Source organism: Vicia villosa, linkage group LG3 (genome assembly GCF_029867415.1).
Source record: "Vicia villosa cultivar HV-30 ecotype Madison, WI linkage group LG3, Vvil1.0, whole genome shotgun sequence".
Lineage (NCBI taxonomy): Eukaryota > Viridiplantae > Streptophyta > Magnoliopsida > Fabales > Fabaceae > Vicia > Vicia villosa.
The window spans coordinates 9246060-9318148 of NC_081182.1; the positions used below are offsets into that span (position 1 = coordinate 9246060).

Consider the following 72089-nt stretch of genomic DNA (forward strand, 5'->3'; position numbering starts at 1 on the left):
ACTTTGTAATTTGGAGAATGCTTAAAACAGTTTGCATAGGGATTCTTACAACAATTCAGAATCACAGACAAAGTACAATTCAGAATCATAGACAACACATAATTCAGTTTGCATAGGGTTTAACCTTCAGAAGCATACTCACTTCGTAATTTACATGCTAAAGATAACAATTCCATAATACAACTTGTAAAACAGTTTGCATACATAATCATACACCACCAATATCATACACTACTAATCAAAATCAAAACTTTGATACAAAATACAAACAACAAATCATAACAGTTGAATACACTTACATTGCCTTCCTTCCATGCCACTTTGCACTTGAGACATCTGTCCAAATCAAAAACACAAATAAGAAAACCAAACAACAAATCAGAAAGAGTCACCTACAGTTTCATCAGAAAGAGCCTGTTGAAGCCAGGCTTACATAAAAATAAAAATCAGTGGTTGATCTTAATCTAACTAGAAAGTAAAGAGACACATACAGTTTCTTCAGCACAATATAGGTTTGTCGCAACAAACCCAGTCCAATTGGCCCTCTCTTTAGAGAACCACTTAAACACAAGCCCTCTTCAAGACCAATTAGTTCAAAACCCTAAATAGTAAAATATAACAAAACAAAACACAAAAACAAAAATCAAAACCACCAACTTTGCAAACGAAAGTTGAACAATGTGTTCATGGTGAAGGCAGGTGAGAAAAAGGAGACGGTGTTCTCCGTGTTTAAGTAGTGGTGGTGAGGGTGAATAACTGTGAGCGGTGGTAATGAACTGGGGGTTCGTTGTGCTGGAGTAGTGGTGGCGGATTTCATTTCATGAGAGAGAGTTTGGCATATGGAATGAGCAATAACAGCATCCACATTTATAACAATTTTTTTTTCCGTCTTAAATGAACCCCACTTAATTTTTTTATTAAGTCACTTTTTTTAATAAATTAAACCATCCAATCATATTTTTTAAATATCCACTGTATATTCATCCAAAAATTTTAAAAAAAAAGAAAGGAAAAAGTTAAGATACAAGGTGTTTTTTTTACCACGGTGGTTTTATTATACCACCCAACAAAAGATCAATTATCCAAAAGCACTAGATTGTGGTTTTTAGAAAAGAATCGATTTCTACTGTAATATTTGAAGATTCTACTGGATATTTTGTAATTATATACCGGCAATTTACTATTGATATTGGATTTTTAGCAACAAAAAAAAACAATTGCACCCACATTTGACAAAAGCAAACTTAACTTCTTTCATTATTTAAATAAGAGGAAATACAAGGAGGAATCTCATCAAATAACATGCGTCGAGTTCAAGAATTGGCCACCTTAGCTAATGTATGAGCAACCAAATTCGCCTGACGCTTTACAAACTTTACCTCAAAGTGGGGAAAATCTAGTAAAAACAACTTAATAGAAGAAATAATACAATTAAACTCTGAGTTGCCACATGCGTTTGATCTTAAACCATGGACAACCAACTGCGAATAACTTTCAAACAAAACATGGCCAAGGTGAAGGGTGCTAACACCTTGGATAGCTTCCTTGAGGGCTAAGGCCTCCTCTTCTAGAATAGATAATGTACCACCATCCTAAGCAGCTCCAGCAAGAACAAAATCACCATGATCATCGCGAAGGCACCACCCACGTTTGTTGTACCTAACTGACGGTTAAAACCCGCATCCACATTACATTTAAAGAAACCATTCGGCGGAGGATTCCACTGTAATAAATTCTCATTAATACCTTCGGAGTGCCGAATTTGTTGAGCACAAAACCATTCTTGCCACTTGTGCAAGGCTAGCCAACCAAGTTTAGTAGCTTTTTCTTTCTCATTATTCAGAACCCAATCATTTCTATTCTTCCACAAGCCCTCTATCATTACTGCTACTCTACCAGCAAGATTACTATCTTCCTTGCAACAAATATCAATAATAACAGATTTAGCATCTTGAAAAGAGAGAGACGGGGGATTATAATATCATACAAACCTGCTGCCCGCCAAGAGGAAGTTGCTTCCAAACACCCAAAAAAGACATGTCAATCATCTTCGTAACCGTTATCACAAGACGGACAGTTAGGAACGCATGGAACATGATGTTGACGGAGTCGCACTTTCGTCGGTAGACATTCCCTACAAATCCTCCAAAGGAGATGTTTAACTCTAGCCGGTGCCGATATCTTCCATAAGTTATTCCAATTACCATTCACGGTCACCCCTTCATTTCTTTTCCTCGCCTTCCTCCAAATGCGATACCCCGACCTGACGCTATACGATCCATGTTGTTCTTCCTTCCAGACTAATCTATCAACCATAACATCCTCTACCAAGGGAACTTGTAAGATATCTTTTGTAACTGTAACATCAAACAAATCACGAATAACCCTCATATTCCACTATAACATTAGGCAGCAACAAATCCTTAACTGTAATATTGTACGCACCTTGCACTTGCGGACCACCCAACAACCCTCAATATTACCGCGGAGCCAAGGTTCATGCATGACTTTTATGTTGCTCCCATCGCCAATACTCCACCTGCAACCCAATATTAGAACCTCCCGAGCCTTCCAAATACAACGCCAAACAAAACTGGGGTTATAACCAAGAGTTGCATTAAAGAAAGAAGTTCTCGAAAAGTACCTTGCTTTGAAGACTCTGGACACAAGCCTGGGGATTAGACATGATAAACCAGCCCTGTTTAGCTACCATAGCCATATTAAAAGCTCTAAAATCCATAAACCCCAAACCGCCTTCGTCCTTCAAACATGTCAATTTATCCCATGTCATCCATCGAATTCCCTTACTATTAGATCCACCTCCCCACCAGAAGGAATTAATCATTTTCTCAATGTCATCAATCACACCATCCAGAAGAAGAAAAACACTCATAATATAAGCTGGGATAGCCTGAAGAACAGACTTAATCATAGTATCTTTACCTGCTCTGGATAATGACCTACCCCTCCACGAATTAATACGCTTCCAGATACGATCCTTGATAAAGGAAAAAGTAGCCTTCTTACTTCGACCTATCAAAGATGGAAGCCTCAAGTAAATACTGGTTCCAAGAACATGACGGACCCCCATAACATTAGCCAGGTCCTCTTGTGCTGGGATGCTCAAATTGCGACTAAAGAAAACTTCCAACTTTGACATATTAATCTCCTGTCCAGCCGCCTTGGCATATAAATCAAGTAACTCCATTATATGACGAACTTCTAAAAGTGTAGCCCTGCAAAATAGAAAACAATCGTCAGCAAAAAGTAGATGGGACACACTGGGTGACCCTCTACAGACTTGGATACCATGGATGTCGCCCCTGGCCACGGAGCTCTTTATAAGTGTAGTAAAGTCCTTCCGATATAAGAATGACGAGATAAGGAGACAGTGGGTCTCCTTGCCTTAATCCTCTTCCTGGTTCACTAGGTCCAACACTATCCGAGTTTACCAGCACATAATAGTTCACCGATGTCACACACATCAACATCCAATGGATCCATTTATCTGCAAAACCCAATCTTACCAGCATCCCTTTTAGAAATCCCCAATCCACCCTATCATAAGCCTTACTAATATCAATCTTTAGAGCTAACGACGCTTTCCTACCAACCGTCTTTCTTTTGAGATGATGAATAATTTCTATTGCAATCATCACATTATGTAAAATAGATCTACCTTCCACAAAAGTCGATTGTTCTTCAGACACGCACTTATCCAACACTTTCTTAAGTCTATTCGCCAAAACTTTTAACACAATCTTATAAATCACGTTACAAAGCGAAATAGGCCTAAATTCTTTCATTGTTCTTGGTTTAACACATTTAGGAATTAGGCAGATATTTGTGTCATTTAAAGAAGTTGGAAATAATCCTTTTCAAGCCAAGCAGAGGCTGCCTGGAAGATATCCTCGCCACAAACTTCCCAGTATTCCTGAAAAAACGCCGGACTGAAACCATCCGGCCCCGGTGACTTGTCTGGATGCATATCAAAAATGGCTGCCCGAACTTCCACCAAAGTCAACGGCTGGAGCAGCTGGGCGTTGTCACCTTCTGTAATTTTCCGGTGAATCAAACAAAGAATTGGGTCGTAGCTCCCTGTACCAAATGGTTTATGGTTATACACTAACATAGTAAAATAATTTTACATTGTCAACCAATAATAATAAATTATTCAGCCATGTCATAACAGTAACTTAAAATTTATAATATGATGTGACAGGATTCATGGTGGTGATTGGTTGACATTTTACACTGTTAGTCATGTATCATTTTCTCTTTTTTTTTTAAATACGAGTATATTATGTTAAAATATTACTACTAATTGAGAGATGTCGGTTTGGGTGTCACGTAAAAATCTTAGTGTAATAATCGTATGGGGGCTCTCGTATATATCAGAAGATATCTATCTATTTTTCTGGTGAAAAATATTTGATCCTAGTAATGACACTCAAATTTCACAACATACGTTTGTCGCATGTGCAATATAATTTTAGACAATATGTTTCTTTACTGAAAGTCAATGAAGCACGGACACGATACAAGTATCGGATACGATACGTATCCGATACGGCGATACGTTACTAATTGAATAATACAAGATACGATACGTTTAACATACGCATATAAAGATTAAAATAAAATATTTAGTTAAATTATAGTCTAACAAAACCACTCTCATAATAGAACTTTCAATACATAACTATATTACTAAAAAAAATATTAAATCTAAGATAGTGGTATAGTCTCAATGTTGGAAAATGTTAGTCATGTAAATAGCCACTAATAATAGCCACTAATGATCAATATTATTGAATTGAAAAATTGGAAAATGTTAGTCACATAAATAGCCACTAATAATAGCCACTAATGATCAAATTATGAAATTAAATATTAGGAAAGTCCCAACTAATGATGAATTTAATTAAATAAGATATTTAAAATTGATAAAACAAATTATTGGAATATAAATATTAGGAAAGAATTAAATAATGAAATAAAAAATGACTATTAAAAAATAAAAAAATAAATGAAGAGTCATTAAAAAAATAAAATCTGCAAAAAAATTGAAGATCACGTATCGGGACGTATCGGAAGCGTATCGCAGCCGTATCGGATTTTTTTTTTATTTTTTTTTTAAAAAAAAAAATCGGATACTCCTTCGATACGTATCGGCGGCGTATCGGAGCGTATCGGCGTATCGGAGCGTATCGGATACGATACGACAGGAATTTTGAAGTATCGGTGCTTCATAGCTGAAAGTTTTCCTAGAAATCATTTTATTGAAAATTACAATTCCTGATATTTTTTCAGTTTATTCCACCTCAGTAAGGAGCAAGACACAGCTTCACTCAATTATGTAATTTCATTAAAAATAATATACAAAGGATTGATGCAAAATTAGATCCTATGCAGAGGATAGCCCTTCAGGAAGAGATTCATTGTCCGGATCAGGTCTAAGAAACCTTCGACAAGCATGAAACACAGCTGAATGGAAGCCACTTGGGTTGTCAATGAACACAAAATGTCCGGCCTGCAACACAAGTTATTAATTCTGTTAGTTCTAATAAACAATAAAAAGATTTTCATGTTTTGGGTAATGGCAAAAAAGATACCTGAGGGACCCTGATAATTTCACATGGAACTTTCATTTGCACGCGAGCTTTTTGGGCACCTTCATAATCCATCCAATCTTCATAACCATATATGAATGTGGTCGGCACCTTCCAATCTGGAGCACTGCAACAAAGTGATGTAGGATCAAATATTACACCCGAAGTCAACATTATTATTAATAATCAGGTAAAGGGGTGTCCGTCTTTGAAACCATAGAGGTCAAATCTTAACAAGATGTTGGAAAATATTGGGATGTCTATGATTATTAAAGTCTTGAAGACAAAATCATTCATTGGAAATCGGAATCCATTTTCTTAGCGAAACAATTAATCAGATGGGAAGAGAATGATTGACAAACCTGTGAAGAAGGGGCATCCTAGCAAATGCTCCAAAGGCAAAAATATATTTTAAACACAGCTCACCACTAGCTTTGGCCGCCAATGTATGATAAACATAATCTTTAATAGATAGAAAAACAAATTAGAATTAGAATACTGTTACATTTAAACCATATATCAGTTTACTGTCTTGCCATACCTGTTAGCAAACTGGATTCCTCTTCAAACAGTTTTTGCCCAGTCGAATGTGTCCCAAACCTAGCACTTGTATATTTGCGAACCATGTTTGGACCCCAAGGACCTAAACCTCTGCCACAAATGCATAAAAAAACTTAGTAAAATCACTATAATACCACTGACATTGGTATGCAGAATGGTGATTCCATTTTATACTTTATTCTATGGGATGAGTATTCTCATGCTTGTTGGCCAAAAAACATGTAATGCTGATTCCTTTCAATTTCCACAGAAACAGACAATTCCTTAACCCAATGGGAGGGATTGGTGATTCCATGCTTCTTGGAATAATATTTAATTCCATATTTTCTAGCTTTCCCTCATTTATTTAAACCTATTACTTAGTTTATAAATCCGATATCAGAAGTAGCTGCATAAAGAGAATGAACACTTTTTTCCTCGGAGTAGAAGAATAACTCCATCCCCTCTTTCGCAGAATCTACAATCCCATATTTGATTTGAGTACTAACAATAGAAAATAATTTGCAACTTCCACACAATCTGCAATCCCATATTTGATTTGAGTACTAACAATAGAAAATAATTTGCAACCCAAGCAACAGGCTTCTTCAGCCTGTAACCATAATACGAGAAAATAGGACATCATGTTCATGGGACCATAAAGCTCTTGCGTATGCAGAATCCAACAAAGACTCGAATCCACAATGGATCTTTTACAGGGCGGTTTACCACTTGTGACCTGTTGGTCAAGTGGAGGCAACTCCAAGTTTCCAACCATTAATTAAGACAAGGTCTCATTCTATAAGATAAAAGTTCTTCCAAAATGGTTCCATCAACAAACTGAGGTATAACCAATGAGCCACAAGAACCAATATAATAATGGAAAATGGTATATTTTCTGACAAACCTAAGCCTCATTATAAATGGAATTATACACAAACATCACAAATAATCTTAAACTGTCTGATTATAAAAATTATGCTAAGTTATTGTAGGATGATAAAAATGGGACACAATATACCTGACAATCTTTTGAGGCGTAAAATTAGATTCCCATAGACGGTTCAGAACTGCTCCCTTCCATGTTGCTCGAAACTTTGCAATAAAATCAGTCTTCGCATCTGATTCTGACGTAAACCCAGCTGGTCCCACCAAAATTAAGTGTTGTACATGCTCAGGGTGCTATATTCAAATGAATAAAATATACATCATATTGATTAGTAGAAGAAAGTTATGGAGTTGATAGTATTTATCATTTTAAAGCAATGCAGCAACAGACTAGTTACCTTGAGCGCATATTTGGCAGCAACATAGCCACCAAATGAATGTCCAAGTAGTATGAAATTGCTCAGATTTTTGGCTTTTCTCCACTCCTCAAAAGAATCAATGAACCACGCCTCAGTTTCTGCAAGATGAACAACAAATTTTAAGTAGGTATACCGTGAACATAAAGTCGAGCAACAAAGTAAAATTCTAAATTCTAAATCAACTGTAGCATCACATTCTCTCCGGTAACAATGTAAGCATAATTTTTAACTAACCTTCAGTACTTTTGCATGTGAAATCAGGCCTGCTTGATCCACCCCAACTGCCAAAAAAAAATACAAGTTTCGTCAAGGCTTACAAGTTAAATATACATGCCTCAATTTGATAATGCCTCTCCACTCAAAATTTATAGCCCCTTAAAGCACTGAAACAACATACGTAGTATTAGTAAAGTACCTAACTAAGCTCAAAAGCATTCACTCACTCATTTCAGTTTCCTTGAAACATCAAATATATTTTCCAACAAAGTGTGCTTATACATCTAATTCACCATTCTTCCCTTACAATAGAATGGATCATACTACCAGATAAAGCATATAATATAACAGCTCAGAAAAGTACTAGGATGTATAAACACAACTCACCCAAGTTGATCAACAGCAATGATTCTGAAACGAGAAGCGAGAGCATCAAAATTCCGAAAGAAGAAACCCTGAGAAGCCGCATATCCATGAACCATAACAAGCGTAGGCGAATCAGGTTTACTATCAAAAGTAACCGTGTTGATAAACCGCGGCTCATCGCTTGATGACCGGAACCATCTTACTTTGGATCCAGGAGGTCCAGAGCCTATATTAACACGCTCTTGAACATGCCCAGTCCTACCAAACCATCAAAAACAGCCAAATAAATTAGTACATGTTTGGAAAAGTACTTTTAATAACTATCACCCAAATAAATTACATTTTTCCGTCCCTAACTTGAAGCAAAACTCATTTTAATCAAATTTAACATTACAAAATGAAATTTAACCAAACATAACTTTAATCCAAAATTGCATATTCAGATGAAAGCATACAAAACTACAATCCATCCGAAGCTCCAAATCAGAGAGTGTGTATGAAATTGATGATATAAAATGAATAGCGAAGAATTGAAGATAATTAGGGTTTAGAAGCTGTAAAAGAGGGGTGAGAAATTGAAATTACTTGATAATGGAGAGAAGGCGTTTCTCGGCGGCGATGATGTGATCGGTAGAAGTGGGAATCCAACGGAGTGAAGACCAGAAGCTTCTAGATTTGGAAGATGAAGCGACGTCGTTTTGTCTAATTTCTTCCGCCATTTTCGATGAATATGAACCACCGGCTTTGTTACCGTAGAATCGATTCTATGGTTCAGAATATGAAGACGGTAGATTGCGTAGGAAGCAATTCCAAAACGCGCTTAAATTGAAAGTGTGGAAGAGTAAACGTGATTAATTGATTAATTTTTAATCATCACCGTGGGACAAACAGTTGGTTATTTGAAGTAACAGAGTCCAGATAAGTTTCGAGAAACAACTGCTTACGCAGGCCGTGACGCGCATCCATGGCGGCAGTCAACGCGTATATTTGGCAGGAAAACTTATATCATAGGATTAGTTAGTGGTGCTCAAAACCAAACCAACCCAATAGAAAACCGCAAACCAAACCAAACCAAACCAAACCGAAACCGCAAAAAACCGCATTTGGTTCGGATTAGTTTGGGTCATTTTTTAACAAAATCGCACGGTTTGGTTCGGTTTGCGGTTTGTATTTTGTAAACCGAATCAAACCGCATTATGTTACAACCTAAATTTTACTTAACTCACATTCAACCCAAAATTAAACCTATTATATATTAGCCTTATGAATACGAACAATTTTCTCATCCTTACACATATAATTTCAGTCCCGATCTTCTCAAATCTCTAATAACATTATTTCACATTCTTTGCCACATACATCTTCCCTCTTCTTCTATAATCTTTACTCTCCTATATTCTTTCTTTTTCACCTTCTCATTTTTATGTAAATGTTCCGTATATCAGTTTCATTTTTATCGCACATCTTCTTCTATAATCTCTCAACACTTTTTCTTTTTCATCTTCACTAATTTTTCGTCTCTTCTATTTTTTTGTTTCATTATAATAATTTTATATTTTTTTATGCTATTATTTTATGTTTAATATTCCACTTTTGTCTAATTTAATTTTTACATATTACATGGAAAATTGTTGTCAAAATATGACGAGTTTTGTTGTTATTTGTTAGTGTATGAATGTCTAAATATAAAATTATGTTGTCATATATATATATATATATATATATATATATATATATATATATATATATATATATATATATATATATATATATATATATATATATATGTATGGCTCAATAAAATCTTTGTAAAAAACCGAACCAACCGAACCAAATCAAACCGCATTAGTTTGGTTTGGTTTGATTCGGATTTTTTTTAAAAGTCAACCAAACCAAACCAAACCGCACTATTTTTTCTCTTGCGGTTCGGATGATTTTTTTCGTCAAAACCGCCCAAACCGCACCGCGAACACCCTTAGGATTAGTCGTTTTTTCAATATAACGGAAAAGGGATAATAATTCGTTTTCTGTCCAATTAATTTTTTTTAAGAAAGAATAAATATATAATCTAATCTAATACTCCTTCTGGTCCCATTTATAAGAAAAGATTCTCTTTTTAGATACATTGAATAAATAATGTATCTAGACAACATATTGTTCAGATACATTATTTATTCAATGTATTTAAAAATGGAATCTTTTCTTATAAATGGGACCGGAGGATCTATTTAATAAAACAATATAAGTTGGTAATCACAATTAGACCCTTTTTAATTTAAGTTTTTTTTTAATTACAAGGGTATTTGTGAAAAGTCGGTCATTTAATTTGAAAATTTCTCACCTCACTTTATAGCATTTAACCGCACCACCGAAATGACAAAACTACCATGGTGCTTCCGTAGATGGATCTTCGAAAACACCTTTTTTTGTTTAAGTTTACTTTGTTCCATAGATGCATATACGGAAGCATTCCGTAGATCCATCTACAGAAGAGTTTGATGTTATACTTCGCGTCAGACTTTTCCCTCCCCATTCTTCAGTTTTCACTTATTCTCTCTCAAAAATCCTCCCAACTCAAAAATCAAACAACTCCCATCCGTTGCATTTTTTCTCTCGAGTTCGACCGGCAATGTCAACATCAACAACCTACACATTCCATCAAGTTCAAATATCTATTTAATCAGTAAGTTTTCGGTATTTCGAGTTATTTTAGAGTAGTTGTGAAATCGAATTAGAATTCGATATTTAGGTGTATAATTGATTGGATAGGTTTAGAAATAGTGTTTATAGACAATGTAGGTAATATTTTAGGTTTTAGACGTACGATCAAGGCACAAAAATGGTTTTTCTGGTGATTGAACAGTGGAAATATGCCATTGTTGCGTTCTCTGCTTTCAGTTGTTTCCGTAGATGGATTTACATAATAGATGTACGTTAGGACACTTCCGTAGATGCATCTACGGAAACACCCAATGTTTTTGAAAGAAAAGTCCTTTCGTACATCAGACACACCCGCTTCAGCCGGGCCCATTCCTTCACCTGCACCAGCCAGGCCCACTCCATCACCCGCTCCAGCTGGGCCCATTCCTTCACCTGCATCAGCCGGGATCCGTGGAACACTTGACGCTAGGGGTAGACCCCGCAGAGTCCTTGGTGGACTCGGAGGCGGAGACAGAGGTGGAGGACATGGGCAGGATGGTACGCAGGATGCTACCCGGCATACTCAGTAGTTTTTTGGATGATGTATTTATATTTGTTTTGTTTATGTATTTGATGATGTACTCGACTATGTATTTGACCAACATTATTTATATATTGTATTTTTATTGGTCTACTTATTGTTGTTTTTATATGCATTTCTGAATTAAAAAATGTGTGTGTTTAAAAAATGGAATTTTCAAATGAAAATGACATGAATTCAAAAAATAGCAGATTGTTCTGTAGATGCATCTACTGAACACTCTGTTTTCACTACCTTCCGTAGATGCATCTACGGAAGTATTTTTAAATTGAAAAAAGGTGTGTTTAAATATGATTTCTTTGACTTTGTACGCTTTCGTAGATGCATCTACGGAAGAAATCAATTTTTTTAAAAATATGGGGTGCTTCCAGAGATCCATCTACGGAAGTTGGGGGCAAAAATAGAAATTTCTATGGTGTGTAAGAAATCCATGGGTTGGTTGAGAAATTTTCTTTAATTTTGCTGATGTGTCATTTTGTTATGCTTTTTTAATTTATTTTTTTACATGTTAAAACACATTTTAGAAATTGAAAGGACAAAATCTAAAATAAATATTCAAATGAATCATGAATATTGTCTTGATTAAGTGAACCTTTCACTTTCTGAATGTATTGAGTAGTGAAATGTCACATTAAAAATTAAAAATTGTAGTGTTAGAGTATTCTCTTTAAATCTCATTGCACTATATTATCATTCAAATAACCAATTCCCTATTTCATCTCTTTCATTCAAGAATTCTCTCTTCCATCTTTTCTGACGCCGTGACTAAACTATTGGTGAATCACTTTGATGTTTTCGATTTTAACCTCTTTTTTGTTCTTGAATGGTCTTACATATTTGTTTTTTTGCTGGAACCATCGGTTTTGTTGTATATGTGTTGATAATCGTACAGGTTGAATGGTGTTCAAGGGCATGCTCATGTTTCATAAATGTTGTATTGTTGTTCATTCTTTTTTGAATGTTGTATAATGTTAAATGGACTGACGACTCAATATATGGAAAAGATGGTATAATTATAAGCTGCAATTGAAATATGTATAACGTTTTTGAATCTCTGTTGTTGTTTTAGCTTTACATACAAAGCAAATGGCACAACCAATTGAGTATGTTAGGGATTTATATGATTCCAAATGTTTGTGGAAAATAGCTGTGAAGTGTAAAGAATTATGGTATGTCACAAAGTTTCTCTAACAAGGAGTATTTGGAAATGATTTTGATTGATGCAAATGTATGATGATATTTCATGGTGAATTATTCTTATATTTAGTTGATTATTGCCTTTCAACTGTGTATGTCTCTAATGTGTCTTTAACATATTTGATTTTATAGTGTGACGTGATCCAAGTAATTGTACCACCGCATTTGGTTTCGAAACACAAGTCCGCTCTTTTTGTTGGAAATACCTACATCGTGCAGAATTTCAAGGTTCCCAATAACTATTTCTCTTTTTAATTAACCAGTCATAGTTATAAGTTAGTATTTTGTGGTTCAACTTCAGTAAAGATTACAGATTTGCCCGACATACCTGTAAATCACTTGAACCTAATGTGTTAGTTGGTAAGTTATTCATATAAAATTGTTGTTTTTGGTATTTATTCCTTACAAGGCAATTATAGTTTTATTTTTTCTTAGATATTTTTGGAGGGGTTACTAAAATCAATCATACCCAAATTAATGCTCAAAACAACAAAAACAAGATAATATTCACTATAATTGATATGAGGTATGTACCTATTATTCTATGATTAGCTTTTGTATTTAATTAACAAGCATTTGGGTTTACATATTGACCTTAATATATGCTTGATCAAATATTTTACTACAGTAAGTCATTTTCTAATGTACTCTTTGGAATGAGCTTGCACCCCAGCTCTACAATTACTATAACAGCCGGAAGAATCAAGGGAGCTCAAGGTATTGTTGTTTGCTAATTGTAAAACACTACATTATGTCAGTTGCTTCACTGAATTTCTAATATTATCATTAATAGCCATATTCTAATGTACACATGTAGGTTTCCTATTGATTGTATCTAACGCATGGAATGACACAAGGTTGACAATCGATGATGTTAGAATTGTTGAAATTAAGCACTTGAAAGAAAGGTGATTGTTTTTCAACTAAAAAATTAATTTTCTTATATGATATATTAGTTATTTGATCTTGATTGTCTGACTTTTATGTTTTGTTTTATTAATCACAACATGAAAGGGAAGAATCCTTTGTTATCTTCGTCCAACTTGCAAGTTAAAATTTTCATGAAAATTGGCTTGATGTCTTTTTCTATTGCATTATATACTAAATATAAAAGTATCGTAATTACAAACTATAATGAAAAATATTCTATTGTCTAATTTATCTAACCTATTTTAGGAAACTAGATAATTTACAATAAAGGATTAAATCAATTCCTTATTAACATCCCCCCTCAAATTGATGTGAATGGTCAATAAGCATCAATTTGCTAACAAGAAACTGATGGCGTGGGCGCGGGACACCTTTGGTAAGAATATCTACAACTTGAAGTTGAGTAATGACATGAGGAAATGTTATAAGTCATCATCATAGGCATCACAAACTGAATGACAATCTACTTCGATATGTTTGGTGCATTCGTGAAAGACATGATTTGCAACTATTTGGATGGCACTTGTATTGTTGGCATAAATTGATGTAGTCTATGTTTGAGGAAATCCAAGTTTAGCCAAAAGACCACGTAGCCAAATAATTTTCGAGCAAGCAGCAGACATGGCGCGATAATCATATTCAATAGAGAATTTATAGACTCTTGTTTGCTTCTTACTTTTCCATGAGATCAACGAAGAACCAAGAAACGTTCAACCACTGACATATCAACAAGTGTCCAGACACCTGCCTAATCGGCATCACTATAAGCATTAAATTTAAAAGTTATTTCAGTGGGGAAAATTTGACCACAGTGAGATGTTCCTATCAAAAAGTGAATTATACGACGAACCGCTGTCAAGTGAAAATGTCGAGGAGAATGACATGAGGAAATGTTATAACATGAGGAAATGTTATAAGTCATCATCATAGGCATCACAAACTGAATGACAATCTACTTCGATATGTTTGGTGCATTCGTGAAAGACATGATTTGCAACTATTTGGATGGCACTTGTATTGTTGGCATAAATTGATGTAGTCTATGTTTGAGGAAATCCAAGTTCAGCCAAAAGACCACGTAGCCAAATAATTTTCGAGCAAGCAGCAGACATGGTGCGATAATCATATTCAATAGAGAATTTATAGACTCTTGTTTGCTTCTTACTTTTCCATGAGATCAACGAAGAACCAAGAAACGTTCAACCACTGACATATCAACAAGTGTCCAGACACCTGCCTAATCGGCATCACTATAAGCATTAAATTTAAAAGTTATTTCAGTGGGGAAAATTTGACCACAGTGAGATGTTCCTATCAAAAAGTGAATTATACGACGAACCGCTGTCAAGTGAAGATGTCGAGGAGAATGCATGAACTGACTTACTTGCTGAACAACAAATGATATGTCAGGATGAGTAATAGTCAAGTAATTTAGGCTACCCATAAGTTATCGAAATAATAAGGGAGCAAGCAAAAGATCTTCATCATCATCACGATGATATTTAACATTAACCTTAAGAGGAGTATCTACCAGATAACCTGATTGAAGACCATCCATATAAATCAAACATGTAGCATACTTGTGTTGATGGAGAAAGATGCTCTTAGATGTAGAGTGAACCTCAAGACCAAGAAAATAATGCAGTTTACCAAGATCTTTCATATGAAATGAATCTTGTAATTTTTATTTAATTCTTTAAATGGAAGCATGATCATAACCAGTAATAACCATAACATCAACATATAAAAGAAGTAAGACGATTCATGTAGATGTGTTATGAATAAATAGAGAGGAATCATATTAATTTTGAGTAAAGCAGAACCCAATTATAGTGGATCGGAATTTTTCTCATGCCATGCTCTTGGTGTTTGTTTCAAACCATATAAGGAGCGTTTAAGCTTGCAAACACCCTTGGATGAAGAGAATAGGCCTTGGGGAGATGTCATATAAATATATTCAGTAAGATGACCATGAAGAAAAGCATTATTCACATACATTTGATGAAGAGACCATTCATTAGAAGCAAATATAGATATTACTGTTAGAACAAGATTTGTTCTTATCAATTATCTTAGTTTTGATGATAACAATAATATGAATTTTGCTTAAGATAATATGGTACTCTAATCCAATGCAATTTCCTTTTCAGGAAATATATAAAGAGTACGCATAATTCAGCGCTCAGAAGTTGTGTCTCAAATGGTTCAGCATGCAACATCAGAACATGGTCTGGCAAGACATCAGAAGATGGTCGAAGCAGAATCAGAACATGGGTCTATGGAAGCATCAGAAGAACATGAGATCAGAAGCACTGAAGATCAGAAGATGGTATCACGCAACAGAAGCACTTCAAGATCAGAAGATGCTATGCACCAAGCTGTTTGACTCTGATGATATTCAAACGTCGTATTCACAAACATCAGATCAGAAGGAAGTACACGTGGCAGACTACGCTGACTGACAAAAGGAACGTTAAAAGCTACTAAAGGCTACGTCAGTAGACACAGCGTGAACAAGGCTCGAGGTAGTTGACAAAAGCGTATAACATTAAATGCGATGCTGTACGGAACACGCAAAGCATTAAATGCATTCAACGGTCATCTTCTCAACGCCTATAAATATGAAGTTCTGATGAGAAGCAAGGTTAACGATTCTGCACCAAAACATCTCATATCAAACTTGCTGAAACGCTGTTCAATCAAAGCTCAGAATCTTCATCAACTCACTACATTGCTGTTGTAATATTTTAGTGAGATTAAGCTTAAACGATTAAGAGAAATATCACAGTTGTGATTATCGCTTGTAAGAAGCATTTGTAAACTCTTAGAACTGATTACATTAAGTTGTAAGGAACTAGAGTGATCGTGTGATCAGTATACTCTAGGAAGTCTTAGCAGTTGGCTGAGCAGTTTGTAACTAGAGTGATCAGGTTGATCAGAATACTCTAGAGGAAGTCTTAGGAGTGAACTAAGCCTAGAGTGATCGTGTTGATCAGTAGACTCTAGAAAAGTCTTAGAGGGTATCTAAGCAGTTGTTCCTGGAGTGATCAGTGTGTGATCAGAAGACTCTGGAAGACTTAGTTGCGGACTAAGTGGAAAACCATTGTAATCCGTGCGATTAGTGGATTAAATCCTCAGTTGAGGTAAATCATCTCTGCGGGGGTGGACTGGAGTAGCTTTGTTAACAGCGAACCAGGATAAAAATAATTGTGCAATTTATTTTTATCGTCCAAGATTTAAAGTCACACTTATTCAATCCCCCCTTTCTAAGTGTTTTTCTATCCTTCAATTGGCATCAGAGCGCCGGTTCTAAGGTGCAAGCACTTAACCGTGTTTAGAAAAGATTCAGGAAGAGAAAAACGCTTCATTTAAAAGATGGTTGATGAAAGTGAAAAGTCTACACCTACACCTGCATCTACATCTGGCTCTGCTGAGCAATACAACGGTAACAATGGTTATACTAGACCGCCGGTATTTGATGGTGAAAACTTTGAATACTGGAAAGATAAACTGGAAAGTTACTTTCTGGGTCTAGATGGTGATCTATGGGATCTTCTAATGGATGGTTACAAACATCCAGTAAATGCCAGTGGCGTGAAGTTGTCAAGGCAAGAAATGAATGATGATCAGAAGAAGCTTTTCAGGAATCATCATAAATGTAGAACTGTTTTGCTGAATGCTATCTCTCATGCTGAGTATGAGAAGATATCTAACAGGGAAACGGCCTATGACATATATGAGTCCTTGAAAATGACTCATGAAGGAAATGCTCAAGTCAAGGAGACTAAAGCTCTAGCCTTAATCCAGAAGTATGAAGCCTTCAAGATGGAGGATGATGAAGACATTGAAAAGATGTTTTCGAGATTTCAAACTCTGACTGCTGGATTGAGAGTTCTTGACAAAGGATACACCAAGGCTGATCATGTAAAGAAGATCATCAGAAGCTTACCCAGAAGATGGGGTCCTATGGTGACTGCATTCAAGATTGCAAAGAATCTGAATGAAGTTTCTCTGGAAGAGCTGATCAGTGCCTTGAGAAGCCATGAAATTGAGCTGGATGCAAATGAGCCTCAAAAGAAAGGTAAGTCTATTGCATTAAAATCCAATATCAAGAAATGCACTAACGCTTTTCAGGCTAGAAAAGAAGATCCTGAAGAATCAGAATCTGAAGAAGAAGATGAACTGTCCCTGATCTCCAGAAGGCTAAATCAACTCTGGAAGACCAAGCAAAGGAAGTTCAGAGGCTTCAGAAGTTCAAGGAAATTTGAACGTGGAGAATCTTCTGATGAAAGAAGATTTGACAAGAAGAAGGTCATGTGCTATGAATGCAATGAGCCTGGACACTACAAGAATGAATGTCCAAATCTTCAGAAGGAAAGTCCCAAGAAAAAATTTCATAAGAAGAAAGGTCTTATGGCAACCTGGGATGAGTCAGAAGATGATTCAGAAGATGAGCAGGCCAACTGTGCGCTGATGGCGACAGAAGATGACGGATCAGAATCTACATCAGAATCAGATTCTGAAGAGGTATTTTCTGAACTTACTAGAGATGAGTTAGTTTCCGGTCTAACTGAACTTCTGGAACTCAAGTCTCAGATTAGTCTCAAATACAAAAAGCTGAAAAAGCAATTTGAATTTGAAACAAAGAAGCTTGAGTTGGAAAATTCTGAATTAAGAGAAAAACTTTTAAAATTATCCAATAATGTTGGATCTCCTTCTGATTCAGAAAAATCCACTCCTAGTCTAAACCATATTCTGAAAGAATATGATTTAAGTTTCAGGAAGTTCTTATCTAGAAGTATTGGCAGAAGTCAGCTAGCTTCTATGATATATGCCGTGTCTGGAAACAAAAGAGTTGGCATTGGTTATGAGGGTGAAACCCCATACAAACTTGAACCTGTTGATGAAATGAAACTCACATACAAGCCATTGTATGATCAGTTCAAGTATGGCCACTCACATGATATTAGGCACACTTCACATGCTCAAAGTTTTCACATTACACACACTAAGAAGCATGTGACACAACCTAGGAAATATCATGAAACTCACATTAAGAATTATCATGCTGTTCCTCCTATTGCTTACAATGTTAAATCCAAGTTCAATCAGAACTTGAGAAAATCTAACAAGAAAGGACCCAAAAAGATGTGGGTACCTAAGGATAAGATTATTCCTATTGCAGATATCCTTGACTGCAAAAAGGACAAGGCACAACATGTCATGGTACCTGGACTCTGGATGCTCGCGACACATGACAGGAAGAAGGTCTATGTTCCAAGACCTGGTGCTTAAGTCTGGAGGAGAAGTCAAGTTCGGAGGAGATCAGAAGGGCAAGATAATTGGCTCTGGAACTATAAAGTCTGGTAACTCTCCTTCCATCTCTAATGTACTTCTTGTAGAAGGATTAACACATAACCTCTTATCTATCAGTCAATTGAGTGACAATGGTTATGATATAATCTTTAATCAAGAGTCTTGCAAGGCTGTAAATCAGAAGGATGGCTCAATCCTATTTACAGGCAAGAGGAAGAACAACATTTATAAGACAGATCTGCAAGATCTTATGAGTCAGAAGGTGACTTGTCTTATGTCTGTTTCTGAAGAGCAGTGGGTCTGGCACAGGAGATTAGGTCATGCTAGTTTGAGAAAGATCTCTCAGATTAACAAACTGAATCTTGTCAGAGGACTCCCTAATCTGAAATTCAAATCAGATGCTCTTTGCGAAGCATGTCAGAAGGGCAAGTTCTCCAAACCTGCATTCAAGTCTAAGAATGTTGTTTCTACCTCAAGGCCATTAGAACTCTTGCACATTGATATGTTTGGCCCAGTCAAAACAGCATCTGTCAGAGGAAAGAAATATGGATTAGTCATCGTAGATGATTATAGCCGCTGGACATGGGTAAAATTCTTGAAACACAAGGATGAGACTCATTCAGTGTTCTTTGATTTCTGCATTCAGATTCAATCTGAAAAAGAGTGTAAAATCATAAAGGTCAGAAGTGATCATGGTGGTGAATTTGAGAACAGATCCTTTGAAGAATTCTTCAAAGAAAATGGTATTGCCCATGATTTCTCTTGTCCTAGAACTCCACAACAAAATGGAGTTGTAGAGCGAAAGAATAGGACTCTGCAAGAAATGGCCAGAACCATGATCAATGAAACCAATATGGCTAAGCATTTCTGGGCAGAAGCAATAAACACTGCATGCTATATTCAGAATAGAATCTCTATCAGACCTATTCTAAATAAGACTCCTTATGAATTGTGGAAGAATAGAAAGCCCAACATTTCATATTTCCATCCTTTTGGATGTGTATGTTTTATTCTGAACACTAAAGATCATCTTGGTAAGTTTGATTCCAAAGCTCAAAAATGTTTTCTTCTTGGATATTCTGAACGCTCAAAAGGCTACAGAGTATACAATACTGAAACATTGGTTGTAGAAGAATCAATCAATATCAGGTTTGATGATAAGCTTGGTTCTGAAAAACCAAAGCAGATTGATAATTTTGCAGGTTATGATATTGACATATCAGAAGTTGTTGAGCCAAGAAGCAACGCATCAGAAGCAGAGCTTCACAGAAGCAAAGAATCTGAAGATCAAGTATCAGCTTCTCTGGAGGATCTAAGTATTTCTGAAGAACCATCTGTCAGAAGATCATCCAGACTCATCTCTGGTCATTCAGAAGATGTCATTCTTGGAAAGAAGGATGATCCAATCAGAACAAGAGCATTCCTTAAGAACAGTGCAGACTGTCAATTAGGTCTTGCATCTTTGATCGAGCCAACTTCTGTTGATCATGCTCTAGAAGATCCAGACTGGATAATTGCTATGCAAGAAGAACTAAATCAGTTTACAAGGAATGATGTTTGGGATCTTGTTCCTAGACCAGATGGATTCAATATAATCGGTACAAAATGGGTCTTCAGAAACAAGCTCAGTGAGAAAGGTGAAGTGGTAAGGAACAAAGCCAGACTGGTGGCTCAGGGTTATAGTCAGCAAGAAGGGATTGACTACACAAAAACCTTTGCACCAGTGGCCAGGTTAGAATCTATTCGTCTATTAATTTCTTTTGCCACTCAACATAACATCACTCTCTATCAGATGGATGTTAAGAGTGCCTTCTTAAATGGTTATATAGATGAAGAAGTTTATGTCCATCAACCTCCTGGTTTTGAAGACTCTATGTCTCCTAATCATGTTTTTAAACTTAAGAAATCATTGTATGGATTGAAACAGGCTCCCAGAGCTTGGTATGAACGCTTAAGTTCTTTCCTTCTGGATAATGGTTTCACTAGAGGAAAAGTGGACACTACTCTCTTTTGTAAAACCTTTAAAAAGGATATTTTAATTTGTCAAATATATGTAGATGATATTATTTTTGGAACATCTAATGCTACACTTGGAAAGGAGTTTGCTAAGTCTATGCAGGCTGAGTTTGAAATGAGCATGATGGGAGAACTCAAGTATTTCCTTGGAATACAAATAAATCAAACATCAGAAGGAACGTATGTTCATCAAACCAAGTATGTGAAGGAACTTCTGAAGAAGTTTAATCTTCTAGACTGCAAAGAAGCCAAAACTCCTATGCATCCAACATGCATCCTAGGTAAGGATGAGGTAAGTAAGAAGGTAGATCAGAAGTTATACAGAGGTATGATTGGATCTCTTCTATATCTGACTGCTTCTAGACCTGACATTCTGTTCAGTGTTTGTTTGTGTGCTAGATTCCAATCAGATCCTAGAGAATCTCATTTAACTGCTGTTAAGAGAATTCTAAGGTATCTGAAAGGTACTACTAATGTTGGCTTAGTTTACAGAAAATCTAAAGAATACAACTTAGTAGGATTCTGCGATGCTGATTATGCTGGAGACAGAATTGAAAGAAAAAGTACTTCAGGAAGTTGCCAATTTCTTGGAAGTCATTTGATCTCCTGGTACAGCAAGAAGCAAGCAACTATTGCTCTATCAACAACAGAAGCAGAATATGTCGCTGCTGCTGGTTGTAGTACACAGATGCTCTGGATGAAGAGTCAGTTAGAAGATTATCAGATATTTGAGAGTAACATTCCTATATTCTGTGATAATACTTCTGCTATATGTTTATCTAAGAATCCTATTCTTCATTCAAAAGCTAAACATATTGAGATAAAACATCATTTCATAAGGGACTATGTTCAGAAGGGTGTTATATCTTTAAACTTTGTTGATACAGACCATCAATGGGCTGATATCTTTACAAAACCCCTGGCTGAAGATAGGTTTAAGTTCATTCTGAAGAACATCAGTATGGATTTATGCCCAGAATGAGAAGATGAGAAGTTCTCATGTATGAGTATCTTCTGAAATGAATGTGGAACATTTCTTTTAATCAGAAGTTCTGAATGAATTCTTTTAGAAATTATGATTCGGTTATTACTAACGTTTCATTGTCTAAGTTGATTCAGAACCTCTTTTAAAGCAAAACAGCTGTTACGTTTTATCTCGGGATGGTAAACCTGTCGTTACTATTCATGGATAAGCGCGCGTGCAGTTGAAGGGACGCCGACCATAGGTAACTGTGCTAGTCACCTCATTTGTCCTTATTATCTCTCCTCTTTTCACGCAACATTAAATGTTTTTCTTAAATTGCTTCACTTTATTTTCTTTTAAATACTCTTCAAAATGGTTTTTGGTTTCCTATCTCTTTGTTTTCCTCTTAAAGTTTTTTTTTCTCTCTCTCTCTCTCTCGTTTTTCATTTCTTCTCTCAAAACCTAGCGTCTGTTGAAGCTCCATGACTCAAAGGCGACAGATCTCTGTGCATCTCGGGATGGCTCTTCTAATACCGCTCAAGTCAGACTCTTCTTTGATGTTGTTATCAACTTTCATCCAAAGACAGAAGACTTTCTTGAGTTTTAGGAAGATATGCTCAACTTCTATGTTGAGTTTCTTGACCGAATGTTGTATTTTTTAATTTTTGTAGTCATTTCCTCTTTGGAAATTCTACTTTGTATTTGCTAGGAATGTTTTTCATCTTGTTAAACATAGGAACCTTTTGTAATATCTTTTGATTATCTATGAAAAGTTTCCTTGTGTTTTACATTCCAGTAAATGTTTTCTTTTGTCGTTTTATGCATCTGAATCTTTTTAAATTTTCTTTTTGATGTTATGACAAAAAGGGGGAGAAGATAAATGATAAATGATTTGATTAAATCTATCAGTTGCTGGGTAAAGGCTCCCACACATTCACTAACAAGAACTGCAAGTTCTACATGGTTTAAGTGTGTTGCAGGTACAAAGAAGTGAAGAAAATCTTCAGAAGCAAACACTAGAAGCAAAACCATAAGAAGCGTTATTCTGTAAAAGGAATAAGCTCTTGGAAACTGAAGCAAGCTGAGTGCTGTCAAGCTTCAGAGATCAGAAGCAAGAAAGAAGAATGAATCAGAAGCACTGATAATAGAATTTGAATATCATTGTCTATCCTGTTCTGACAAAATTCTATTTGCTCTGATACATATAATGTTATGGCTCTGATACATTATTTGCTCTGATACATTATTTCAGCCTATATGGCTCTGATATATATAATGTGTTCAAACATACATTTTATGTTCTAACTCGTTCATGCTGACTTTTGTCGTTTAGTTTTTGTTCTGTAACATTTCAGGATGTAGAGATGCTCTGATGATGCTCTGGTACATTCAACAATGTTCTGATACAAATCTAGCATGAAGTGATGTTTGGTAGACATTCAAAGTTCTGAAGCTATCCGAGGGAAGCAGAAATCAGAAGATGTGAATGTTCCAAAAGATCCAGAAATTCAAGTTCTGAAGCTGTCCTGAATGGAAGCAGAAATCAGAAGCTGTGAATGTTCTGAAGATCAAAGAAATTCAAGTTCTGAAGCTGTCCTGAATGGAAGCAGAAGTCAGAAGCTTTGAATGTTCTGAAGATCTAAAGAAATTCAAGTTCTGAAGCTGTCCAATGGAAGCAGAAGTCAGAAGCTATGAATTCTCTGAAGACAGAAGCTTATATGATCGTCTCTACCGAAATAATCAGGGAAGTCTTTTATCAAAATTCTTCGTGTATTTATTTCAGGGGGAGATTATTTATCTCAGGGGGAGATTGTTAATCTCAGGGGGAGACATATTCATATGCTTATGCTATAGCTGTGTAATTTGTCTTTTGCCGTCTACTCTTTCTGATCGCAAATTCATATCATTTATATATGTTTTTGTCATCATCAAAAAGGGGGAGATTGTTAGAACAAGATTTGTTCTTATCAATTATCTTAGTTTTGATGATAACAATAATATGAATTTTGCTTAAGATAATATGGTACTCTAATCCAATGCAATTTCCTTTTCAGGAAATATATAAAGAGTACGCATAATTCAGCGCTCAGAAGTTGTGTCTCAAATGGTTCAGCATGCAACATCAGAACATGGTCTGGCAAGACATCAGAAGATGGTCGAAGCAGAATCAGAACATGGGTCTATGGAAGCATCAGAAGAACATGAGATCAGAAGCACTGAAGATCAGAAGATGGTATCACGCAACAGAAGCACTTCAAGATCAGAAGATGCTATGCACCAAGCTGTTTGACTCTGATGATATTCAAACGTCGTATTCACAAACATCAGATCAGAAGGAAGTACACGTGGCAGACTACGCTGACTGACAAAAGGAACGTTAAAAGCTACTAAAGGCTACGTCAGTAGACACAGCGTGAACAAGGCTCGAGGTAGTTGACAAAAGCGTATAACATTAAATGCGATGCTGTACGGAACACGCAAAGCATTAAATGCATTCAACGGTCATCTTCTCAACGCCTATAAATATGAAGTTCTGATGAGAAGCAAGGTTAACGATTCTGCACCAAAACATCTCATATCAAACTTGCTGAAACGCTGTTCAATCAAAGCTCAGAATCTTCATCAACTCACTACATTGCTGTTGTAATATTTTAGTGAGATTAAGCTTAAACGATTAAGAGAAATATCACAGTTGTGATTATCGCTTGTAAGAAGCATTTGTAAACTCTTAGAACTGATTACATTAAGTTGTAAGGAACTAGAGTGATCGTGTGATCAGTATACTCTAGGAAGTCTTAGCAGTTGGCTGAGCAGTTTGTAACTAGAGTGATCAGGTTGATCAGAATACTCTAGAGGAAGTCTTAGGAGTGAACTAAGCCTAGAGTGATCGTGTTGATCAGTAGACTCTAGAAAAGTCTTAGAGGGTATCTAAGCAGTTGTTCCTGGAGTGATCAGTGTGTGATCAGAAGACTCTGGAAGACTTAGTTGCGGACTAAGTGGAAAACCATTGTAATCCGTGCGATTAGTGGATTAAATCCTCAGTTGAGGTAAATCATCTCTGCGGGGGTGGACTGGAGTAGCTTTGTTAACAGCGAACCAGGATAAAAATAATTGTGCAATTTATTTTTATCGTCCAAGATTTAAAGTCACACTTATTCAATCCCCCCCTTTCTAAGTGTTTTTCTATCCTTCAATTACAGTGCAAACAATTATCATTATAGCCACCAGTGCAAATGTCTCATCATAATCAGTTTCATATTCATGCTTGTTTCCTAGGGCAATCAAACGAGCCTTGTAATGTTTGAGGGACCCATCAGAATTCAATTTCATAGAATACACTCATTTGAAGCAAATGAGTTTGACATTAGGAGGAGAAGAGACAATATCCCATGTGAAATTCTCTTGAAGAGCCTGAAGTTCCGCATTCATTTCTTTTATCCAACGCGCATCTGTCACAGCTTGTGAGTAACAACTAGGAATATATATGCTAGATAGTGTAGTAGTTAAAGAAGTATGTGAAGAATCATACATGTTTGATGAATATCTATCAGATGTTCAAGATATATGATAAGTGCCAAGTGTAGTTATTTTATGTATGTAAATAGTTGCACTTATCGAGAATTTTTGTTAATACCGTTTGAATAATTCCTCATTTTAGTGTATATTTGTATTGTTTGTGTTTTGTTACGTTTTCATGTAAATATGTACTGTTTGATAGCTTTGTTGTCTTTTTGTAGGTATTTCAGCGTATTTAGAGCTTTGAGGAATAAAGTGTCGAAGGCATGGCTGCGTACACGTTTTTGAAGAAATAAAATTTGTTGTTCTGTTGAGGGTGCTTAGCGCGGTTTTTGGTGCTTAGCGCAGCCTGGGAGCTAAAAGAGCTTGGTTTGGCAGAAGGTTTGGCGCTTAGCGCGGGTTTTTGGCGCTTAGCGCGCTCATCAGCAAAGGCGGTTTGATCAATAAATGATGGCGTGCTTAGTGCGGTTTTTGGCGCTTAGCGCGGTCTGCGATTTTCAGTTTTTGTATAAAAAGCTTAGAACAGATTTTTTTAAGGTTTTTATCATCCATTTCCCCCTTGGAGTGACTCTGATTCATTTTTGATAGTTTAGAGGCTTAGGAAACATCATTGGGTGCTACATCTTGTCGATTAGCTATGAATTTGTCTCGATTTCTTTGACACGGTGAAAGTTTCCGGTTCATCTCCTTCTTCCCTATGTTCCATTCTAATGGTGGGTTTTGTATGTATATTTTTCCTCTCTTGTATGTGCATTTTTTGATTTTGGAATCGTTTATATATTCACTTTACAAATCATCATTGTTGTTGTTCTTGCTCTTTTTACTTAAATGCTTCAGATTTGTATTATTGTAGAAATAGACATCATAGATCTTGATTAGGAATGATAACTATTAGTTTCTAAATTGCAGAAATAGATTTGGGGCTAATAATCATAATGGGTATCGAGTTTAATGCCTCTATGTTGTTTGTGTCGGTGGAGAAATCGTCGATGTGAATGATACGGTTGAGCTCTCGTCGGTGTTGCAGAAATAGACACTGATGTTGCGTCTCGAATGATGCCCGATGATTTTGATGCGTATTGTGAGTGTTGAGCGATAGATCTTCAAATTTAAGTATTTGACGGGTAGAATGAAATGCAATTCCATAACTATTTCTCTCATACTATTAAGATTGTTTATTTGTTTTTATTTATTTTTCTCGTATTTTACTTTCCGTAACCCAATCATGAAACTTAGAATATGAGAACATAGAACGAAAGTTTTTCTCTACCAATCTCTGTGGACTACGATACGATATAACATATATCACCCGGTAATAATATACCTATTACTTTTTGCTTGCCTCTTTACCGCTTCAACAAAATGGCGCCGTTGCCGAGGATTGGTTTTGAGATTAATCGCATTGCGATGGTTTCGCGTTTTAAGTTTTGTAAATATGTTCATATCGTATATTTTGTGCATATTCTCATACTTGTGTATTTTTGTATATTTATACATGTTTATGTTTTCATACTTGTACATGTTTGTGTGTTTGATTTAGTTTCTCTTTACTTTTGCTATTTAGCAAGGTGAAGTTGGCTAAATAAATTGAACTCGGATAGTTTGTAAATTCTAAATCTTCACTTTTCATTTTGTTTAGCCAATTAAGGATTTTGTAAATATTGTATTTTATGTATACTTGTGTTTTTTCACATACTTGTATATATTTTTTCTTTTGATTCGTTTGTTAAGTGTTTAGTCAGGTCGCTTTCTTTAGGTTGTGTTTGTGCGTAAGCATTGGCGTGTCGCGAGGAAGTTACTTACCATTCGCGAAACAATAAAAGGCGTCGAGCTAACGACTTAAAACGAGCGCTTGTTGGGAGGCATCCCAACGGTTTTATTTTTTCTGTTTTTCTCTAAATGAGATGTATAGGTGTTAAGTGGAGGCTGCACTGAAAAATTGGTCTGCTGGACTGGTTTTGTTTTTCTGGTGTAACGCAACCTGGGAGTTTTGTCCAGTGAACTCTTTTTAATGGTTCACTCGGCTCTCCTTTTTCCCACTTCCACCAAGGCTCTATAGTGTAGTAATTATTAGTAATATGTGTTAATTCTTTTGTTGTTGTTTAGACTCAAATTTTGGCCCGATTACTTGAAGTCGCATTTGGTAATTCTCCAATTTTGATTGATTCAACATGCCAATTGTGCGGTAATGATTGTTCAAATTTGTACATAGCAAGGTACTCATTTATCACTTTCTATAGCATAACATGTTTAGGAGACTTTTCATTTGTACAATTTTCATATTATTCATTCTTTTTGCATAGCTTGCTCATGATTTGAATCACATTAGTTTCCCCTTTTTACCATAAATGTGAGGTGGCTTTCCATTGTATACATATGCGAATGACCGGCATTTCTTGTTTTAACTGGATATTATTATGTTTAATCTGTCGTTTGTATTGATTTTGTGAATGCATGAAAGTGATCAAGACACTTGTTTGATTTTGAGCACAACTACCATAGCCAAATATCAATTCACCTTGTGAGTGTGTGACCATTAGTTACCCCTTTGAGCTTTTTTGTCAATGTCCATATTGTTTTTGCTTAATACTTATCTATGAGTGTTTGGTTTTCAATTGTGTATGGATGTTGATTCTTTATTTTCTTGAACCCTCAACTATGATGTTTAGTTGTATTTTTACCCTGCCTTAGAAAATAGGGAGTATTCAATGTATATTGTGGTTGAATTCAAGTTGGGGAGAGGATGTTTGCCTCTTTATGATGTGGTTGGTATATGGTTGTGAAAATAAAAAAATAAAAAAAAAAGTGAAAAAGAAAGACAAGAAAAAGAAAGAAAAAAGAGAAAAAGTTGGAAAAAGAAAATAACAAAAAGAGTCGTAGAATAAGATTGTGCTAATAAGTTTTGTGTTTGGTTTGACAACTTGTGAGGAGGAAGAAAGTTGGATTGGAATTGTATTTTTTGAAACTTTGTGGAAGTAATTACTCCCTTAGATTTAGGCAAGTCTTTGTTTCGTTTAGCTTTAGGACTTATCACTTGTTTGTTAACCGAGCCACACTACAACCTTGAAGGCCCTTGTAATTCGTGTCGTTGCATTTTCGATACTGTTTTTGGATGAACGCATAATTTTGTCTTTTATTTGCAAAATTGTTGGGTGTGTGTCAAAGTCCTCACCTTTCAGTGTTTTTCATCTACCGATGAATTTTTGCTAGGCGTGATTCGTGATTGAGCTTGTTTTGTTTTAGAATGTTTTGTATGATTTTTTTACTTAGGATCCGTTTCGTTTTCATGTTGTCGTTGTAGGACTGTGGTAAGTATTTACTTTCTTCGTATGTTGTTGTTTGAACCGTACAATCGTTTCGTTTTTCCAAATCTTGTTGATTCTTGATTCTTTGGATTTTTACTTTTGCGATTTGAGTGTTTGGCCTTGTTTGAGGTTAAACAAATTCAAGTTGGGGAGAGTTTGATAAGTGCCAAGTGTAGTTATTTTATGTATGTAAATAGTGGCACTTATCGAGACTTTTTGTTAATACCATTTGAATAATTCTCCGTTTTAGTGTATATTTGTATCGTTTATGTTTTATTATCTTTTTGTAGGTATTTCTGCGTATTTGGAGCTTCGAGGAATAAAGTGTCGAAGGCACGGCTGCGAACGCGTTTTTGAAGAAATAAAATTTGTTGTTCTTTTGAGGGCGCTTAGCGCGGTTTTTGGTGCTTAGCGCGGCTTGGGAGCTAAAAGAGCTTGGTCTGGCATAAGGTTTGGCGCTTAGCGCGGGTTTTTGGCGCTTAGCATGGATTTTGGGGCTTAGCGCGCTCATCAGCAAAGGCGGTTAGATCAATAAATGAGGACGTGCTTAGCGCGGTTTTTGGCGCTTAGCACGGTCTGCGATTTTCAGTTTTTGTATAAATAGCTTAGAATAGATTTTTTTAGGTTTTTATCATCCATTTCCCCCTTGGAGTGGCTCTGATCCATTTTTGATAGTTTAGAGGCTTAGGAAACACCATTGGGTGCTACATCTTGTCGATTGGCTATGGATTTGTCTCGATTACTTTGACACGGTGAAAGTTTCTGGTTCATCTCCTTCTTCCCTATGTTCCATTCCAATGGTGGGTTTTGTATGTATATTTTTCTTCTCTTGTATGTATATTTGTTGAACTTGGGATCGTTTATATATTCACTTTACAAATCATCATTGTTGTTGTTCTTGATCATTTTACTTAAATGCTTCGGATTTGTGTTGTTGTAGAAATAGACATCATAGATCTTGATTAGGAATGATAACTATTAGTTTCTAAAATGTAGAAATAGATTTGGGGCTAATAATCGTAATGGGTATCGAGTTTAATGCCTTCGTGTTGTTTGTGTCGGTGGAGAAATCGTCGATGTGAATGATATGGTTGAGCTCTCGTTGATGTTGCAGAAATGGACACTGATGTTGCGTCTTAAATGATGTCCGGTGATTTTGATGCGTATTGTGAGTGTTGAGCGATAGATCTTCAGATTTAAGTATTTGACGGGTAGAATGAAATGCAATTCCATAACTATTTCTCTTATACTATTAAGATTGTTTATTTGTTTTTATTTGTTTTTCCCGCATTTTACTTTCCGTAACCCAATCATGAAATTTAGAATACGAGAACATTGAACGAAAGTTTTTCTCTACCAATCTCTGTGGACTACGATACGATATAACCTATATCACCCGGTAATAATATACCTATTACTTTTTGCTTGCCGTTTTACCGCTTCAACAATATTCGATCAGAACGTCATGGTTCAACCAGTACAAGATTAGATAGCGGTTCAACATTGGGAAGGGGTGAGGGAACCTACTGCCTGTGTTTTCTGACATATACATGACATGGTTTATAATGTGTTATAGATTGAGGCATAATAGAAAACTTAGGAAGAATAACAATATCATTCATGGAAGGAGTAACACAAGGAAACATAAACTGATTATCAAAAAGTGTTACATTCATAAATATGCGAAAATTATGGTTACAAACATCATAACACACAAATCCCTTATAAAAGTGGCCATACCCCATAAATTCACATTGAACATACTTTGCTCCAAGCTTATGCCTTTCAAATAAGAGAACAAAACACACACATCCAAAAGTATGTAAAACACTATAATCAGGATGAATTTTGAAAAGACGAAAGAAAGGAGTATCAAAATCAATAACCGTTGAAGAAAGACGGTTGATCAAGAAGACAGTTGTGGAAAGAGCCTCCACCCAAAATTGGGATGGTATGGAAGCTTGGAGAATCAACGCGCGTGTCACATCAAGCAAATGACGACTCATACGTTCTGCCATACCATTTTGTTGAGGAGTATTCATACAAGATCGTTGAGACAAGTTGCCTTTTTGTTGAAGGTATTCCTGAAACTCATGAGACATGTACTCACCATCAGAGTCAGTGCAGAAAATTTTAACACTTGCTTGAAATTGAGTTTCAACATATATTAAAAATTTCTTAAACATAGAAAACACTTCAGATTTAGCACGAAGAAAATATATCCAAGTAAAACGACTATAATCATAAATAAATGTGACAAAATATTTATAGTGAGCATGAGAAACTACATAAGACATTCCCCATACATCACTATGAATCATCTCAAAACAAGTGGAGGCACGATAAGCACCGGACGGAAAAGGAAGTGATTTGCTATTATATAATTCGCAAACAGAACATTAAATAGAGGCATTAGAAACAACATTTTTATTTCCCAACAAAACAATTTAACATAAAGAGACAAAACATAACAATTTGGAAGACCCAAATTTCTATGTTAATCCTCATAAGAATTCAAAACGCTATTACAAGCAAAAGATAAATGATTAGAAATAAACTGCAGTGGAAATAATCTTTCCACTTTACGCCCCTTCGCGATCACTTTCCCCGACACTTGCTCCTTCACAAGACAGCCAGCGCGAGAAAAATTAACATTATAATTTTTATCCACCAATTGACTAACAGACAATAAATTGGAATCAAGACCAAGTGATACAAGTACATCCGAAAAATTAGAGTTTATGTCACCAACATTAGTGATAAATAAGGTATTACCATCATCAATTTGAATTTTTTTATTACCATGATAAGATTGTAAATTTTGCAAGTATTCAGAGGAACCCTCCATGTGATTAGATGCACCAGAATCAAGAAACCATGGATTTTAGAATATTAGAAGACGTACTCTGAATTCTTAGAGCTGAATGAGCGGAAAATACCATTTGTTAAATCATTTCAGGTTGTAGAGGTTGACCATTAGACGCACTAATAATGGAAGACCGGCTGTAGCATTTGTAGTTGCTTACAATAATTACATCTTTTTATTGCAGCTACGAGAAATATGTCCAAATTGTTTACAAGAGAAACAATGAACCTGTCTCATATCACGACCTTTACCTCTACTTTGAGCAGCATATGTAAGCGTCAGAGGCTAAAAAACGACAACTTCATTTGACATAGCGCCTTGAGTAATGAGACATTGCTCCTCCCTTAGAAGTTCTCCAACACATGAATCCAAAGAAGGAACAAGATTTCTATTAGGGAAAGCACCTTTGACAACCTCAAATTTTGGATGAAGTTTCATGAGAAACTGATCTCAATTACTGGTGTTGTAGACCTCTTGGACAACTGCGAGAGAAGTCTTTGGAACATCAACATGAATAAGAGCAAAATGTTTTGTCCACAAATTCAAAAAATCATAATAATATTCTTGAATAGATAAATTACGTTGTTTATAATTGGCTATCTCTAACTCAAATTAAAAATGCTTGGCTGCATTGTCCTGGTTGTAAATACGCTTCAAATAGTTCCACATTTTTTGAGCAGTTGAAAATGAGCGTAAATTATTGATCATATAAGGATCAATAGTACTAAGGATCCAAGTAATTATTTGAGCATCTTTAATTTCTCACTCATCTAATGAAGTTTTATCTGTTGGTGCCTTGGAGACGACATCTAAGTGACTCCATAATCCCTTTCCTTTGATATAATTTTTTAATTGAAATTCACAAGTTAAGTAATAATTATCGATAAAACGGACACAAAAACAACTTTTCTCATTTTCCGAAGTTCTGAAACAAGTAACATATATATATATATATATATATATAGGGGACGACTCAAGTGAGAACACTTGGTTATTATGAGAAATGAAAACAATGAATCACGACCATTAAATTTTGATTTTGTTGATTTTAATGGACTGGATTGGTTTCTCTTTCTATGATCCTTAATATTTATTTTAAATCAACATAGAAAGAGAAACCAATCCAATCCATTAAAATCAACAAAATCAAAATTTAATGGTCGTGATTCATTGTTCTCATTTCTCATAATAACCAAGTGTTCTCACTTGAGTCGTCCCCATATATATATATATATATATATATATATATATATATATATATATATTACTAGACCTGTTGTTGCACGTAAGGGTGGGAATAGGCTAGGCTAGGCTAGGCTTTATAAGGCCTGGCCTACGATAAACTTACAAGGCCTGAGCCTGGCCTATGGCCTACTATAGGCTCGTTTTTTCAGCCTGGCCTGGCCTTTTTAAAAGCCTGGCCTGACCTGAAAGCCTATTTAAAAGCCTATTTCTTATTAATGTTTTCAATTAATTCATATTGCTTAAGAAGTCTTATAGGTCGCATATATATGAACATTTAGACCGATCTGTTTAGCATTTTTCTAATACATATATGCATATATAAACCAATCTATTTAACACTTTTTCTAATATTCTAATATATATGCATATATAGGCCAACCTATTTAAACTAATTTTAATATATATATATATATATATATATATATATATATATATATATATATATATATATGTGTGTGTGTGTGTGTGTGTGTGTGTGTGTGTGTGTGTGTGTGTGTGTGTGTATGATAATATAGGCCGACCTACAAGGCTTTATAAGCTTCTTTAATAGCCTAGGCCTGGCCTATTTTATTAAATAGGCTTTTAAAAAAGCCCAAGCCTGGCCTTTTTATCAAATAAGCCTGGCCTGGCCTGACCTTAAGTAGGCTAGGCTATAGGCCCCTGTAGGCCGGCCTGGCCTATTCCCACCCCTAGTTGCACGTGATTTTTTAATGTGCAACAAATTTGCTAATACAAGTGGCAGACATGAACAAGACAGGAACAGTAGCAATCCCAAACAACAACTACTATCATCGAACAACAGACACCAAACACCGAAGCAAATATCGAACAACTTTCTGCAATCACCGAAGCAAATATCGAACAACTTTCTGCAATCACCAAACAAGTATCAGGATTACCGAACAACAATCTGCAATCGATAATCACTGAAATAGATTAAATTGCAGCCCAACGAACGATAGCAATCTCTGAACGAAATAAAATCCAAACGAACAAGAACCGATTGTGATACACACTAAATCAAGATGACAGTACAACATCGCTACAAGGTTTCGATTTCCGAAGAAACGGTCTATTATAAGAAACTAGATTTTTTTTTTTTGGTTTTATACCACCGGTTTAGTCCGGTTCGGGGGCGAGTTCTGGCATCAAGTGGTTCCATCCCCCTCCCGATCGCAGTTGCGGGGGATCGAACCGTGGTTCTCCCTACCAAGTCCAACGCCAATCACCACCGGACCAACTAACAATTGATAGAAACTAGATAATTTACAATAAAGGATAAAATCAATTCCTAATTAACAAAAATAACCCAAAACTCACGATTTTCAGACATTGATAAGTTTATATGAAAAACCGAAATACTAAGTCTTGCTAAAATTACCAAGATACTTTATATTTCAGTTTCATCAAGTTTAACCTTTATTCATATTTTCTCCAAGAGACGACCTGTGTGATTGTTGCCATATTAGAAAATTTTGAAGCTGGCCAAACTAGATGGTATTATGATGGTTGTGTTGAGTGTACCAAAAGTGTTTCACTAAAGATGGAAAGTTGAACTGTTTTGCAAATCATCAAACAAATGAACAAATCCCAAGGTATGAGTTTGAGCCAGCTTTAATATTACTCTACATGATACCATCTTATATGTCAAACCTATGTTCATAAACCAAACATGTTATAGGTACAAACTTGAGGTTTTGGTTGTGGACGACAAATTCAAGGCAAGATTAGTCATTTGGGACAGCAGTTGTGTGAAGTTGGTTGAAAATCTACAATTGAACTTAAAAGAGAGTTAGTTGAGGTACTTTAATCTCTTTGTTCACCGCTTATTATTTAGTTGATGAATTGCTAATAGAATATTGTATGAATACATGCTGGTGAAGATAACCCCCTGAAATTTCCTTATGTACTTGATCAAGTAATGAAAAAAGAGTTGGCAATTAGAGTTGTGTTTCAGCCAAAGTATGCCAGATTGTCTGTTTTCGGCTTCAGAGATAACGAAGAATCGCATAGGAAAATAAGGGACAATTACAAATGTGAAGAAGTGATCTGATTTGAATTATTAGGTTGAGAATATCCATCATAGAAGTTTGGATATCAGACCAATCCTAGTTTGAATTTTATTTTCTTTTTTAGCATACATCAAAACTTCAAACATCTAAGCCTTCATTACAAGAGGAACTTTCAAATTATTCTATATCTATTAGAAGTATATTGACATCAAACATTCTACCCTTTGGTTTGCATTTTCATTTCCAAACGCATTCAGTTCACATTTCAGTTATTGTTACATACTCTAATTACTATTGGATATAAATCTTAATGTAGGAACCACTGTCTGCAACTGCAGATTATGATCCTGCTAGTGCTTGTGAGAATGCAAGTTTGACTCCGTCGAAGCACACTTTGACTGATACAATAGAGGATCTGGATAATGTTCAACTGTCATCCACAAAGTTAATTAAAGACAACAAAAAGGAAAAATAATTGGACTCATCCTACTGGAGAATGTTCAACTGTCATCCACAGCAATGAATCACCAGAGAACATAAAATTCAGAAACACGCAATAGCCAAATAGCGAAAAGGATTTCAATCAACAAACAGGCATCATTGAATACTAACTTCCTATCTTTTTTTCCCTCTTAATTATTTCCACTAACACAAAAACAAGCCGGTACCTTTCCAATCATAAAAGTGGATCTGTAAGAGGCCGGTTATAGAAGAAAAAGGAATATGTACATTGCTAATTTGACTCACTGTCACAGTTGAAAATAGAAGAGTAGAGAAAAATAAAATTTCTTTTCCTCAGTGAAAAAGGAGTAATTACTAATGACATGTTCACTAAAAAATAGTCCAGATCATATATTAAGAATAAATAAACTTAATATGAAAGCCAAAAAGGAAATACTAGTAACTTGGTCCAGAACATCTACTATTGTACCATAATGATTGGCCATAAATTGTTTTGAAGGCCTGTAGAAGAACAGTTACCTATTTATATAAGATTGCATTGTAGGCCATAAATTGGGAGAAATTGAACCTACTCTAAACTTACAACAGCATACCAAAAATGATAATAGATCTTGCCATTATTGTTAATTTCAATGTGCACTCAACAGTTTAATATCTTTATTTCATGTTTAAGCAACCAAAACAAATAACACATTCAATCAGCATTCTAAAAGGATGTAAAACAGTTGTGAGCATTTCAAGCACAAGACAATCATGAAAACCAAAATACAGATACTGATGAAAGTAACCTTTTCATGAAAGTGCAACTTTTCGAGCACTAAGAAAGACCAATTGTAAGCAAATGCAAAGACCTGTTTGAAAGTTTATCTACTGACCTGCAATCTAATTATTCCTGGAGACCCCTTTTACGCTTTAAGATTTCCTTAAATCTTATTTTCTCAATCGTACCAGCTTCATGGGCTTTCAATCTGTAGGATGTATACAACCACCGGAAACAACAGATTTTTTTTCAGCAAATCACCTGAAACAAAATTTTGCACTTCATCCTGTGTATCTATAATATTCTGATCACCGAAACTTCTACCAGAGACAAACTTAGTTTCAGAATACACACCTATATCTGATTCTGTTTGGCATCCAAAGAACGACATAACTCCATGTCTTGAGGATCCCTGTAATACTTTTTCAGAAACCTGATGGTTATTTTCACACAGCATATTATCGGATGATTTAATTTTAGCCAATGGCTCGTAGTCACAAGGGGAAAATTTTTCTTTGTCCTTGGAAGTAAAATCTCTGCATTTTGAAGGAATATTACACAATTTGACTTGGTCGTCAGTCAATCTTTTCAGCTCACCCTCAATAATTGGAGACACCCTTTCCCCCATTTTAGGAAGAGACATGGTGTCAGTGATTTCTTCAACTTCATGCAATATGACAGAACACTTCTTTAAACCATCATTGATAATCGTTTCTTGTAGTGTGGCCTTTTGGTCAGAAGAAGAACAAATGTCTTCAGATCGTACACAGGTCAACGGTTGGCTACCTCCATAGCAGACGTTGGCTGAAAAACAGCGATCAGCTAATGGCCCGTCAAGAATGTTTGAATTGTGAATACCATCAGCAGTTTTGCTGGCACTTCTAGAGTCAGGGCTCAACCTGTCATCCAAATTCTGGCCCCCACTGTCACATTTCTGCTCTGAACTGACAGCAGTACAAGACTTGCTAACAAAACTAGATTGTGGTGTTCGTAACATTTCCGGCAAATAATCTCCCATTGTTTCTTCAGAAGAGTGTTGCAGACCAGCATTAAGCAAAACACAAACCCCTTTTTCATCTTTTGGAGTATTTCTTAACTCCTGTGCAACCAAATCACCTTCAGACATGTCACCCCATCCTTGATTCCCTTCAGTTCCAAATCCACATTAGGTCCCTCTACTTTCATATCCATATCCAAATCAGAACCATTATCCCCACCACCCCTCCCCTCACATACGTCGTCCTTAATCAACAAAGATCAATCATCCAACCTTCATACTGACATAAAACGTTCAAATACCCATCAGAAGAGTCTGCCACCACATTCAAAGTAGACACATTCCCTCCTGCATCTCTAGAACCCCGATCTCTCTTAGGACCCTTCAACCTCTTCCTAAAGCAAGCCACGGTATCCTCCATACCTCCCAAATCCTTCCGTTCTACATCAACTCCCCCAACAGCATTCTCGCCTCCTCCATTACCGCATATTTCCTCCTCCGGCCCCAAGCAAATCACACAACGCGGCTTCCTTAGTTTAAATATCAGCTCATTATCATCGGAATCGGTACCATTGTCATACCCCAAAATTTGCCCATCACATTTCAAGATATTTTGGCTCAAGAAGCCTCCTCAGGCTCATATGATATCCAATTGCAAGCATGTTCACTCTCCTCCTAAACAATGAGGACCAAAACTAGGGTTGTGTTTCTTTCCAAGAAAAATCAACTTCTGATACCTCAAGTGGACTTCATGGTCTCTCATATGATTCAAAGTATCCTCATGACAAGTATCAAGCCCCGATTCAAAAGATTACTCACTCAATGGCCCAAACGATCAATAATCGACTGACTGACCTAAAAGTCAAACTGTGGTCAAAGTACAGTCAAAACTCCTGATTTTTGGCCAACATCCTAATTTTGAAGTATAATTCATTATTTGATCAAGATTTGATCATTATTCATCAAGAAAGGCTCCAAAATCATCAAAGACCTAAGTTTCTAAATTAGGGTTTTGACCTAAAAGTCAACCCAACTTTGACTGATCATATCTCCCTCATACTTTATCAAAAATTCCTCAACCTAAGCCTAATCTCAAGGAAATTTCATTCTCTACAACTTTTATGTTGAACTCGAGGTCAAGAAATGCTTCCGCATAAGCGATATGAGCCAATACATTACAGGTCCTTCTAGAAGCTCGCAAAAAGCTGTTTTTTGTCAGGAGCAATATCATCAAGATAAAATCTCCAAATGGAAAATATGTTCCAAAGTGGCTTGAAGAAGACATATTGGGATTTCCAAAAAGTCTTAGAACATCCCCATATGATAAAAATTGAGAGAGTTATGGCTTGCGCAAGTTGGGCGATTTTGAGAAAATGCATAAAAGGCAAAGTGGTGAATTTTGAGTTTTTGACTAAATGGGCCTAAGATTTCCATCTCAAACGTGAACATGGCCCATATAAAAACTCTTAAACCTTTTATTTTATTTTTATGGTTGTTATTTTTTATTGATATGAATTTTTATTCATTTAAACATTAATAAATCATATAAAATATGAAATAAATGGTTTCAAATCAAAGATCACTTCTTCCAATCAGATCCAATCATCATTAGGCCATATATTTGAGGGAATTTCGTGGCCCCCAAGTTTGCAAAAGATTGAGATTCTATTTGGCCAAAAAAAGAAAGAATAACATGATTTTTCAATCAAATTTTTTCTCTCCAAATACATGGATCCAAGTCCACTCTTAACCTAATTTTTTTTCACTCATATATAATCAACACTTGCAGCCAAGAGAAGAAAAAAAAAGGTGGCAAGGAATAGGGTTCAAGGTACAAAATATCAACTTAAACTAGGGCAAGCTCGTAGGATTCATTACAGCCGACTTCAAAGCCTCTCAATACTTCCATTCTACTCCTGAAGCATTATATGGTAAGCCCAAGTAATATATAACAGGTAATGGTACGTAAAACTCATGCACCATGATCACCATATTTGTTCATTACTTTCAAAATTCGTATGTCATGTACCTTTGCGTTTTAACGTGATCTATTGATGTTAGTACGTTCTTGAAGTGTTTTAGAAGGGACCTGGATCATTGGATTGGAGTTATAGTGCCCAGGTCGTGAATCACCATTACTAGGGCACAAGAGAAGCTCCCTTTCGTTTTCATGGCTATCATGTGTTTCTGATCAAACCGATACCACCATTGAATTCAGGGCATCTGGTTTGGGTAATCTGGGTGTTGGTTTCATATTTTTAACGTGTTATTTTTTAGTCTCCATGTTGCAGAAAAAACAAAGAAAATTTCGCAGGTGATTCTGCAGCAAAATCCTTGGCCAAATCCGCAGGTAAATTAAAAGATAAGATGAATAGTGCATGGGGGACTCTTTGACCGCACGCTATTGGCTGGCAGGATGGTATCTTCTCTCTCTTCCACGCGTGCAAGATCCTGATTGGAAGGTCAAACGTTCAAGACCCTCTCTCTCTTCCTCATTTGTCGCGTGCAGATTACAGGGACCCACTTTGACTGAACTCTTGAATTAACCATTATCTTAATGTTACCCTATTAATTAATTGTTGTTGATTTTCTTTCAACAAATGCAAAGTAGCACGAGTGGCTTGCTACGATCCTTGGAGAGGGAGGAAACCTGGGTTCGAACCCCAGGGGCACCATTTAATTTTTATGAGGATTTCCAACAAGATCCAGTACGACGCCAGCGTACACCCTTACCACGTGACCTCATATCCAAGCCGTTAGATCAGCTTCCAGATTCATCCAACGATCAGAGTCTGCAGGTTCACCATGGACCTCCCAGAATCGCACCACACTCAATTATACGCCTCAGGTTTCCCTTTTTATTTTTTTACTATGTTTGTTTTTTTTATTAAGTTTATTTATTTTAATTAAACCTTTTTAGTTTTTTTTTAATTTTAGAATTAGAATAATTAGAATGATTTAGTTTAGTTTTTAGACTAATAATTTCATTTAGTTTTAAATTACTAATTTAATTTAGATTAATTATTTAAATTTAATCAATTTTAAGTTAATTTTTAGGCTTGTAATTTAATTTAGGTTTAATTAAATAAGTTAATTTTTAGGCTACTAATTTTAATTAATTTTAGGTTTGATAATAAAAATTAATTTTAGGTTTTATAATTAACCTTTCCCCTTAACCCCAATTAGGTAGGTATTGCCCATTAACTGTAAGGTTGGTGTTCTCTCCATTAGGCTAACCTTTAAGATTCAGGATTTATCACCATGAACACCTCATTTGCCTTCAAACCTTGAATTTCTAAAAATGCGCAATTTCTCTTCTCATCCCTTATTCTGTGATTGTCGAATGCCTTGTGTTTAATGTTTTTTTTGCCTTTTAATTTCTGCTTTTATTTCTGCCTTTAATTTCTATTGATTTAATTATTTATTTCCTGCCGTTATAATTCTAGAAATTATGTATAGGACGCTTATTTATTTTTTAATGTAATAGTAATCAGAACCTTTTATTTTCTGCACTTTACTTTTCGAATCCCCCGGTTTTTATTATGTATCCCCCAATCCCGAAGCCATGTAATAGCGTAGGATTTAATTTTCATACTTTTATTTTCCTGTAAATATATTAACTGCGTGGTTAGTAAATTAGGGAGTGACAAGACTAATTAATTGAACGGTAGTTCGCTAACTCGAGATAAATACTCGAATCTAACTCACGTGATTGCTACACACACCCACCTCTAGGGTAACGCCTCTTGTTGCCTGTTGCCTTCGATCTCGATCGAATAGTCAAGTCCCTTCGAGCGTAGGGATACCTTAGCTTGCTGCCTTCGATTCCAAAATCACCACGTCCCTCCGATAAAAGATCATAGTCCCTTCGAGTTGCCTACGATAAATATGATCTCGTCCCTCGATTAAATGGTGATAGTCCCTTCGATTGCTAAGGTATCCTTACTGTTGCCTAAATGACTATTATATCCTTCCCCGAGACTACTTGCCCTCTTCATGGTAGGGATAGTCTTGTGGCGAACGATTATTCTCGATGACCCGCACATCCAATTGAAAGACTTCCTGCCCTCTCATGGTATGGATAGACCCTTTCGTCTAAAAGACTTAAAGAACACGAAAGACAAACTTAGAGTAAGTAGTTCTTAATTGCTTGCTCCACTCAAACAAATTCAATTACTTTTCACACCTCCTTTCAAAACTATTCAAAACAAGGCTACGCTTATTTACAAGCTAAAGTCCTTAACAAACTCTATTTACTATTCACACACGACACTTCAAACTTTTCAAACAAACAAACAAAATTGAGCCAAGCAATTAAGAGCCCATGGAAAACCATGGATGCAAAGGGTGCATTACACCTTCCCTTTGTATAACTTACCCCCCGAACTCAGTATCTTTCAAAGGTCTTTCCTGTTCTTTTTGCCTTTCCAATTGAATAAAATAAAAGTCGATGGCGACTCTTGCTATTTGCACATTTCGATAAAAAGTCAGTTCACCGTATTACAGAACTGGCGACTCTGCTGGGGATATATTCGATTAAAAGAGGGGTTACCTTAAAGTTTAGGATCACTTAAATACTCGCTTTGCTTGCTTTATTTTAAAGGTTGCTTGGGAATTAACTGAAGGACGAATCCTACACCCGGATTCAAGTACACTTAAGATTAGGAGTGGCATAGTCATGGCGACCTCTTTCACATATGTGGGAGATGAGTCAATATGAAGTTCACACTTGAGTTAGGACTCCATAGCATATGCACACCTTTCTCAAATGAGGGGGGGTCTATGTATGTGTCTGTGGGTGCGCCGGAGCTCAAGGACCTTTAGTTACCCTTAACCCATCCTGGCCTTTAGGAACGTAGTGGGGGGACTACTCTTGACAAATGTTGAGAACTAGTCGCTACCCGATGCTACAATTCAGATAGGTCCTTTCTCAAAGTATCATTGCATGATGCGAATGTATCATGTCCGAGGGTGCTTTAGAAGGGCTGACAATTCTGGATAACTTGTAGAACCCGTTGCTGAAATCTCCTTATCCATATAAATACCCTTGGGAAGGACACCTGATCAGACCCCATGCAAGCCTTAAGCCAAAAATTGTGTGACTTGTTTGTGTTTGCTACTAACCTTCGTTTCCTTGCAGGTTTTGTTAAAAGGACTTGTTCACATAACATCATGATATCATGACATCAAAACATAACATGATTAACTAACCCTTTCAAGGATCTTAGGAATTTAGGGCACACAATTGTTGGTGCTCTTATTAAGGACCGAATTCCCATCAAGGGGCAGGAGGATTTATTTTCCTCTGGCCACGTACATTCCAATTCGAAGATACCGCACCTATCAAGGGGAAAAAGGATTTATTTTCCTTTGGCCTTATGCCTTCCAATTCAAAGGCTCAGTACCTATCAAGGGGAAAGAGGATTTATTTTCCTCTAGCCATGTACTTTCAAATTCAGAGATATCCTGAATCAGAGGCGATGACCCACTCGATATGGTGAGCATGATTCTCAAAGGAGGATGATCAAAGACGAAAGTCAGAATTCTTCAGACAAAGATGCGACCAATTATTTTCTAACGTCGCAAACTAAATTTCTTATAGATCCTTGAAAATACTGCATTTGCATTCATAACATCGCATAACAGGTTCCCGCAATAGGCTTCCCATTCTCTCCCGCTGTTTATTTCAGCATAAATGGATTTTGAATAATCAGTCAAAAATCTTCAGGCTCAGAATATCCAATTACAAGTTTTGATTCTGAACTTGGCCAAGGGGCAAGACGAGTTGAAAAAACCTTGGTAACCCAGAAGAAAAAGGATCAGCCGATGCAGCAAAGTTTACTCCGTTGCACATGCCATTGTCTCAAGTTTTACAATAATTGCTCAATTGGAGCTTGGCAACCCTATTGCCTCCATATTCAGTTCCAGCCAATCCTGCTCCTAGGTATAAGAATCATGCGAGATGTGCTTATCATTCGAACAGTCTTGGTCATGATATCGAGGATCGTGGACCATTGAAGCATAGGATTCAAGATTTAATTGACGACAAGATCATTGACTTCAACTCACCTGAGAAGCCTCATATGGCTAATGCTATGTACAACCAGAAAGGTTATAATGAACGCAACCTATCTATTGAAGCAGTTCTACAACGACGAAGAAAGCCAGACATACCTAAGCGTCAATTCACCAAAATTAATATGACGTTGGCTCAAGCATTACAACATCTGTTGAAGATCAAATTGATTACTCTGAGGGATGCTCCTAATAATTCTAACACCTCCACTCCTGGATATAAGCTCAATATGAGGCGCACGTACCATTCCAACAGTCCTGGACATTACACAAACGATTGCTGGACATTGAAGAATAAGATCCAAGGTCTGATCAATGACGGAGAAATCAAATTCAACCCTCCTAAAAACTCCTGTGGTGATCACCGCTCCTATGCCTAGTCATGACAAGACTGATTGACGTCTAGACGGACGAACTTTGGGATCATTGGATCTACTTTCATTTGCATTTTTCTTTCCTGTTTGTTTAAACATTCGACTTATGATAGACATTATCTGTCTTAATAATCATCATCAGTGCATTGCATATGTTTGTCTTGAATAAATTATTTCGTTATTAAATTATGTCTTTACTTTGCATATGTTTTACGATACTCAACTCCTGCTAAAGTTGTATACCTTTTGAGGGAGGATGACGAAAACGATACCGCAACCTCATACAGTATGCTTTTGAGCGGACTATGTTGACGATGTACAGGCATTGTTTCAATTCCTAAACAGTGGAAATATAAGGATGTTAATCCCTCGTCAACCCCTTTGAACCTAAGAAGTAGAAGTTTCTTTCTTGCACTAATTAAAACCCTTGATCATAACCTGGGGCAGGGTAGTTCTCAGTTAATTTGGTTGTGCATTCTATTTTAAGAGAATCATTCAGTACACCTTTCAACAAAGGTTTCAATCACAAGCGTTCATCCGCACGCATCAAAGAAGTGTTGGAGATGTCAATCAAAAGCCAATGATGGTTCGTCAATCATTAAGCAAGGCAGTCAATATCTTTAAAAAAAATGATGAAAAAACATATATACAAAGAAAAGCCTGCTAAGTCAAAAATAAAAAAGAAGACTTAGGCAAAAATCAAGGCATCCCGCTGACTGTAAGCTCAAAATAGACAGTTCAGGCAAAAGTTAGGGATATCAAAAAGATGAAAGAGAAGTCAATAAATTCCTGAACAACACAATGTTATGACTACCAAAAGGAAGAAGTGACTGCCATCTCAAAAGTTCTCTTTGCTTGTAAACCATCATCATTATCAAAGGTGCAAATCCAAAAGTCTCTTGGAACCTGAATGCATAAGTTGAATTAACTAAGCTTATGACTGAAGATCATCACGAAGAGGGGTGGGTACAATCAAATTTTGAGCCTTTATCCTTTGTTTCTTAAACTGTGAACCAAGCCACGTTACAACCCTTGAAAGTCCTAATTGAAGCATTGTTAGTTCGAAAGCATACTGTCACCAAAAAGGTATCCCGACTCCTTAAGGTTTACTAAAATGCTGAGTCGATATTTCGCTTCTACAAAAATAGCATGTTTTTACAAATATCACGCTTTTACATCCCTTGTTTTAATGTTTTTTCAAAAACCCAAGACAAACGTATGCATTGCATCTCATGAATTCATTATTAAACAAATTCTGCTACATAATTTCGAACGTTAGCAACAGAAAGAATTTGTACAGGGTACAACTAATGACTGAAAGTTATCCTGACAGACAAGATTACTCCGAGAAGCAATGTCTCCTACGTATACAAGGGGCATGGCACGCTTTGCCCAATCAATCTGGGGCAAGCAAGTCAAGATTCGAAGAATCTCTCAAGGGTGCCAAAACAATCAGGGGCATGCATCCAAGTAGATCTGAAGCTACTTCTCGACCAACATAGGATATCGTCTTGGGTCTATGATTACTAGGGGCATGTCGCCCATAGTGCACATCTCATAAAGTCCTCGTGGGGCGAATCTTTCCAAAGTTCCTATTAGCAGGGGCAAATCTATGCAAGTCCGGTTTGACATCTTGATTAATATTCAGTGGTGTGTCCTAATCAAATCCAGGAATGGTAGTTACTATAATACTGGGGGCAACTTTCAAGACACCCAAGTCTCCCCACAGAGCCGGGTTCACAAGATCATATCCCCACAGAGTAATCATTAAGAAGATATCCTCAAATACTCTCGTCCCGACAAAGACATGGCTCCCCAACAGAGTTTACATCTTCAACACTACCGGTTTCTTCAACACATCGCTCTTCTCCAACATGGTTTACTAATATTTTTTATTCCCAATCAGGGTGCATCAAGTTGCTGATCATCCCCAAGCAAAAATCATAAACCCCCAGCTGGGCATCTCCAAGACAAGATCAGACAACAAAATTACAAGGACAGAGAGATTTATTTTCTCAATCAAGACAACATAAATCATATTCACATATCATATGTCATAAACATATTCATACATTGCATACATTACCTCATAATGAATTCATACATAACACGCAAGTTTCTCATTTATTTTGAGAGACTCGTTGCATAATACATGCATCATGATATTGCATAAATACTAACTTTACCTTTTTCAGGATACAGGTATAAGCAGATGAACAATATCTTCGATCTAATTCAGTTACTACGAACGGTACTGACACAGTCAACTCTCAAGGATCTAATTCCATCATCACGAACGGTGTGGACACGATCATCTTCCAAGATCTAATTCAGTTACTACGAACGGTGCTGACACGATCAACATTCAAAGATCTAATTCTATCATCACGAACGGTGTGGACACGATCATCTTCCAAGATCTAATTCAGTTACTACGAACGGTGCTGACACGATCAACATTCAAAGATCTAATTCTATCATCACGAACGGTGTGGACACGATCATCTTCCAAGATCTAATTCAGTTACTACGAATGGTGCTGACACGATCAACATTCAAAGATCTAATTCTATCATCACGAACGGTGTAGACACGGTCATCTTCCAAGATCTAATTCAGTTACTACGAACGGTGCTGACACGATCAACATTCAAAGATCTAATTCTATCATCACGAACGGTGTAGACACGATCATCTTCCAAGATCTAATTCAGTTACTACGAACGGTGCTGACACGATCAACATTCAAAGATCTAATTCTATCATCACGAACGGTGTAGACACGATCATCTTCCAAGATCTAATTCAGTTACTACAAACGGTGCTGACACGATCAACATTCAAAGATCTAATTTTATCATCACGAACGATGTAGACACGATCAACTTTTCCAAAGTCTAATTCAGATACTACGAACGGTGCTGACACGACTAACATCTCCAACAGACACTTCGCAACATACTAAGCTCCGATGTAGCCTAACATACGGCTCACTCTGGTACTTCTCAATACAAAGGATCTAGTCTAACGTATGACTCATCCTAGGATACGTCATCCAAAGTCAAAGCCCAGTCAGCAAATGTGGTAAAAGGGTTTGGTAAATCCAGGTTTTGGGTTTTATAAGGGGCATTTCGTAAAAAAAACATTCAAGGGGACCAAACCGAAACTCGCTATATTGGCAGGGGGTGAAGTATATTAAACCCTATTTTTTTTATGATGAGGTTTGTCTTATGTTTCGTAATGCGTGCTTAGATACATTTAGGCCATGTTTGGGAATTTGGAGGGAAGGGGAAGGCTTCGAAAATTGATTTTTTTTAAAAATATAGAGAATTTTTTAACATTTTTTTAAAAAAAGATTTTACTTAGAATGATAAAATAATGTTTATCAATAGTGTATTTTTACTTTTTGAAATACTATAACAACAAAAATTATATTTGAACATTTTGTCAAAGCCCTCCAAAACTCTCTTTTAATATAAATTTTGAGTTCCCCCAAATTAAGGGGTGTTATGAAGAAAACCAAACCCTCCAAAACCCTCTAAACTAAAATCTTTCTATTCTTTTCCCCTAATCTTTCCTATTTTTCAAAGTCCTCCCCTCCTTTTCTCTCCAAACTCCCAAACATAGCCTTAGGGTGTATTTGTTATAATAGACGTTGTGAAGAGAGAAACATTGAAGAGAGAAGTACAAGAAAAAAGCATAATTTCTCCCACTTAGAATGTAGATAAGTTGGGAAGAGAGATTAGATTTTAGTGGGACCCACGGCATTTTCTAATAGCGAAGAAAGCAACACTGATAGCTCATAAGGTGAGTATTTGATTACGTTTATAATTATTAAAGTTTCATAATTGTCTGGTAACAGAACTATGAAGAAAACTCTAAAACTAGAAAGACATTAAAAACTAACTAAGAAACTAAAGGCATTTTTCATTTCATTTGCAATGTTTCAATAACACTACAATATATAATGTTACTAGTAGATGACAAACTAAAAGTAAAAAACAATACAAATAAAAAGTACTATTTATATAACTTATCAAATAAACTTAAATACATAAATATAATTTTATACTTCATCATCCATGCCCTAAACCTCTCAACCATCAATGTTCCATCCCTTCTAATTCATGTTGCTTTTTAAGCAGATCCTTTTCTAAAACCTCTAGTTGTTGCTCCTCTTTCACATCAATCTCTTTAATCTAATTTTCTACTTGAAAAGATTCTTTAAGGACCTCTAGTTGTTGCTCCTCTTTCACATCAATCTCTTTAATCTAATTTTCTACTTGAAAAGATTCTTTAAGGACTTCAATTTCAAACTTCAATGCATGTTTAAAAATCCGGTTTTCTCTGGTGGTCAAGAAGTTTAAAAATCCGGTTTTCTCTGGTGGTCAAGAAGAGTCATGTGAAGTTTCTTTCTCATTTTGCAACTTCAAACCAAAAGAGTTCTCAAAATTTAATTAAATACCGCACATAAAAGAAAAATATGTAACTTTATATTTTTTTTCCAAAAGCATCATTATGTAATTCTCTGTTTTGGCCATCTGAATTTATAGACAACTAGATGAATAACAAATTTAATCAATCTAAAGTTATCGGCATTGTTATCATATATTAAAAGATCTGAACAAATGGAATTACATTTCTCATCATAATATAATCATCTCTTTTATGTTTCAGATTGAGTTCGTCCCTTCGAACCACCCGTTCCAGCATGGTTTATTCATGATTCCTGACCACTTTTTCCAGATAAATAATGCCTTCAGCCTTCTGCATGTTGTTTATTTCTAATGAAACTAAGTGAAACAAACTCAGCTACGACAAAATATTACTACAAACTTTGGTTGAAACATTCATACATGTTCTCCATTTCATTCGACGAAATAATGTTCAATATTCCGTGGTAGCTGAGTTCGTCTCACACTGTTTCATTATATATAAACAACATCCAGAAGGCTAGAGGCATTAATCTGGAAAAAGTAGTCATGAATCATGAACAAGCCATGCTGGTAGTTCGAAGGGACGAACTCAAGCTGAAGCATAAAAGAGATGATGATATTACGATGAGAAATCTAATTTCTTTTCTTTGAATTATTTTAATTTATGGTAGCAATGCTGATAACTTTAGATTGATTGAATTAATTTTTCATCTTGTTGTCAATGGATTGAGATGGCCATAACAAAGTAAAAAAGGTTGATTGCAAAATAATGTTTTTGCCAAGAAAATAAGTATGAATTTCATTTTCCTTTTATGTACATTATTTAATTAAGTTTTAATGACTCTTTTGGTTTGATGAGTCAGAAATAGAAAGAGGAACTTCACATGGCTTTTCTTGACCAAAAGAGAAGATCGAATGCTAAACATGCATTAAAGTTGGAAATTGAATTCCTCAAAGGACATTAAAGAGACTGATGTGAAAGAGAAGCAACAACTAGAGGTTTCAGAAAATGATATGCTTAAAGAACAATAGGAATTAGAAGGGATAGAACATTGATGGTTGAGAGGTTTAATGCGTGGAAGATGGAGTATAAAATTATATTTAGGTATTTAAGTTTATTTATAAGCTATATAAATAGTACATTTATTCGTATTGTTATTTGTTTTTAGTTTGTCATCCACTAGTCTCTCATTGAAACATTTGCAAATGAAATAAAAAACGTATTTAGTTTTTAATTTTTTTCTAGTTTTAGTTTTAGAGTTTTCTTCATAGTTTTGTTAGGGTTCACCAGACAACTAGGAAACTTTGACAATTATAAACGTAATTAAATACCCACCTTATTAATGAACCTGGCCTAATTGAAGTTGGTTTAGTGTCAAATTTGATAATCAATAAATATAATTTAGTTTTGATGTAAGGTAATGCTAACTTGTGTCCTAGGAGCACAAGTTAAGAACTAATTGAAGAAAGAATATTTTGGAAATTGTACACTAATTTTAGTGAAAGTATAAAATTAACTTTTTATTACTTTTATCAAAATAAATTTTCTATAAGTGAGTTTCTTAACTTGTGCCTTTGGGACACAAGTTAGTAGGGGTGTTCGCGGTGCGGTTTGGTTCGGTTTTGAGCATAAAAGTCATCCTAACCGCGAGATAAAAATGCATGCGGTTCGGTTTGGTTCGGTTGATTTTTAATAAGTCATCCAAACCAAACCAAACCAAACCAATGCGGTTAGGATCGGTTCGGTTGACTGCGGTTTACACTATAAAATAAAAATGTACTGAAATAAAAGGAAAAAGGAAAGTAATTCAATGCCAATATAATATATGATATTATACCATACAAAAGAAATTATATTATAAGAACAGTAGAGAACTAAAAATACATTATAAATGAAATACATATTTAGACAGTAGACAATTACATATATATGTAGCTCAATAAAATACAAAAACTAAGTTGATTATGCCAAAACTTAAGTTAATAAATTAATTATTAAAATTCAAAACGTGAGGTGTGGCTTTATGCAATTGGATTTGGAAAGATAATAAATTAACTATTAAAATTCAAAACTTAAGTTAAACATGCGGTTTGTTTCGGTTTGGTTCGGTTTTGTGAAATACAAACCGCAAACCAAACCGAACCGCGCGGTTCACTCCAAAAATCATCCAAAATCATCCAAACCAAACGCGGTTTTTTGCGGTTTCGGTTTGGATTGGTTCGATTTGCGGTTTTGCTTTTGGATTGGTTCGGATACGATCACCCCTACAAGTTAGCATTACCCAACGTACAAAAATGAGAGATGGGACTTCATAATTGTCATAAATGTCATAAATGTAAGAGGAGTCAAATGTATGGGTGCATTAAACTAGAATTATTAGAAAATAGAATTTCTACTTTGACTAGAAACAACCTATTATCAATTTTTAATGAAAACAATGCACAATTTCAAAGATTTTTTTTTTCATATTTAACTCTTTAACATGTGCCCTTAGAATTACCCTTATTAGTTTTATACTACTAGTTAGAGATGCGACAGATCCCCGAACTCCATTGATGTGAGACTTTGGAACTATAATGAACAAATTATAAAACAATAGAATAAGTTTAAAATGTGAGTTGTGTCAAAAAAAAAAGTTTAAAATGTGAGTCTGCAAAAAACAACAAAAAATATGTAATCAATGTGGAATAGTTATTGTTATCTTTATATTTCCCATAGTTTTTTCTAACATCTTTATATTTTAAATAGTTTGATTATTTATTTTGTGTTTATCATTTTGAATATAATTTTTAAAACATGGCACACATCTCAGTGTATATATATAATCAACATAATTTTAAATTTCTGCAAATTTCTTGACCGATCCACAAGAGGATTGATATTTAGGTCAATGAATGATCTAGGAAACGAGTGGGTATGAAGAAAAGATGTATGTGTGGACTTCCCTGTGTTTCCCAAGTTGTAGGATTGCAGACATGGGATTTTACCGTGGAACAGAAAGCCCTCAAAGCCGCTTGAAGCAAAGTGGGCAGACATCAGCAAGTGTGTTCGGACAACCAACATGTTTTTATACTATTTGTGTCAGACACTTTTTACTTTTTTGAAATTGGGAATCTTTTAGAAGAGTTCAAAAGGTCATGAATAACAAAGTTGTGTTTTCAGAGGCCTAAGATAGTTAGAGACTCTACAATTTCAACAAACTGAGCTAATCCCAAGGAGGTACAATAACCCATATAATAATGGATAATGGTATATATTATGAGGAACCTAAGCTTCATTATAAATAGAATTATACACAAACATCACAAAGCATCTTAAACTGTTTGATTTAAAAAAATTGCTAACTTATCGGAGGATGATAAAATGGGACATAATAGTCTTACCTGACAATTTTTTGGGAGTAAAATTAGATTCTCATAGATGGTTTAGAATTGCTCCCTTCCATGTCGCTTGAAACTTTTCAATAAAATCAGTCTTTGCATCTGATTCTGATGTAAATCCAACTGGTCCCACCAAAATTAAGTGATGTACATGCTCAGGGTGCTATACTCAAACTAATAAAATAGTACATCCAACATATTGAATGGTAGGAGAAAGTTATGGAGTCTTTATCATTTTAAGCATTGCAGCAACAGACTGCTTACCTTGAGCGCGCATATTTGGCAGCAACATAACCACCAAAAGAATGTCCAAGTAGTATGAAATTGCTCAGATTTTTGGCTTTTCTCCATTCCTCAAAAGAATCAATGAACCACGCCTCAGTTTCTGCAAAATGAACAACAAATTTTGAGTTGGTATATCATGAACATAACGTCGAGCAACAAAGTAAAATTCTAAATCAACTGTAGCATCACATTCTCTCCGGTGACAATGTGAGCATAACTTTTAACTAACCTTCAGTACTTTTGCATGTGAAATCAGGCCTACTTGATCCACCCCAACTGCCAAAAAAAAAATACAAGTTTCGTCAAGGCTTATAAGTAAAATATACATGCTTCAATTTGATAATGCCTCTCCCCTCAAAATTTATAGCCCTTTAAAGGACTGAGACAACATACCTAGTATTAGTAAAGTACCTAACTAAGAAAAAAGCATTCACTCACTCATTTCAGTTTCCTTGAAACATAAAGTATATATTCCACCAAAGTGTGCTTATACATCTAATTCACCATTCTTCTCTTACAACAGAATGGGTCATAATACCAGATAAACCACATGATATAACAGCTCACAAAAGTACTAGGATGTATAAACATAACTCACCCAAGTTGATCAACAGCAACGATTCTGAAACGAGAAGCGAGAGCATCAAAGTTTCGAAGGAAGAAACCCTGGGAAGCAGCATATCCATGAACCATAACAAGCGTAGGCGAATCAGATTTACTGTCAAAGGTAACCGTGTTGATAAACCACGGCTCATCGCTCAATGAGTGATAAACACCCTAATTTATGTTTGGAAAAGTACTTTCAATAACTATCATCCAAATAAATTACATAAAAAAAACTACCCAAACATAAATCACTTGGAGCAAAACTCATTTTAATCAAATTTAATAAGATCTAACCAAACATAACTTTACAAACTTTGATCCAAACATTGCATATTCAGATGAAAGCATACAAAACTACCATCTATCCGAAGCTCCAAATCAGAGAGTGTGTATAAATTGATAATATAAAATTAACAGCAAAGAATCGAAGATAACTCTGTAAAAGAGGGATGAAGAATTGAAATTACTTGATAATGGAGAGAATGCGTTTCTCGGCGACGATGATGTGAATGTGATCAGTAGAAGTGAGAATCCAACGGCGTGAAGACCAGAAGCTTCTAGATTTGGAGGATGAAGCTACGGTCCTTTTGCCTAATTTCTTCCGCCATTTTTTGATAAATATGAATCGCCGGTGTTACCCTAGAATCGATTCTATGGTTCAAAATACGAAGACGGTAGATTGCTTAGGAAGCAATTCCAAAACGCGCTTAAATTGGAAGTGTGGAAGAGTAAGCGTGATTAATTGATTAATTTAATCAGAACCGTGACAAACAGTTCTTTCTGTGACATTTCTTTTAGTAACAGAATCAAGATGAGTTTCGAGAAGCAACTGCTTACTCAGACCGTAACGCACATCCATGGCGGCAGTCAATAGCGATATATTGGGAGAATTTTACTTGCCACCACATTTATACCGGACAGTGCGGGTCTTGACTTTGACTTACTAGAGGTCCCACGGTAAAAAAAATAAAAATTAAGCTCTAATAAAAATTAAGCAATTAATCGTTAGTTGGTCCAATGGTGATTGGCGCCGAATTTGGTAGGGAGAACCACGGTTCGATTTGCTATAAAGAAAAAAAAATTAAGCAATTAATCTTCAATTTTGAATTTTTCTTTTTCTTTTGTTTTAGGGAGAACAGAAGGTTATAATGTAACATTTAAAAAGAAAGAGCGGTGATAGTGATTGTCATTGGAGATGGCGGCGGTGCAATACTCATTTGATAAAATTGTCCCTCTTTTCGAAAGTTTTTTTTTTGTTTAACGTTGTTTTGTTTCGTAAATGTACATACGGAAGCATTTAATGTTATATTCGCGTCAGACTCTTCCTCTCCCCCTTCTTCACTTTCTCATTCTCCAAAATCCTACTTTCTCTCAAACTCAAAAAACAAACTGCAAGAAAAGTTCATTTCTTCCTCTCGAGTTCGGTCGAGAACGTCAAAGTCAACTACCAGTACATTCCAACAAGTTCCAACCTACATTTAATAGGTAAATTTTCGACGTTTTGGGTTATTTTAGAGTTTTTTAAAAATAGAGATTGAATTTGATTTGAAGGTGTAGGAATGATTGAGTAGTGTTAGAAATAAGGTTTAGTTATAATGTAGGTCTTGTTTAAAGTATAAAATGGATGACCGATCCATTCAAAAGGGGTTTTGAACCCTCTGCAACAGTGACCAGACATCATTGTTGCGATTGGAAGGTTTCAAAACCTTCCGTAGATGCACCTACGGAAGAGTGGAACGTTGGGTCATTTCGTAGATGCACCTACAAAAGAAACCCATTTTTTCAAATGTAACATACTTTCGTAGATGCATCTACGGAAGGTTCTATGCTGATTGTTTTTCCTTTCTTTTTCTTGTTATTAGTACCTAGTAATTTACTCGATTTTATTAAATAACAATGCACACATTATGGCAGACCATCTTGACAGGGTTATACATGAGAGGGTTGCACAGCATGCATGCGTGCGGCGTGAACGGATGCGTGTAGTATCACAGGTGGCGGATGGAGCTACTTTCCAATACAGGTACCTGATACACCCGATAAACCTGCTACATCTGTTCCAGTCGGGCCGTCTCCATCCTTTCCAGTTGACGGGCCTTCTTCGTTCGTTCCAGTTGGGAGGGCTACTCCATCTATTACATCATCACGGAGGCCTCGCGATGATGCAGAGGGTTCCTCACAGATGTCTGCCACCTGCAGACGTCGACGGGGTAGTTCTTCCACATATGTGCATGTGCCAGTGACGGATGCTCCGATGCTAGTAACGGATGTTGCAGGATCTTCGGTACAACCATCTGCTGAGCTACGCGAGGATGATCCGGTGCTGGAGTTGTTTGGTACCCGCAGGGTCCTATAGATTCGTCCCTACTAACAGGGTATACAGATCACTCGACTAGGCATTTCTGGGAGCAGAAGGTAAATTTTCTTTGTTTATTACTTATTATTATTTTTATTCAGATAATGACTTTGCTTGAAAATAACAACCCCGCCCAGAAGATTGCTGCTCTTGCGCAACCTAACGAGTCGTGGTTCCGGGATGCACTCGTAGCTTCTAGTTTGAGCGACCTTTGCACGGTCGGCTACCAGACGATTCATAACGAGATGTTGATGGATTTTGCGGAGAGGTGGAATCCAGAGACCTCGTCCTTTCATCTTACTCACGGCGAGATCACCATTACTATGGATGATATTGCATGCCGGCTGCATCTACCTATCAGGGGTATCCTACTTAGTCACGGTAGGCTGGCGAAGGAGGAAGCGATGGAGATGCTGTTAGAGGAGCTGGGGGTTGATCCTGATGATGCGCTTGAGGAGGTGGAGAGAACTTGCGGGGCACACATGAGGTTTCACACCTTGTAGGGGATATATGATACGGAGCTTACAGCGGCACAACAGGCTGCTGGTGACGAGGCAGAGGCTAATATACACAGAGAGTGGGTGCTGAGATGTTACTTTCTATATTTGATAGGCACTTAGCTCTTTGTGGACACGAGCTCTTTCTACACCGACGTCGTTTACCTGACATACTTTTCGGACATTGCACGTGTCCGTAAGTACAACTAGGGAGTGGCTACACTAGCCTACACCTACCACCGACTAGGAGAGGGATGCTTGTGGAACACGAGGACTGTGGCTGGTAGTTGTACCCTCTTAGTGGTAACAAACTTTTATCCTTCTACATTTTCTCAGAGTTTATTATATATTTGTAATAGTATGTTTGATCACCGTGTATTTTTTTCAGGCTTGGATACTACAACACTTCCCTGATATTATTGGTTGGGGAGAGGTGTCGGGTTACACTGAGGACGTGCCGTGTGCTAGAGCCTATGCCCCTCAGAGGGAACCGAGTGCCAAATCCTAACAAGTTTTGTCTTGACTGCATGGTTGCTAAGGACATCCACTTTGACTACTATGCTGATCACCGTGAGACGGCTCCGTTTGATGAGATCGTTCTATATTCTGAATGGTTGGCTGCCACTTCGACCATCATTATCTGTTATCTTCCGGAGCGCGTCATGCATTAGTTCGGCTACCAGCAGACGATACCTCGCCACCCTTCTGAGTCCGCTCCTATCTCCATGACTCGTCGACACCTAGATGATATCTTTGCAGACTGGGAGCACCATTTAGTTCCTGTCGAGGCTCGGGCGACGACATCAGAGAGGAACCGGAGCTGCATTGAAGGGTACATCACCTGGAACTACAAAGTGTCGCACTCATACATGCTTCCCACCGCACCTGGATCACCGTCCAAACCAGCCCACGAGGAGATTCTGTGGGCTCATCAGGCTGAGATGGACCATACTCAGGATGTTCTTCCTCGGTGTCGTGAGATAGTTATTATGACGCGCGCAAGCATTGCCGATGGTTTCTTTTCCAATGGGTATGCTGGCTTGCGTCTTATGGGGGGTATCCTTACGGTGGCAGAGGGGACATTTTTGTATTGTAGAAACCGTTCCAGGACAGGTGGGCCACTCGATGCTATAGGAAGAGTAGCTAGTAGACGACGCGGTGGACGTGGAGGCGGTGCTAGAGACAGCAGAGAGGCTCAGGATGATTCAAAAGTTATGGCCCATCACTCAAAAACATGAACTTTGTCAATTAAAGCCTTATGCATTTCTCAAAATTTTCCAACTTCTGACGATCATAACTCGCTCAATTTTTATTCTATGAAAGTGTTATAGTACTTTTTGGAAAGCTCAAGATGTCCTCTATAAGCCACTTTGGAATCTTTTTTGCATTTGGAGATTTTATCTTGATGATATTTGTTTTGACAAAAAACAGCTTTTGTGAACCTTTAAAAGGACCTGTAATGTTTTGGCTCATATATCTCAAATGAAGCATTTTTGGCCTTGGCTTTATAGCGGCAAAGTTGTAGAGAATTCAATTTCCTTTAAAATAGGCTTTGATTGGGAAATTTCTGATGTTCCATGTGAAAGTTATGGCTGGTCAAAGTTGGGTTGACTTTTCTCCTTAAAACCCTAATTTCGAAACTTTTTCCTTTGATGATTTTTTAGCTTTTCCTGATGAATCATGATCAAACTTTGATCAAATGATGAATGTGACTTTAAGATATTGATGTTGACCAAAAATCAGGAGTTTTGACTGTAATTTGACCATAGTTGACTTTTAGGTCAAGCTGATCGACTGTTGACTTCTGAGCAATTAACCGAGTAATCTTGTGAATCAAGGCTTGAAAATTAGTATGTGGGTTCTTTGAAACATATAAGAAGCTATGAAATCCACTTGAGGTCTTAGAACCTGATTTTTTTCTTTGAAAGAAGCAAAACGCTAGTTGTGGGTTGATTGCTTAGGAGAGGGTTTGTCTACCCAACCCTTGAGGGAAATCTTGAGTATGGAGGTGTATAGGAATCTGAGGAGGCTGCTTGAGCCAGAATATCTTGAAATATAGTGGGCAAATTTTGGGGTATGACACCAGGTTTATAGTTTTTTATTTTCTCGCTTGCAGATCCTAAACTCTCATATAAACCTGCTAAAAGAAGTTCACTTAAACATATTTTTCGACCAACATGTAATTGGTTAGCAAGAGTCAGGAATCTCTTTGCAACTTGCAAGGATTTACACCAAAAGACGAATTTAGATAACCATATACCTAAGAATGCTATGTGTTCTACATCGGAAACGGTTTCTTCTTGAGTATGGTAAAAATTAATGTCAGAACTGAAAGCAGCATTCTTGACGGTAAATCCGATTAAGTTATCATTATCCTGATAAGGGTCAAAGGTTTCTCTTGCTGGAGGAAGTCCAGAAATGGCAGCGATGTCAAAATATGGGAGTTATCATTCCACATGGGAGGTGGAAAGTGTTATATGTACTGTCCCAAAAGTACAAGCTAGATAACAACAAAGGTTGACGATAACTAAACCCTAGTCTTGACATTTGAATCAGGTCGAAAATACCTAATTCTTTCCAAAGTGAAACTTTTTGGGTTTCAACTCTATCTAACCAAGATAAATATGATTTATCTAAAGATGGACAATAGCGAAATGGCCTAAAGTTGTCTGTAATATAGTCTAGTTGAAAGGCTTCTCTCGTTCCCCTGTTCGAATCAGCAGATTGCTAGGTTGAACCTTTTTTCTTGGAAGAATTGGTTTTGTTCACTATGGGTTTTGTGTCAAAGTGACATGGAAAAATTTTACGCATTTTTCCAGATGACCTTCTGGGGATAACGGTCCTAAAAACCCTAATGTACTTTCAGAAAGAAGAGATGGAATCATTACCTGAGAAGCCATGATAATTCTTTGTTCTTTTGTAAGTTTTGGGGGTGTGATGTTCTCCCGATTTCCAGTAGTCACGATCTTGCTTGTTGGAGTAGGGTGAGGACCAGAACTCTTTGAGGAGCCAATGTCTGTGGTTTGCTTTAGTTTCTTTGATTGCTTATCAGAAGGCATGGTGATTTTTAGGGTTTTGTTTTTTTAAAAAAAGGAGTTTCTGGAAAAGAGTTGCAGAGATTGTAAGGGAGAAGGAAGTTTAAAGACAAAGTTGTGTAAAAAGAGAGGTTTGAGGTAATGATGGGCTTTTATAGAGTCAGCTCACAAAGAGTAGGTTGCATTCGTCAGAAGTCTTGGGTCACGTGTCAGCCGTTTTAAAGGACAGCTGTGAGTTCACTGTTTAGTTTCCTCGAGAGTGGGAAGTTATGATGAATAATAACTGCACGCACGTCTCGATGAGAAATTTTAGAAAAGTAAACCACGATTGATTGACAATTATTACTGTAGGACTGTGTCATACCCTAAATTTGACCCACTAAGACTTGTCCCTTCTTATTGGCGCATCATTTAAAATATGTATGTATTTAAATATATAAGTATATAAGTGTGACCAAGATTATAAAATGGGGGTGTGCATTAAATAAAAGTGTGTATTTAATTGGGCTTATTATTCATAAAATATGAGGCCCCATTTCAAATTTCAAAATTCAAAATTATTTTTAAGCTTGGATTTTATAAACTTCCTTGGTTTATTTACAATAGTTTTGGATTTTGTAATTATTTATTTAAAAATATAATAGTTTATTTGTAAATTATTTGTATTTTAAATAGAAAATATTTGCCTATGCTTTATACACTTTCAATTGACTTTTTATTTCAAATAAATAACATAGAACAATTGGTAAGGAAGCAAGGCTTGGAAACAAAAGGTCACGGATTCGAATCTTGCTTAGTGCATTTTGGATATGGGTTATTTCCTTCTATGGATTTTTAACCTAATTTCCATCTCTATAAAAAGGGGTCTTGGCAACCCTAAAAAAGGACATTTTTTTACTTCACGTACAATTTTCACACATTCACAACACACAATTTTTTTCATGTTGTTTCACTACGCTTCTCTTCTCCCTCCGAGGGTTTGTCTTAGGGTTGTCTTGAACAACCATAATCCGCCGTTGTCGATTAACTGACAACGGCCGACAAACCCTTTCCCCTTTTCAAACTCAATCTCAAATTCAAACCTTTTGGCCGATGATTAATCTATGAGGCCTCCCTTTCTTAAAACTTTTTTAAAACATTTGGCCAATGATGATAACTGAGGCCTCCCCTCTTTTCAAAAATGTTTTTTCTTCGTTTAATACATATTTTAGCTAATGATTTCGTATGCTCTAAAAAAATATTCATTTTGGCCAATGATTTCTATGAGGCCTGCTTTTTTTTAAGATGTTTATTTTGGCCAATGATTTCTATGAGGCTCCTTTTTTAAAAACTTTATTTTGGCCAATGATGATACATTGAGGCCCATTATTTTTGTTACAATTTCGTTTACTTTCCTTTTTGGCATTTGACTATTGTTGTCTCGATCTGACAATGGCCCTATCTTATTTTTGTGACCATTGTTGTTTCAATCTGACAACGGTCTATATTTTTTACTATCCATGGTTTTTGGCCTTTAGTCATTGTTATCTCGATCTTACAGTGACTCTATTAAAATCTTTAGGGTTTTACCCTTTTGGCCAAAAGCATATCACTTTTAATTTATTAGTCAACAATTGTCAAAACCTTTTTATAAAACCTAAAGGCATAATGGGTCCCCTTGAGTACAAGGGAGGCAAAGGGTGCCTAACACATTCCCTTTGCCTAATTTACCTACTTACCCATATCTCTTATTTTTTTTGTAAGGGTTTCTCACTTGCCCAAATAAAGTGGGTGACGACTCTCGTTTAAACCTAAATTTTTAGGCAGGTTGCTACAGATTGAGAAAGCTGTTGAAATCTAAAGTCACAAGAAATGCCTATCTCTGCATGAATTCAAAATAGCCATTTATTAGGGGCAATTTGTTAGCTGAAGATTTCGACTAAAGGATTATGATACCTTGAAGTGTTGGATTATGATGAAGGAAGAGTTTTCATAGAGCTATTTAAGGTTTTTTCTCTTAGGAAGAAGTATTATTCGACCAAGAGTAATGTTGGTAATATTTGACAAGTATCCTTCGACATAGGCGCTGGTATAGTCGAAACACGAGAGCGGGAAGATTTGAAATTCAAATGGAGCGGTTTCGTCCAGCGAACACGTGGGAACGTCTGAAGTAAAGTAAAACGTTCGAAACGTCAAACGTGGCAAACATCTATGTAATGACCGTTAGGGTCGAAGTAGTATAAATAGGAGTACTATTGTTCAGTTTAGGATATTCGAATCAATATACAGAAAATTCACAAAAATACTCGAAGTACCGGTGTGAGAGAAAAGAGTCTTTGCTGAAACAATGTATGTGTGAAGAACGTCGTATTTGCGTTTCATGTTATTTGTTTAAATGCAAATTTATATTTAACAGTTCTTTGTTTATACGTTTGCTTTGTTTCGTTTCAAAGTCATTTACTTATTGCAATTTACATTAGAAAGTTGTATATTTCTGCAAATTAGAAAGATTATTGAATATGAATCAAATCACTAAAACACTATTCAACAATGTCCTAGGATCAATCTAGTCGATCCTGCGAGTAACCAAATTGTTTAGACATTTTGGAGGATTAGCGGTTGTTTGTCAGAAATCACTGGTAAACACTTACATCTATACATCGATGACATTATCGATGTTGGTAATGTAACACCCTTCTAAACCCCGCGGCAATTAATAATTATATCAGAGTACATGCAACCAAGGGTGCCACAATTGATAATAAAACAAACATATTATGTCACTGTCATGCGTTTACTAGGGAAATAATTCTTCATAATTCATCAATCTCATGTTTACACAACGATATAAATTATCAAAATAGCATTTCATTATCAATACTACTAATCCTCAAAATTAACTCAAAACAAAACAGAGTTATTAAATTAATTTTAAAATATAACGTTCCCCAGTGTTACATCTATCAGAGCATGACACCCGACGCTAACTAACGAAGACTCATGAGCTAATCCTCACCAAGTCGAAGCCGCTATCCTCAATCTGAAAAATATAGTGTAATGGTGAGCTTCATCGCAATTAACAAATATTATTGCATCATAAATAATAACACATCATAGTTATATTAATCACCCAATTGTATTATATTCAAACAATTCCATAATTACATAATCAACACATCATCACTTCATAACACTGAAACATATTCAATCATGTTATGAACATCATGCATATGAATAAACTGACACTATGCATGTGGTACCAAACATCATCAATGGAAATAACCCACCGACCGATCCAACATCTTCAAGATACGGTCCTGCCAGCACAAATTCCACACAATGGGAATTATGCCCTTCACTAAATCCTCTCATCATCGGGATTCAGCCCTCAACAATGATTATGAATGAATGCAACCTATACAACATACTTATACCATCATCATCATCATCATCATCATCAAGTATGTTTAAATTTTTATATGCATCATTTAAGTATTATCCAATCATCATCATCATACAACTCATAAATCATCACACGATTATTATTTCAAGCATAGCATGTAATTAACATATCTCATCACATATACGTATAATACATCATTCGTCAAGAAATAAAATCATGTTTCAAAATAATTTGAGTTACACCTCATTTCATCATTTATACACATAGGTTATCTCACGAGGTTCATTGTATCCGAAACAGCACTAAAAATAGACTGACGGTTCAGAAGATACGTCATTTTCAAGTTTGGACAATTTTCTACACAGCAAGGTCCGCTCAGCGGACCACTAGCGACATTAGACAGAAGCGAACTTCCTTCAGACCTCCGCTCAACGAACCACTAGCGACCTCGGATAAAAACTAGCTAGGTCAGGTCCTCCGCTTAGCGGACCCCCATCCGCTTAGCAGACCTGCGATTTTACCAATTCTCAGGTCTGCGACAGACCCTGCGATCTCACACCTTCTGAGTCCAAAACCGACTCTAAACATCATTTACAGACAGTTAATCATCAATTGCATCATTATTCATCATCACACATCAAAACAACACATTATTAACCAATAATCTATGCAATTCATCAATTATAACCTCCCTAAGCCTAACATATAATCCAATTAACCTAGACAATATCCTTAATCCATGTTACTATCCAAAACACGATAAGAAATGCTAACCGGAGAGTCCCCCCTTACCTTAGCAAAATTCTTGATTTTGGTCTCTCCCTCTTCCGTTCCTCTTTACGTTCTTCGTTCTCCCAAACCTTCAGCTCTTCTTTCACGTTCTCCCCTTTCTTTCCCAATTCCTTATTATTTTATGAAAAATAATATTTTAATTTAGTAACGGGCTTTACTACTCAACACCCCCTTCACTTGCTAACCTCTCACATGGCCCAAATGCCATAAACCATTCTTGTCCAATTATTTCCATAAACTTCATAATAATTCTAATTTTTAATTCAATTTCCAAATTAAATTAAAATAAAAAAATATACGGGTGTTACAGGTGACGATCGTGTTAACCCTTGATTTTGGTAAACAATCGCTAGTCTTCTTAATTCAATACTTCAGTTGCTTGCAGGATCAACTAGATTGATCTTATGACATATGTGTATAGTGTTTGTGTTTTGTTTTAGGTTTTCTGGGCGCTAAATGTAAAGGAAATTTTAAAGATAAAGATGCGCAAATGTAAAAAGCTTGTTAGTAAACATAAATGACAAAGAAAGATAAATCTGACTGAAAAGTAAAGGTTTTGGTTGAAAATGTAAAGGAAAAGAAAATGACTTTGAATGCGAATAAACTCCTTTAGAAATAAAGACGGTGTTTCAAACGTACATTTTTCAGTGACTTGTTTGTCAATACACTGAAATACTTTGAGTGTTTTGAGTATAGTACAATATTGACCACACGAAAAATCTATTTATTAAGACTTCCATTTATACTAATTTGATTATAACGGTCTCAGAAGATGACACATTTTCATATGTATGCGCTTCGTTTCTATGAGTGAATCCAAATTTATTACTTGGATAATTGTTTCAGTTATGAGTGAATCCAAATTTATTACATGGATAATTATTATGTTATTGTTTTAATTTCAAAGAGTAATTAAAGGTTATTATGAATGAATCCGAGTTTATTATATGGACAATTATTCGTGTTAGTGTGATACTGTAATTTCTAAAAGAAATTAAAGGCCATTATGAAAAATAATGGCAATCTCTCCATATTATAATGCCATATTCTACAAGGCTCAAATTAAAAAAATATATAATAGTGGGAGAGGGTCTGGTACAACAAGTTAAGAAATGGGAGAGAAATTAATTAATAATATTAATAAATGTAAACACGTCAATGATTCTAAATTGGGTTGTGTGTTGTGTGACATCTATAAAAATCAATAATTCAATTTTTCTCAAACAAATAATTATAAAAAAATATGCAACTGTCAAATCTTCAAATCTCTAAATTCAATTAAAATTAAAAAATATGGAAATGAGACTGATACAATATAATATAAACAAACAAAGGTAAATTGATAAAATAGAAAAACTCATCATGTAATAAATTATAAAATGTAATAATTCAACAACATTATTAAAAATTATCTTAATTTCATGTACAAATATTTTTCCATGACACGTTGATTCTCTTTGTTATCACAATACTTTCAAGTGTATCCAAATTCAAACTATGAATTGAGACAATACTAAAAACAGGGTGCAGTTACCGTGCATATATAAAAACCTATGCACCATGCATAGATTATTATGGATCCTTGGATCAATGGATCAAATTCTAGACATCAATTGTTATTACTCAATACTCAATACTCAATACTGGATTAAAAATATGATTCAATGGCTTATGTAGGCTTATGCATTGTGCATAAGTAAAATTCTTATGAATATTAGCCAAAGCCCTAAAAACAAGTTATCACAATGTTGATTCTTTTATAAAATTACCATATTTTATAAATAAATAAAATCACATGATAAGAGGAGGATAATATAGAATTTGTTGAGATGTAAGAAAATGAAAATTGCATGGTGGAGGAGGGTTATATAAAATAGGTTTCATGTTCCATATATAAAATAATGGGAATTGAGAAAATCAAGTTTAGAAAGTAAAGTGGATGGATTATAACTTTCTGCTAATGAATAAATGTTATAGTTTTTTTTTTTAATAAGGAACTTTACTAAACTAAAAAATTAGGAATACAAGGCGATCCTAATATCCAGTCAAACAAGACTATCAAGAGGAAAAAAGAACCCAATCACACCATAAGCCTAACTATGTGATTCTTAAGGTCCTTACAATACCAACCCCTATACACAATGTTATCAATAATATCATTCAAGACACGATTTTTATCTATGGTTTGCCCAAAACACAACCTATTTCTACAAATCCAAAGGCCATAAATGATTTCAGTAGTAATAAGCTTGAGTAACTAAGCCCTCTAACCTTTACCCGACCCATGCTTGATAATCCACATAATCTCTTCATCCCACTTATTTGCCTTGTGAGTAATATGAGCCCAATGCAAAACATCTAGCCAAATATTCTACAAGGTAACACACTCAAAAAACAAATGATTGAGAGTTTCCTCATGCTGACAAAATGTTCAGATGCTATTATCGACCATGCAAAATCTTAACAATCTTGCTTTTGTCGCAAGCTTATGATGACAATTAAGCCAAAGCACAATTCTGGCTCTAGGTCTAGTAGGGTTATACGATAAAAGCTTGCACCAGTTAACATCCACGCTGTTGAAAAGATTCAAGTAAACCAACTTACAATTAAATTTACCTTTCAAATTCATGTCATTCCAAGTGTTTGAATTGGCATTGATAAAGTCCCTTTGTAGTAGAATGTTACGCATAATCCATGTGTTATCAACCTTTACCTTAGCAGCCAAGATGTCATTGTTTTTTATGTAATATGCATGAACCTATTTCACCCATAAACTATCTGACTTATCACAAATATTCCACATAAGCTTCAACATCATGCACTAGTTCCAAATGGTCAGATTAATGATCCCTAACCCACCTTTCTTAACAGGTTTACATACCTCAAACCACGCTACGGGGCTCTTTCTACTGACTGTATCTTTACTTGTCCAAAAAAAGGAGTGGCAGATCGACTCATCTTCTTAATGATAGCCTAAGGGAGAGGAAAGAAAATCATACAATAATTAGCCACTGCAAACGATATACTCTTAATTAACTGGAGACGACCAGCATAACTCAAGAGCTTCGAAGACCAATGACTGATCCGATCAACACTTTTTTCAACAAGACCCAAATAATGAATGGATAACTTTTTGCAAGTGAGAGGGACACCTAGATATCTAAAGGGAAGGGAACCTTCAAGGAGGCCAGAAATTCTAAGGATGTTCATTCTAGTCACAGGATCTACTGAACCGAAATAGATCTTGCTTTTTGACGTATTGAGCTTCATCCCTGTTGATAAAGAGAATTTGTTGAAGGCCTCAAGCAAAAGCTCAACAGATATCACATCCCCTCTAGAAAAAAGTAAAATATCATCAGCAAAGATGAGATTAACCAGATGCAGCTTCTCACACTTTGAGTGGTGATTGAAATTCGAGTTAAGTTGCATTTGAACCATACAACGATGCATATATTCCATGACAATAGAAAAAAGGTAAAGGGAGATAGGATCCCCTTGCCTAATACCTCGATTGGCTTGCAAAATTTGAGAAATAGAACCATTCAACTTGAATCTGTAAGAAACAGTCGACAGTGCAACCATAACCCATTTGATAAATTTAGAGGGAATACCAATTTCATACATAATGGATTCAAGGCCTTGCCAATTAATCATATCATAAGCTTTCTGCATATCAATTTGAAACATGCACCTAGGGGGCCACCCGCTCTACTATAACCTTTAATCAACTATCAATTTTAACCTTGAAGGTTTTGAAGGGAAAAGTTAATACATTGCTCAATATAAAGAGGTTTAGCTTATGGTGAACATAAGAAATACAGGAACACGAGTTCTTACAATCAACATTTCCAAACACAAATGAAAATAAAATGTAAATCTAAGTATGACACTCAACTCCTTTCAATCTTTCATATGCAAGAGTCAAGTTTGGTCACGCTAGAAAGCTAAACATTTTTTCAATGGAGGAAGGAAGAAAGGATTTTGTTAACTTTTGGTTCAGTCTTCTTCTTCAGCGAGATATTTTTTCTAAGTGATTTTCTAATCTCTCAACTTCTGGACCTTCTTTCATTTTGTCCAAGAGGTCGTTTTATATCCTCTAGCTTTTAGGGTTTTTTGCCTTGTCATTGGATCATGGGCCTTGAGAATATTTATTATTTTGTCCCTAGGAAATTAGCATATTCCTTCTTCTAACCCTCGAGTTAGTATGTAATGCAACTCCAGCATGCAAGGGATAATACGTCATGTGGTAGGTCTGATGCACACACACACAAGCAGCGTGTGTAATTCAATGTGCAACAACTTTTGAAAACTTTTGTTCTATAACGTTTGATCTTATTCTTCTAGTTTTCCTCACTTGTGCTCCATTCTACACATTTATGCCACATATGCCCTAATGCCAAGGATCTTCACTCCTTACAGCATCTTCTGGCCCTAAGGCCTGCTGGAAAATGAGATTGAATTGATGCATTTGTTCTGTTGAGTCAGAACTTATCATAGAGGAGTCCTACACAAGTGACAAACAAATAAAACTTACAAAAGATGGCACATATTACGCTCTAGAGAAAATGAACTAAAATAGTAAAATCTACTTGAATTATCTTAATAAAGCTTGCTAATCTAAATATAAAGTCAAGTAAGAAGGGTTTTAACCTCTCACAAATATCATTTATACCTACGATTTTTTACTGTCACTAAAAATTAGATGGGGCGTCGGTGTCATTTTAATAGACTTCTAATAGAGTTCGTGCATATTTTAAAATTAGAGGGGTCTCAATGTCATTTTAATAGACCTTAAGAAATGTGAGTATAATTCCCACTTTGATAAATACAAGGTGTTCATTAAATTCGTTAAATTGTAAATTTTAAAATTATTTCAGTCGTCTTTTCTTTTTGGGTACATATTACGATTTTTTAAATAACCATGTATTAAAAAAAATACGCAAATAACCACGTTTCGGAGAAAATTACGCAAATAATCATGTTTCAAAAATTGCTAAAGTTGATCAACCATATGGAATGGCGCCTCCATTGTAACTTCTAAAGTAGGCGCCATGTGAGATGGCTCCTACGTGCATTTGTTTTGCACTAAGCCATCTCAGATGGCGCCTAAGTGCATTTCTTTTCTTTTTTTTATATTTTTTTAATTTTTTTTAATAAATGACAATTGAGAAATGAGACAACGATTTTCATTAAGATAAAATGATTACATCATAGGAATAAAGTTATATAGAATTTAATTGTCGTTCGAATTTTGAAAACGACTAGTGCGAGATCACCTAATTCGTTGTTGCACTCTAGGACATTCTTGTTGTGGTTGGATCGAGGGCCCTGCAAAATCAATGCGTTCGGCATCTATGAAATCCTTCAGATCAAAATCTTCCGAAGTCCCGCTTGCAAATAATCGTTGACCCATGTTGTCAAAGTTTGGTCGCATCGGTGGGGGTGGGGTCTATGCGCACTCGATGGCATTGCTCATTTGAAAAAGTGAGGTAAGTAGGAATTGGATTTTGTGGAGTTTGGTACACATATATTTGTTGGCTGCTACGGTGTGATGGTTGGTTGTATGTTGGGTCGGTTGGGGAATATTGTTCATGTATGCCCATGTCTGGGCTAAGGTGAGATGATGAAGGGCCCGCATCGGGATGTCGAAAATATTGTCTTTGTTCTTGGTATTGTGGTTGTGTGTGGGGCATGTGGGTGTATTGGTTTTGATATTGGCTTTGGGGTTGGGTGCTCGTGGATCTCCGTCATCGTTGTGTTTGGTGTTGGTATTGTTGTTGGGTGGTGAACGGTTGTTGGTATTCTTGTTGGGTGGTGTATGGTTGTTGGTATTCTTGTTGTATTGTTGTTGGGTAGTGTACGGTGGTTGGTATTGTTGTTGTTGATTTGATGTCGATGCCTAACGTGTGTGTGGGTCGACCAAATACCTCGGCTCAGCCACAAACATTTTAGGGTTAGTAACTGAAATTTCATTTTTATCGCCAGTTTCAGGGGAGAGAAAAATACATAGCCATCTCTTGTGAAAATCTCATAGCCCATTATGACAAAAGTTAGGAGGAAACATGAAGATATAATGAGAAAGTGTGAAGAATGGTGGAGAAATGGGGTATTATTTATAGAAAACACATATACAAGGAGGAGCCATATCAGATGGCTCATCCTCCTAAAAAGTGAGTGGAGGCACCATATGACATGGCTTGGTTGTACTGTAGGTGTCATGTCAGATGGCGCCTAAGGCAAAGTTAAAGTGAATAAACCATGTCAAATGGCGCCTCAGTGCTAACAATTTTTGAAACATAGTTATTTGCGTAATTTTCTCCGAAACATAGTTATTTGCGTAATTCTTTTTAATACATGATTATTTTTATAAATTAATTACATATTACGGTCATCTTCTCATATAATAAGTGTTCATTTATATTTTATTAAATTGCATAAATTGAATTTAGTTAAATACTCTTATACCTTTTAGATATGTAGTCGGTGCAATTTCGTTTAGGGGTTGACACTTGACATGGCAAATTGCTGCCATCAAATGCTTACTGAATAAATCCTCATCACTTGATAAAAGTGACTGCTATATTTTTTTTTTTTTTTGATGTAGCCTCAATTCCTCATCACTTGATAAAAGTGACTTTGCTATATTTTAAATAAAAGTGACTTGCAATATTTTAAATTTCGTAGTATAATGTACTATTGGATACTTGATATGTTTCATATTTTTAGTTCTATATAACGGATTAAATGTAAGTGACTTTAGGAAATAAAAAGGTTTAGAATACTTGTTGGAAAAAAAACAAGTAAAAGAAAAATAGTAATTAAAATGAAAAAAAAAAAAAATATAGGAAAAGATAGGGAGACTTTCCACCTGTATCTTTTAAAATTTCACTCATTAAAAATGAATAAATAAAAGGTAGCATTTTCAAAATCTTTCATTCAGGTGTAAGGTGTTCCTACAACTATCAATCGAAAAACGAATTAACAGGATAAATATTTACTTGATTAGGCTAACTTTTGACCTAGATGAACTGATTTCAAAAATAAAATATTATATTAGATTAAAAAATTACAAATATTTAAAGAATTGAGGACACAACTTTTTAGAATATTTATATATATATTTAGTTAGCCTGTGATAACATTTTTCTAATATAGTGAGACGACGAAAGTGTAACTCGCAATCGCATTACCATCTTAAAAGAACGTGCAACTGTGCAAGTGGAAATAGCTCCACCAAAATTAAGTAATCTACAATATAAGAAAAGAAATAGTTCTGGAAATCCCCAATATGCCCTGCTGATCAACCAAGCCTCCACGTGGATAGTCTGCAAGACTTTCTTTCAATTTTCTATTTTATTATTATTAAAATCTTTCCTTTTCTTTTGCTGTTAACCCTTCATCTCCTCCTTCTCTCTCCACCAACCCTCTCCATTATTCTAAATCTCCTTTTTTTCTCACTCTTTCTCTCTCCTACATTCCACTTCTCTTTCCTGTGATTTCTCATTTTCTTCTCAAATCTTCTTCCCTAAACTCTAATCTCCTTTCTTACCACTTCCAAATTTCATGTCGACGGCGCCACTGTCACCACCACCGTCGTCACTGTGTCTCATCTTTTGTTTATGTCTTATTGTAGTCAACACAACAAAATGTTTCAATGATTCACATTAAGATTTTGTAAAAGTTAAAATCTTTAAAAGTATAAGATACAAATTTTTATGGTTTTTGCTTTTAACTGTTTCATCTTTTCTTTATTCAACATCACTAACATTATTTTTATGGTTTTCGTTTCAGATATGTTCTTATTCTTCAGATCTTGGGTTTTTTGTTGATACAGAGTGATGATGAAGAGATCTTACTCCCTTTTCTATTTCGTATAAATCCAAATCTGGGTTTTTGTATTTTTATTTTCATGTTTTGTAGGTAATTTATGAAAGAAATCTTCTCAACAATCAACCAGGTAATGTGGTAAGTCTCATTTCGCCCCTTTTCACATTCTTCTGCCAACCTTTAAAAACTCAGCTTATTTCTTCTTCTCACTTCTTCAAATCAAGAAAATTGGTAAATTCTCCTCTGTTATTAAGGTTCTGATTTTTGAAATTTTATTTTCATGTGTTGTAGGTAATTTATATAAGAAAGGTTGGAATTTGTGAGAATATGAATTAGGGATCTGATTTTTGAAATTTTATTTTCATGTGTTGTAGGTAATTTATGAAAGAAATCTTCTCAACAATCAACCAGGTAATATGGTAAGCCTCATTTTCCCCCTTTTCATCTTCTTCTGCCAACCTTTAGAAACTCACCTTATTTCTTCTTCTCACTTCTTCAAATCATGAAAATTGGTAAATTCTCCTCTGTTATTTGATTTCTTTTCTCTATTTTAGATTTTTTTTTAATGTTATTCATAAGGGTTTGCTATAACTTTTAAAAATTCACCTTATTTCTTCTTCTCACTTCTTCAAATCATGAAAATTTATAATTTCTCCTCTGTTATTTAATTTCTCCTCTGTTACTATGGGTAATATTTTATTTTAATTAAAAAATATCTCTTTAAAAGACATATTGATGAACACGATAATTTGAATAGTTTCAAATTCTCTTTTGTATAAGTTGTTTCTTGGAAAATATCTTATTTGTTTGCTTAATTTCTCATGATTTGTCTGCAATATATTAACTATATTTTATTTACTCTATATTCGGCAGAGATCAAATCTTGATATCAATGCATAAATGTGACTTCTGGTTGCAAATCTCACGATGTTTTCTTATGAATCAAGGGAAATTCATTTTAGGTGTGTACAATATTCTTTTGAATGTTATTTTTATTACAATATACGAATTATATAGAAACTATAAAAAATTATTGTTTTAATTGCATATTTACAATCAATATTTATATATAGCAAAAAAAATGTTAAATATGCAATAATTTCTAATTAAAAAATGAGAATATTTTAAATTGTAATTAAGCTATATTTCTGAGAAGAATAAAGAAAATTTATCATTTTAAATGTATATTTATGAATGATTGATATTCAAAGCATTTTCGATATTGAAATAGAATTTTTTTTATGATCAACATTTAAAATAATTTTCTAAAATGATCGATAAATTTAGTTTATTTCATGGTCATTCAATAAACTTATCCGACATTATAATTTTAGTAGTAAATTATTTTAATTAAAAGATATACATTAATAATTATAATGGCCAAGAATGAAAACACATTAGAATTATTAATGGTTTTTAATTTTATGCTACTTTTATATTTATAAATAAAAAATAAGAAATAATTGTAAATTATAGTTATTATTAATAAAAGTACCTCCTATAAATATACCTTGAATAATTGAATTTTATAACTTCTCTTTTCACTTGAATTTTATAATTTCGCCCCTTTTCACATTCTTCTGCCAACCTTTAATTTCTCAGCTTATTTGTTTGCTTAATTTCTCATGATTTGTCTGCAATATATTAACTATATTTTATTTACTCTATATTCGGCAGAGATCAAATCTTAATATCAATGCATAAATGTGACTTCTGGTTGCAAATCTCACGATGTTTTCTTATGAATCAAGGGAAATTCATTTTAGGTGTGTACAATATTCTTTTGAATGTTATTTTTATTACAACTAGTAATGGACCCGTGCGTTCGCACGGGTCACGTAAAGTCGAAATAAATATTAAATAAATGTTATATAGTTATAGCAAAAAAAATGTATATTAATTAATACGAAGTCATACAAATATTAATTTAATTTATCAAGTTATTAGTAGTTGTTAGGAGTATATAGATTTGGTAATTGCTATCAAACTAAATATATGGTGGAAAAATAGGTTTGGTAATTGTTAATTTAATTTTACAATTTCTCTTAATAAATATTATAAGATAAAATATATTACACACCAAAAAAATATATTGGTTTAATAATATGATTAAATTTAATAAATTGAACGTATGATCTCTAATATCCGTTAAAAAACACATATGTTATAGTAATT

At 35.5% G+C, this 72089-nt stretch overlaps 3 protein-coding genes and 1 long non-coding RNA gene across 18 annotated transcripts in view; 2 read left to right on the plus strand and 2 right to left on the minus strand.

Annotated features, from left to right (window-relative positions):
• Nucleotides 1-5262: 5262 nt before the first annotated feature.
• LOC131660240 (probable 1-acylglycerol-3-phosphate O-acyltransferase) lies at nucleotides 5263-9014 on the minus strand. The gene is made up of 9 exons (XM_058929427.1): nucleotides 8627-9014; nucleotides 8063-8299; nucleotides 7694-7740; nucleotides 7439-7557; nucleotides 7174-7334; nucleotides 6154-6263; nucleotides 5975-6074; nucleotides 5616-5739; nucleotides 5263-5533 (listed from the first exon to the last, which is right to left on the minus strand). Exons 1-9 carry the CDS (start codon nucleotides 8758-8760, stop codon nucleotides 5408-5410), a joined length of 1158 nt encoding a protein of 385 aa, XP_058785410.1. The 5' UTR covers nucleotides 8761-9014; the 3' UTR covers nucleotides 5263-5407.
• Nucleotides 9015-11984: 2970 nt separating this feature from the next.
• Nucleotides 11985-26313, plus strand: LOC131660241 (uncharacterized). Of its 7 annotated transcripts, none has more exons than XR_009300768.1 (6): nucleotides 11985-12510; nucleotides 12612-12707; nucleotides 12915-13005; nucleotides 13108-13196; nucleotides 13297-13387; nucleotides 25443-26313. XR_009300768.1 is itself a non-coding variant. In XM_058929429.1 (6 exons), the coding sequence occupies exon 6, from the start codon at nucleotides 16785-16787 to the stop codon at nucleotides 18702-18704; it is 1920 nt and encodes a 639-aa protein (XP_058785412.1). In that variant the 5' UTR covers nucleotides 11985-12510; nucleotides 12612-12707; nucleotides 12915-13005; nucleotides 13108-13196; nucleotides 13297-13387; nucleotides 13656-16784; the 3' UTR covers nucleotides 18705-18821. The 7 variants fall into 7 exon arrangements, 6 of the variants coding, with proteins under 6 accessions (XP_058785412.1, XP_058785413.1, XP_058785414.1 ...); XM_058929429.1 differs by lacking the exon at nucleotides 25443-26313 and adding an exon at nucleotides 13656-18821; XM_058929430.1 differs by lacking the exon at nucleotides 25443-26313 and adding an exon at nucleotides 15560-18821.
• A 6976-nt stretch (nucleotides 26314-33289) lies between these two features.
• On the minus strand, nucleotides 33290-52884 carry LOC131660243 (probable 1-acylglycerol-3-phosphate O-acyltransferase). 8 transcript variants are annotated; one of them, XR_009300771.1, is made up of 6 exons: nucleotides 52493-52884; nucleotides 52018-52085; nucleotides 51649-51695; nucleotides 51399-51519; nucleotides 35987-51308; nucleotides 33291-35079 (listed from the first exon to the last, which is right to left on the minus strand). XR_009300771.1 is itself a non-coding variant. In XM_058929436.1 (5 exons), exons 2-5 carry the CDS (start codon nucleotides 52110-52112, stop codon nucleotides 51224-51226), a joined length of 297 nt encoding a protein of 98 aa, XP_058785419.1. In that variant the 5' UTR covers nucleotides 52113-52137; nucleotides 52493-52884; the 3' UTR covers nucleotides 47590-51223. The 8 variants fall into 8 exon arrangements, 3 of the variants coding, with proteins under 3 accessions (XP_058785419.1, XP_058785418.1, XP_058785420.1); XR_009300772.1 differs by having other exon boundaries at nucleotides 35987-47477; nucleotides 47550-51519; XR_009300770.1 differs by having other exon boundaries at nucleotides 33290-35064; nucleotides 35987-51519.
• Nucleotides 52885-69483: 16599 nt separating this feature from the next.
• The window catches only part of LOC131654870 (uncharacterized), a 10534-nt gene continuing 7928 nt past the window's right edge, over nucleotides 69484-72089 (plus strand). Inside the window, exons 1-4 of one of the 2 annotated variants that reach the window (XR_009299588.1) lie at nucleotides 69484-70052; nucleotides 70289-70333; nucleotides 70788-70876; nucleotides 71592-71680. This is a non-coding gene — a long non-coding RNA (uncharacterized LOC131654870). Of the gene's footprint in view, nucleotides 70053-70288; nucleotides 70334-70787; nucleotides 70877-71591 lie in introns of both variants that reach the window. The other variant, XR_009299587.1, reaches the window with a different exon arrangement.

Excerpts from the sequence above, each read along its gene's own strand:
- LOC131660240 (XM_058929427.1), bottom strand. The coding sequence starts at position 8,760 with ATGGCGGAAGAAATTAGACAAAACGACGTCGCTTCATCTTCCAAATCT. Across the intron at positions 7,741-8,062 it reads ATTGCTGTTGATCAACTTGG|TTGGGGTGGATCAAGCAGGC; the intron begins GTGAGTTGTGTT and ends TTTTTTTGGCAG. Across the intron at positions 6,075-6,153 it reads GGAATCCAGTTTGCTAACAG|ATTATGTTTATCATACATTG; the intron begins GTATGGCAAGAC and ends TATCTATTAAAG.
- LOC131660241 (XM_058929431.1), top strand. The coding sequence starts at position 16,785 with ATGGTTGATGAAAGTGAAAAGTCTACACCTACACCTGCATCTACATCT.
- LOC131660243 (XM_058929436.1), bottom strand. The coding sequence starts at position 52,112 with ATGGTTCATGGATATGCTGCTTCCCAGGGTTTCTTCCTTCGAAACTTT. Across the intron at positions 51,696-52,017 it reads GTTGCTGTTGATCAACTTGG|TTGGGGTGGATCAAGTAGGC; the intron begins GTGAGTTATGTT and ends TTTTTTTGGCAG. Across the intron at positions 51,258-51,398 it reads GCCAAATATGCGCGCTCAAG|TTGGATTTACATCAGAATCA; the intron begins GTAAGCAGTCTG and ends TGGTGGGACCAG.